We start from the raw sequence: 72,089 nt of genomic DNA, 5'->3' as shown, positions 1-72,089 counted from the left end.
TCCAGCTCTTGGCTCCATCCCTCCCCCTCCTGTCTTCTCCTATCATTTTGGATCTCCCCTCCCCCTCCCACTTTCAAATCTCTTACTAGCTCTTCCTTCAGTTAGTCCTGACGAAGAGTCTCGGCCCGAAACGTCGACTGTACCTCTTCCTAGAGATGCTCCCTGGCCTGCTGCTTCACCAGCAACTTTGACGTGTGTTGCTTGAATTTCCAGCATCTGCAGAATTCTTCGTATTTACCATGTATTTCCTATTTTGATTAGTCCTACCAAAGTGTAGCACCTCACATCTATCAGCATTAAACTCCGTCTGCCATTTTTAACCCACTCTTCTAACTGACCTAAATCTCCCTGCAAGCGTTGAAAACCTATTTCAATATCCGCAACTCCACCTATCTTAGTGTCATCAGTATACTTGCTCATCCAATTTACCACCCCATCATCCAGATCATTAATATATATGACAAATAACATTGGACCCAGAACAGATCCCTGAGGCACACCACTGGTCACCGGCCTACAATCTGACAAACAGTTATCCACCACCACTCTCTGGCGTCTCCCATCCAGCCACACGAAATCCATTTCACTACTTCAATATGAATACCTAACGATTGAACCTTTCTAACCAACATTCCGTGTGGGAACTTGTCAAAGGCCTTTCTGAAGTCCATTTAGACAACATCCACCACTTTACCCTCGTCAACATTCCTAGTAACCTCTTCAAAAAATTCTGTAAGGTTTGTCAAACGTGACCTTCCACCCACAAATCCGTGTTGACTGTTCCTAATCAGATCCTCTCTATCCAGATAATTGTATATACCATCTCTAAGAATACTTTCCATCAATTTACCCACCACTGACGTCAAACTCACAGGCCGATAATCGCTACGTTCACTCTTAGAACCCTTTTTAAACAATGGAACAACATGAGCAATACGCCAATCCTCCGGCACTATCCCCGTTGCTAATGACATTTGAAATATTTTTGTCAGAGCCCCTGCCATTTCCACACTAACTTCCCTAAAGTTCCTAGGGAATATCATATCTTCTTTTAGCTTTTCTAATTTATTTCTTAAGTTTATTTTTAAATTGTTTATATTCCTCGAGCACCTAATTTACTCCATGTTGCCTATATATATTGTAGATGTCTCTCTTTTTGCGAACCCGGTTTCAATATCCCTTGAAAACCATGGCCCTTTCAAACTTTTAACCTTTCCTTTCAACTTAACAGGAGCATAAAGATTCTGCACTCTCAAAATTGCATCTTTAAATGACCTCCATTTCCATATTACATTCTTCCCATAAAACAAATTATCCCTATACACTCCTTCTAAATCTTTTCGTATCTCCTCAAAGTTAGCTTTTCTCCAATCAAAAATCCCAACCCTGGATCCAGACCTATCCTCCTCCATAATTATATTGAAACAAATAGCATTGTGATTACTGGACCCGAAGTGCTCCCCAACGCAAACATCCGTCACCTGACCTATCTCATTCCCTAACAGGAGATCCAAAATTGCCCCTTCTCTCGTTGGTACCTCTATGTATCGCTGCAAAAAACTATCTTGCACACATTTTACAAACTCCAAACCATCCAGCCCTTTTACGGTATGGGCTTCCCAGTCTATATGTGGAATATTAAAATCTCCCACAATCACAACCTTGTGCTTACTATAAATATCTGCTATCTCCATACAAACTTACTCCTCCAATTCTCGCTCCCCATTTGGTGGTCTATAATACACCCCATAAGTGTTACACCACCTTTCCCATTCCTCAATTCCACCCAAATAGCCTCCCTAGGCGAGCCCTCTAATCTATCCTGCCAGAGCTCCGCTGTAGTATTTTCTCTGACAAGCAATGCAACACCTCCCCATCTTGTCCCTCGGATTCTATCACACCTGAAGCAATTAAATCCAGGAATATTTAGTTGCCAATCACACCCCTCCTGTAACCATGTTTCACTAATAGCTACCACATGATACTTCCAGGTATCAATCCACGCTTTAAGCTCGGCCCCCTTTCTTATATTGTTCCTAGCATTAAAATAAATGCATTTAAGAAATTTTCCACGTCATACTCTCTGCTTATCACTAACTGTGCAAACAACTTTACTATTTACTTTTTCTTCCTTCTCCCCTACATCTGTTCGTACACTCTGGTTCCCCTGCCCACTCGTATCTAACTTAAATCCACCGGAGCCACTCTAGCAAACCTACCTGCAAGAATATTTGTCCCCCTCCAGTTCAGATGTAGACCGTCCCGCCAGAACAGGTCCCACCTTCCCTGGAAAACTGCCCAATTATCTGTAAATCTGAAGCCCTCCGTCCTGCACCATGTCTTCAGCCACGTGTTGATCTGTGCTATCTTACTATTTATAAACCCGCCTGCACGTGGCACTGGTGGCAATCCTGAGATTGCTATCCTGGACGTCCTGTTCTTTGACTTGTCACCTAACTCCCTAAATTAACCTTTCAGGACCTCCTCACTCTTTCTACCCACGTCGTTGGTCCCTACATGGACCACGACATCCGGCTGCTCATCCTCCCACTTGAGAATACCGAGAACTCGATCGGAGATATCACGGACCTTGGCACCAGGGAGGCGACAGACCATCCGGGATTCTCGATCTCTTCCACAGAACCTCTTATCTGTCCCGCTAACTATCGAATCCCCTATCACTACTGCTCTCCTCTTTTTCCTCCTTCCCTTCTGAGTTGAGGGTCCCATCTCGGTGCCAGAGACGCGACCACTGCAACTTGTCCCTGGTAGGTCGTCCCCGTCAACAGTCTCCAAAATGATATACTTATTATTGGTGGGAACGGTCACAGGGGTGCTGTACTCATTCTGTCTAATCCCATTCCCTCTCCTGACAGTCACCCAGCTACCTGTCTCCTGACTCTTAGGGGTGACTATCTCCCTGTAGCTCCTCTCTATTTCTGCCTCTGCCTCCGGAATAATCCGAAGTTCATCCAGCTCCAGCTCCAGTTCCCTAACTCGGTTTGTGAGGAGCTGCAGCTGGATGCACCTTTCGTAGGTGCAGCAATCAGGGTCGATTGTGCTCGCCCTGACTTCCCACATCCTGTAAACGGAGCACTCAACTGCCCTAACTGCTGCCTGCATTACCCACTCCTAAGGTAATTACATTTATTAAAGGAACTTACCCGGTCTTACCTCACTTGGAGTGAAGCTCTTCCTCAGTCTCTGCTCGCTGAAGCCTCAGGAACCAAAGCCTACCTACTCTGTCTTTATGGGATGGTGTGGCCCTATTTGTCGGCCCTGCATTTATTTCTGCAGGGCACTGCGAAGGGAATGCCAAGGATACGGGCATTTTTAGGTTCAACTATGAGAAGAGTCGGAATGGAATCTATAGATGACAGAAAGTATTTTGTTAAATTATGCCGGTGTCACACCAGGGAGAAACGTGTTGATGGTTGTGCTCTTGACCCACAGGACAGTGAATGGTAGCCTTAGCAGCCTATTGTATTCCTACAGCTAATTGAACAAAACAGTGTTTCAGTATCTAAATGTCCCTCAGGTGGATTCAACATCGGCTTTGTCCGTCACTTTACCGTTTCAAACTCCACAGCACGAGTAGGAAATGTTATACGTATTCGTTATAAGATATTTTCAGAAGGCCTTTGACAAGGTGCCACACATGAGGCTACTTAACAAGATAAGAGCCCATGGAATTACGGGAAAGTTACATACGTGGATAGAGCGTTGGCAGATTGGCAGGAAACAGAGAGTGGGAATAAAGGGATCCTATTCTGGTTGGCCGATGGTTACCAGTGGTGTTCCACAGGGGTCCGTGTTGGGGCCGCTTCTTTTTACGTTGTACATCAACGATTTGCATTATGGAATAAATGGCTTTGTGGCTAAGTTTGCTGACGATACGAAAATAGGTGGAGGGGCCGATAGTGCTGAGGAAACGGAGAGTCTGTAGAGAGACTTGGATAGATTGGAAGAATGGACAAAGAAGTGGCAAATGAAGTACAATGTTGGAAAGTGTATGGTTATGCACTTTGACAGAAGGAATAAACCGGCAGACTATTATTTAAATGGAGAAAGAATTCAAAGTTCTGAGATGCAATGGGACTTGGGAGTCCTCGTACAGGATACCCTTAAGGTTAACCTCCAGGTTGAGTCAGTAGTGAAGAAGGCGAATGCAATGTTGGCATTCATTTCTAGAAGAATAGAGTACAGGAGCAGGGATGAGATGTTGAGGCTCTATAAGGTGCTGGTGAGACCTCACTTGGAGTACTGTGGGCAGTTTTGGTCTCCTTATTTAAGAATGGATGTGCTGACGTCGGAGAGGGTACAGAGAAGATTCACTAGAATGATTCCGGGAATGAGAGGGTTAACATATGAGAAACGTTTGTCCGCTCTTGGACTGTATTCCTTGGAGTTTAGAAGAATGAGGGGAGACCTCATAGAAACATTTGGAATATTGAAAGGCATGGACAGAGTGGATGTGGCAAAGTTGTTTCCTATGATGGGGGAGTCTAGTACGAAAGGGCATGACTTAAGGATTGAAGGGCGCCCTTTCAGAACAGAAATGCGAAGATTTTTTTTTTTAGCCAGAGGGTGGTGAATCTATGGAATTTATTGCCACGGGCAGCAGTGGAGGCCAAGTCACTGGGTGTATTTAAGGCAGAGATTGATAGGTAACTGAGTAGCCAGGGCATCAAAGGTTATGGTGAGAAGGCAGGGGAGTGGGACTACATGGGAGAATGGATCAGCTCATGATAAAATAGCGGAGCAGACTCAATGGGCCGAATGGCCGACTTCTGCTCCTTTGTCTTATGGTCTTATGGTCTTATGGATATATAAGAGGTACACACTGACATACGTAACTTTAACAGCTTAATACGCAATTTTCCCCTGAATCAATTTCTTTCTGAATTCCAACTTCGAAAATCCTCTGGTGACTGTAATGTCGTTACTGTTACTTATTTGCATTTAAACTGGTGTTGATACAATGCTTTCTATTTTTCTCTGTCTTTGATACAGCAGCCGATAACGTCTGTAATGCTGGGGTCATTGGTTTGGATTTCGCTCTGCATACTTCCCAACATCTGTGTTTGCTACTGACTCGGTAACCGTGCAAACACTGAGGGTTTGCGCCAGAAAAAAAAATAATGTTAATGTATAATCTCCAGAAATAAATCACCGGAGCAGAGTAAGTGAATGATATTAAAGGTGCGCCATCACAGAGAAATAACAAGACAGAGACTCCACTCGCAATGTTGGAGTGGAATCAGCGCTGATGAGGTGGATTCAACAACAGGATTACAGACTACTGTCGCCACCAGTGATGCTCAGATAATGTCCTGTCATTGCCGGAGTAGTTTGACAACATCGTACTTGGTGTTGCAATCCCAGCATCGACCGTCTCTTGAGGCTTTAAGACTGGTGTTGCGTCCAGTTCAATGAAATAAGGCGTGTTATTTCCCCATTGGCAGTAGAGAAATAATTGCTAATTAGCAGTAATTAGCACCAGTCCATGTACGAGTTGTTTTCATCATTTTGTAACCGATTATTTTATAAAAGAATGTCATTCTGTGCTTCAGCTACATTTAGGACAGAAACATTCAGACGCGGTGGACTCTCAACAATGTGTGATCGGTGAAGAGTTTTATCCAGTAGGCGCAAAAGAAATCTGCTATTTAGGCTTTGTCATAACTGTATGAGTATATTTACTGGCTATTTACAACTTTTATGACATTTAGAAATTGGGAACATTCCAAACAGAACTGTAAATACTAACAGTCTGGATTAACAATGCTTGATGAGAGGACTATTTGTTACACAGTGATTATAATTGTCGGTATCCCGGGTAAGTACCTTCCGGTTACTTATGCAGAAGCAGAGACCTCACGCTGCTCTCAGCTACTGCTGATGTGATTTTAATCGGTGTTTACAGGGTCATTAATAATATTTAAAATACTCCTGGACAGTCTGACAAATGTGAAAGCCTTAGAGAGAGGTGATCCAAAAGCGAACAAACGGGACCGGCTCAGATGGCCATGTCGGTCGGCATGGAGATATTGGACCGAAGGGCGCGTTTCTGTGCTCTATCATTCCTGGACTCTACTCATCGCTGCTGCATCTGTGATCGTGAGGAGATAATGCAGCATGTGCTACTTACTGTAAAGCGCTTTATGCTGCGGTCAGGTTTTCAAACAAACCGCATAAACACAGGTGTTCTTTACTTCCGCTGATAATGTCCAGCAAGGATAAACGATGGATGTTATTTCAAGTGAACAAATCATGGCTGTATTTCTATGCAAAATGCGCTTGATTTTCTTTATTCTTATTTCTGTTTTTTTTTTGTTTCACTGTAGTTAACCTTGTTGCAATCATCATTCTCCGCCGAGGAAAATGCGGTCTCTCCAAACGTGTTACGCGCTACCTGGTGGCGATGGCTGCGGCGGATCTAATGGTGGTGATGATCGAAGTCCTGTTCTACCGGATGGGTGAAGCGTACAGACTTTACCGAGTCCTGGACAACGCTCCGTTCTGCCTTGTCCACTACGTCATGTGTCACGTGGCCGTGGATTGCTCCGTCTGGGTCACTGTCGCTTCCACTTTCGATCGCTTTGTGGCCATTTGTTCTGCTAAACTTAAAACAAAATACTGCACCCCCAAAATTGCGGATTTGGTGATTGGCGCAGTATCTATTGGTTTCTGTTTAAAAAAACATCCCATTTTACTTCCTATATATGGAAACAACAGGTTTTTTGAAGGGTAACTGGGTCTGTTTCGGTAGACCCGCACTTCCTCTCACTGAAGGGTTTGAGGGGTTTTATTGGGTGGACCGTCTGTTGAATCCGCTACTTCCTTTCTTCCTCATTTTGACCCTCAATGCTCTGACCGTCAGACAGATACTGGCGGCGAGCAGAGTCCGGCGGCGGCTCAAGGAACGGGGAAATTTCGGGAAACAGCGAGATCCGGAGATGGAGAGTCGGAGACAATCCATCATTCTGCTCTTCAGCCTGTCGGCGAGTTTCCTTCTCTGCTGGGCGACAACCACTCTGGTCTTCATTCTCATGCGATGCCTCTACACGGACCTGGAAATGTCTATTCGGCTTTTTCAGGCACAGTTTTGGGGTTCTGTGATTCAGAATTTCAGCAGCTGCACGAATACATTTATTTACGGAGTGACCGAGACAAAATTCAGAGAGCAGTTGAAAATTGTTCTACTCTACCCTGCTATTTTAGTTTGGAAACATTTTAGAAGTCTGTACCGCTCAGTTGAAAGGGTGAAATAATTTTCCCATTTCAACAAATATAAGTTGAACTTCCGGAAAACATTGCTGTTCCCAGCAGTTCCGCCTTTCCGTCATTTCAGAAAAAAAATACTTTGCAATATAGATTAGATTGCTTAGATATTTCCTTTCTGAAAAATGCGTTTTACCTTGCGCATTATATCGCTGTAATATCCGGTATTGAAAAAAAGAGAGATCTAGTCTGGAAATGTGCATTATCCGAACCTTTGGAGTGACCCAGTCGCGTTTGCCATCTCGACATCCGTTCTCTTTCCATCTTGTTCAGAGTTTTCCCTTTATTCAATGTTCCAGTTTGCCTACTATACCAGCATGTAACCGGGAGATTTATTGCTCTTTTCTCTGTCTAGCTGAACCTTTCCAGTTTCAGCAAACGTCGAAGCGCACAATATAATTGAATCGATTCACTGAACGGCTAATTCTGCTGCTGTAGTCTCATGATCTACTGGAACTTGTTTTGATTCCACCGCACATCACGTCAGTTTCTGAAGTCTTCAAAACCTTTTCTTTGATTTTAAACTGTAAACCTCGGATCAAAAACGTCATTCACCAACCTTTTTTTTTTCTTAACCGAATTTTCCTTGACAAGTTATTTAAATATTTCTGTATGCTCGTGTGCAGCGCGAAATTCACATTGTACAGTATTTCCAAAAGCTCGATGCCTCTCTCTCACTCGATCACAATCACTCTGGTCACTCTCTGTCACGCTGCATGTGTTATCAGGCTATCGTGAAAAGAGCGTGACACGTCTGGAAATCCGGACGTCTGTCCTTGTTCTCGTAAAACATTGACTGCCGTTATATTAAAATAAGCAAGAGCAGAACAAATTGTCTAATAAGTAGTACTACACACGATTTATTATAAATTACCATAATTACACATTGCACATTTAGACGGGAAAAATCGTAAAGATTTTTGCTGCTCTTTATACGAAGTATGTCAGAAACATAGCCAATTCAGTTAATTTTTTTTCGTAAGTCTGTCTGCCCAGTATTATCTGAAAATAAAAGTGACGTGCTGACAGTGAACTGTGCCCACTTAAACGGACAATTTAATGCCATTCCAAATCACTTTACATAAACATCCCATTCAGTAGAGCAACATATTATGATCGAGTCCCAACTTTTAAATTGCCCGTTCGTCTAACACGGAATTTCTGGAAACATTCTGTGCAATCCAGAACTGCCACCTCACTTTAAAAACATTGAACTAGTGACAAGTCGTTTCCATTCACTTGAATACCAAAATGCTCTCGAATTTCCTCAATATGTTGTGTCACTTTGCTTCACTTTGCCCTCTCCAAAAACAAAGTTCCAGGAAGGTTAGATTAGCTGTAATTTCAGTTTAGTTATCGCTATGAGAATATTTATAACTTGACGTGTATCAAAATCCGGAATTCACTTCTAATTTTAGGTGCAAGCAGTGCTTGATTATTGCTTTAAAATTCAGACAGATTAATTTGCGTTCAGTCCGATCTACCTTACTGAAGCCCAGCGACATCTCTCAGACACCGTCTCTTACTTACTCCTCCAACGGGACCCCACCACGAAGCACCAGGCCATTGTCTCCATACCATCACTGACCTTATTAGCTCTGGGGATCAACTGCCACTCTAACACCCTCACAGTTCCGGCCCCCGGTGACTCCCGTTTCTACCTCGTACCCAATAGCCTCAAACATGCCTGTTACAGCTTGTTCCGCCCCACTGAACTCCTATCTGTATAACCTGACTCAGTTTCATCTCCCATGGTTCATTCCCTTCCTATACACATCCATGACAGCTCTCACGTTTGGGATCTTTTCAATGTTTTCAGGTGCATGATCCCTCACCAGGATGTTCCCAAAGCTCCCCCATTTCTATCTGGACACCAAACCCAACGACTTCCATTCCACCATCTCTTTCCTCCGTCTGGCGGAGCGTGTCCTCACTCTCAATAATTTCTCCTTTAGATCCTCCCACTTCCTGAAAACAAAAGGTGTGGCCATGAGCACTCGCATGGGTCCGAGCTATGCCGGCCTTTTCGTCCGCTCCGTGGAGGCGCTGGTCAATAAATTCAAACGGATATACCAAACACCAGAGAGTCTGCAGATGCTGGAAATCCAAAGCAACGCACACAAAATGCCAAAGAAGCTAAGCAGGCCAGGCAGCATCTATGGAAAAGAGTAAACAGTCATTTGTTTCGGGCTGAGACCCTTCATCGGTACAGGAAAGGGTGGGGAGAAGTCAGATTAAAAAGCTGTGGCTGGGTGGGGAATAGTTAAATTGGCAGTTGATAGATGTAACCGGGAGAGAGGGAGGGGTGAAATAAAGAGCTGGAAAGTTGATTGGTGAAAGAAATAAAGGTCTGGAGAAGGAACAATCTGAATCGAGCAGAGAGAGGTCCATGGAAAAAAGGGACGTGGGGTGGGTAGGGGAGAGCACCAGAGGGTGGGGATGATCAGGTAAGAGGAAACGTTATGAAAGGGAAACGTGAATGCGGAATGGTGAAGGGTTTGTGGGGGGGGGGGGGTAGGGGAGAGCACCAGAGGGTGGGGATGATCAGGTTAGAAGAAAAGTTGTGAAACGGAGACATGAATGCGGAATGGTGAAGAGTTTGTCGGGGTGGGGGTGGGCAATGACCAGACGTTAGAGAAATCGATGTTCATGCCATAATATTGCAGGCTACCCTGATGGAATACAAGGTGTCAGTGCTCGAACCTGTGTGTCGCCGCCTTGGCTGTAGAGGAGGCCACGGGACTGGCGTGTCAGAATGGAAATGGGAAGTAGAATTGAAATGAGAGGCCACCGCTTTTCGTGGCAGGTGCTCGACGAGGGGGAGAGGCTTCCGATCTACGTTGGGTCTCATTGATATCTAGGAGCATCGGATACAGTAGATGACCCCAACAGACGCGCAGGTGAAGTTCGACACACCAGGAAGGACTGTTTGGGGCCCTGAGGGAGGAGGTGTAAAGGAAGATGTTGCGCTTGTTCCAGTTGCAATGGTAAGTGCCAGGAGGAAGATCAGTGGGGAGGGACAAGGGGGTCACATAGGGAGTCATCCCTGCAGAAAACAGAAATGGTCGGGAGTTGTATGAGGATAGAAAGATTTGCTCGGTGGCGGGATCCCGTTGGAGGTGGTGGAAGTTAAGTGCAATTATGTGCTGAATGCGGCTTGTGGTGTGGTAAGTGAGGACAAGAGGAACTCTATCCGTGATGGGGCGGTGGGAGAGTGGTGTAAGGGCAGATGCGCGTGAAATGGAAGAGATGTGGGTGAGGCAGCGTTAATGTTGGAGGGGAGGAAGCCCCGATCTTTGAAGAAGGCGGACATCTCAGTTGCTCTGGAATGAAAAGCCTCGTCCTGAGAGCAGATACAGCGGGGACGGAGGAGCTGAAAGAAGGGGTGCCATTATTTACAAATGACAGGGTGGAAAGAGGTACCGTCCGGACTGCTGTGAGTCTGTAGGTTTATTAAGTACACCAGTGTCTCCGGTGACTGTCTCCGGAGATGGAGACAAAGATGGAGAAAGAGAAGAGAGGTGTCGGAAGTGGACAGGGTAATCTTGAGAGCAGGGTGAAAGTAGGAGGCAAAGTTGAATAAATCGACGAGCTCCGCACGAGTGCGGGAAGCAGCAACAATGCAATCGTCGATGTAGCGTTGGGTGATTTGGGGAACGTTGCTGCTGTAGACTTTGAACAAGTCCCGGTGCCTTATCCAAATTGACGCTTTCCAAAAGCTCCAGCACATCCTCTTCCTTAATATCTGCATGTTCAAGCTTTGCAGTCCGCTATAACTTATCCCTACAATCTCCGAGATCCCTTTTCCGTACTGAATACTGAAGCAAAGTATTCATTAAGTATCTCTGCTAGCTCCCCTGGTTTCATACACTCTTTCCCACTGTCACACTTGATAGGTCCTACTCTCTCACTTCTTATCCTCTTGCTCTTCACATACTTCTCGAACACCTTGAAGTTTTCCTAATCCTGTCCGCCAAGGCCTTCTCATGGCCCCTTCTGGCTCTCTTGATTTCATTAATAGAACATATAGAACATAGAATAGTACAACACAGTACAGGCCCTTTAGCCCACAATGTTGTGCCGACCCTCAAGCCCTGCCTCCCATATAAGCCCCCACCTTAGATTCCTCCATATACCTGTCTAGTTGTCTCTTAAATTTCACTAGTGTATCTGCCTCCACCACTGACTCAGGCAGTGCATTCCACGCACCAACCACTCTCTCAGTAAAAAACCTTCCTCGAATATCCCCCTTGAACTTCCCACCCCTTACCTAAAAGCCATGTCCTCTTGTATTGAGCAGTGGTGCCCTGGGGAAGAGGCGCTGGCTATCCACTCTATCTATTCCTCTTATTATCTTGCTCACCTCTATCATGTCTCCTCTCATCCTCCTTCTCTTCAAAGAGTAAAGCCCTAGTTCCCTTCATCTCTGATCATAATGCATACTTTCTAAACCAGGCAGCATCCTGGTAAATCTCCTCTGTACCCTTTCCAATGCTTCCACATCCTTCCTATAGTGAGGCGCCCAGAACTGGACACAGTACTCCAAGTGTGGCCTAACCAGAGTTTTATAGAGCTGCATCATTACATCGCGACTCTTAAACTCTATCCCTCGACTTATGAAAGCTAACACCCCATAAGCTTTCTTAACTACCCTATCCACCTGTGAGGCAACTTTAAAGGATCTGTGGACATGTACCCCGAGACCCCTCTGCTCCTCCACACTACCAAGTATCCTGCCATTTACTTTGTACTCTGCCTTGGAGTTTGTCCTTCCAAAGTGTACCACCTGACACTTCTCCGGGTTGAACTCCATCTGCCACTTCTCAGCCCACTTCTGCATCCTATCAATGTCTCTCTGCAATCTTTGACAATCCTCTACACTATCTACAACACCACCAACCTCTGTGTCGTCTGCAAACTTGCCAACCCATCCTTCTACCCCCACATCCAGGTCGTTAACAAAAATCACGAAAAGTAGAGTTCCCAGAACAGATCCTTGTGGGACACCACTAGTCACAATCCTCCAATCTGAATGTACTCCCTCCACCACCACCCTCTGCCTTCCGCAGGCAAGCCAATTCTGAATCCACCTGGCCAAACTTCCCTGGATCCCATACCTTCTAACTTTCTGAATAAGCCTACCGTGTGGAACCTTGTCAAATGCCTTACTAAAATCCATATAGATCACATCCACTGCACTACCGTCATTATATGCCTGGTCACCTCCTCAAAGAACTCTATCAGGCTTGTTAGAGACGATCTGCCCTTCACAAAGCCATGTTGACTGTGTCTGATCAGACCATGATTCCCTAAATGCCTATAAATCCTCTCCCTAAGAATCTTTTCCAACAGCTTTCGCACCACAGACGTAAGGCTCACTGGTCTATAATTACCCGGACTATCCCAGGGGACATCATTCGCCTCCCTCCAGTCCTCCGGTACCATTCCCGTGGACAACGAGGACATAAAGATCCTAGCCAGAGGCTCAGCAATCTCTTCCCTCGCCTCGTGGAGCAGCTTGGGGAATATTCCGTCAGGCCCCGGGGACTTATCTGTCCTAATGTATTTTAACAACTCCAACACCTCCTCTCCCTTAATATCAACATGCTCCAACACCAACCTCACTCATATTGTCCTCACCATCATCAAGTTCCCTCTCATTGGTGAATACCGAAGAGAAGTATTCATTGAGGACCTCGCTCACTTCCACAGCCTCCAGGCACATCTTCCCACCTTTATCCTAATCGGTCCTACCTTCACTCCTGTCATCCTTTTTTTCTTCACATAATTGAAGAATGCCTTGGGGTTTTCCTTTACCCTACTCGCCAAGGCCTTCTCATGCCCCCTTCTTGCTCTTCTCAGCCCCTACTTAAGCTCCTTTCTTGCTTCCCTATATTCCTCAATAGACCCATCTGATCCTTGCTTCCTAAACCTCATGCCTGCAGCCTTCTTCCTCCTGACTAGATTTTTCACCTCACTTGTCACCCATGGTTCCTTCACCCTACCATTCTTTATCTTCCTCACCCGGACAAATTTATCCCTTACATCCCGCAAGAGATCTCTAAACATCGACCATATGTCCATAGTACATTTCCCTGCAAAAACACCATCCCAATTCACACCCGCAAGTTCTAGCCTTATAGCCTCATAATTTGCCTTTCCCCAATTTAAAAAAAATCCTGTCCTCTTCGATTCTATCCTTTTTCATGATAATTATAAAGGCCAGGGAGCGGTGGTCACTGTCCCCAGATGCTCACACACTGAGAGATCTGTGACCTGACTCGGTTCATTACTTAGTACTAGATCTAGTATGGCATTCACACCGGTCGGCCTGTCCACATACTGTGACAGGAATCCATCCTGGACACACTTAACAAACTCTGCCCCATCTAAACCCTTGGAACTAATCAGGTGCCAATCAATATGAAGGAAGTTAAAGTTACCCATGATAACAACCCTGTTATTTTTGCACCTTTCCAAAATCTGCCTCTCAATCTGCTCCTCTCAATCTCTGCTGCTACCAGGGGCGTGACTGCTCCCTTCCTGTTCCTGACTTCCACCCATACTGACTCAAAAGAAGATCCTGCTACATTACCCACCCTCTCTGTAGCTGTAATAGTATCCCTGACCAGTAATGCCACCCCTCCTCCCCCTTTTCCTCCCTCTCTATCCCTTTTAAAGCACTGAAAGCCAGAAATAATGAGAATCCATTCCTGCCCTGGTGCCAGCCAAGTCTCTGTAATGGCCACTACATCATAATTCCATGTATGTATCCAAGCTCTCAGTTCATCACCTTTGTTCCTGATGCTTCTTGCATTGAGGTACACACATTTCAGCCCTTCTACCTTCCTGTCTTTACACCGTTTATTCTGCTTCTCTTTCCTCAAAGCCTCTCTGTATGTTAGATCTGGCTTAACTCCACGCACTTCTTTCATTGCTCTATCGCTCTGGGTCCCATCCCCCTCGCAAATTAGTTTAAACCCTCCGGAGCATGCCAGCAAACCTATCTGCAATGATACTACTCCCCCTCGATTCAGGTGCAACCCATCCTTGAGCTCCTTCCTGCTAGCCTTATAATCTTCTAGCTCTCTATCATTACCTAACTATTTGAACCTTTCGTAAGCTCTTCTTTTCTTCTTGACTGGGATTTACAACAACCTTTGTACACTTCTTCGGCTTCTCTGCTCCAGGACGACAAATAACAGTTTTTCCAGTCTAACTTGGGTCTGACGTTCCTTCCCGGTGGAAATATTCCCAGGAATATTCTCGGACACATGACGGAGACGTCCGCATACATCTTAAATTGACGGGACCAGAATTGGGAGCAATACAGTGCAGAATGAAAGAGAAAAAATACAGAGGAAAATTTCATCAACGGATCGTTCTCCATTCGGAAATCTGATTGCGGATGGGAAGAAGCTGCTCCTGAAACTTTGAGTGTATTGCGTCGGCCCCTGTACCCGCTAGACGAGGGAGGGGGTGGGTGGGGGTGTGAACTCTTTCCTGACGGATACGGCTTTTTCAGGCATCGTCTTTTGAAGGTGTCTTGCGGGTTTGGGAGTCTGGTGTCTATGATGCAGCCTTCCGAGTCCACGTCTTTCAGCAGACTATTCTCATCCTGTGCAGTGGCCCCTCCATAGCGGACGCTGGTGCTTTCAGTTAGAATGCTCCCCACGGTATATCTGTCGAAATGTGCAATTCCCCTCAAACTCTAAATGAACTTAGGCCGCAGTCGTGCTCTGTTTGAGATTGCATCAATATATCTGGGCCCGGAATAGATCCTCAAAGAGGTTAAGACCAATGAAATTGAAGCTGCTCACTCTTTCCACTTCCGGTTCGTTAACGAGAGGACTGTTGGATGGTCGCTCCACCTCCCCTTCCTGAGCACAGAGGCTGAGGGGAGGCCCTGGCAGAAGGTGATAGAAGTTATCAGAGGCCTAGAAGGTGAATTGTTGTGGCCAAAATAGAAATATCAAGTGCGTGATGGTCTGTATTTATCGCGAGAGGACAGTGGCTTCGGCTTCGAGGAGATGCGCGGGACACGTTTGTTTGTTTGTTTGTTTTTTGCACAGATAATGGTGTGTATCTGGATAGTCTGTCAAGTGCCTTGTTTATTATTTATTATAGTGCCTGCACTGTTTTCTGCACTTTATGCAGTCCTGGATAGGTCTGTAGTCTAGTGTAGTTTTTGTGTTTTTTTCATATGTAGTTCAGTGTCGTTTTTGTATTGTTTCATGTCGCACCATGGTCCTGGAAAACGTTGTCTCATTTTTACTATGTTCTGTACCAGCAGTTATGGTTGAAATGACAATAAAAAGTGACTTGACTTGAAGTGTGGCAGTGGGTAATACATTGTTGTTTACGATGTTGGCTTCGCACATGAGCATGCAGTGAATGAATGGAGATGGATCACGTACAATCAACAGAGTTTAGTCTCATTAGATATCTTGTTGAGCGCAGAAGGAATGAGTCAAAGGGCTTGTTCCTGTACTCCACTATTCTCACGATCCCAACATGTCCAGGGATTATATTCACATTGTAATATGAGTCCACTCATCATCTTCTGTCCATTCACCCCCATTGATCTCGTTCTTCTGCACTGATGGGTGTAATATAGGACTCATATGGAGTCCCATACAGGAGTAACACTTCCGCACACCCTGTCCCTGACGAGGGGAACACTCCCAGCTGTGCAGTGACGTGATCAGTGACGTCACACTCTCAGGATTCTTCGGTCAGGCGCGTGCTGCAGTGTGTAGCTCTGGATGATCCCAAATGTGAAACTTGAGCTTCCCTCGCATTCCCGCTCACAAACTCTTTCTGCGCTGCACAGGAGAAGGCTGTCACAATTTTATCAATGAAAAATGCATGGCATATTGCAGAGCAGTCCCAAGCTGTCATAAGAAAATCGAAATGAATATTATATTATTTATGAGTGGGAAATAACTTCAGTAATTCATGGTCCGGTGCACATTGAGGAATACGTGACAGAATCAGCAAAGAGTGCAGAATACACGGTGAAGGGCGCAATTCAGAACTGTTGAGCGAAATGCCGCTCGAACATGAAACTCGCTGCCTCTGTGCGCTTCATTTTGATAAATTTATCAATTTAGTTGTCCTCTTATTTAATTAAATTAACTAACATATTTATTTTCCTTATTTTCATTCAACATTTCAGAGATTGTTTTGCCAAAGCATAGAAATTTAAGGATCAGGTGCTGTTCGATTGGCTCTATTTGTTTTAGCAACGAATCTCATGCAGAATGATGACGGGCCGAACGGCCTGTTTGGCATATGACTCTATTACACAGGATGGACTGCTCCATACAACCGTCATCATTCATCGGTGCACTGTCTCTCTCACAATTTTAACATAAACCAACTGCAGGAGACTCTTGTTCTAAAAATAGCTCAGGGAATACAGAATCTATTTTAGGAGTTTTTACTGAATTTGAGGAACAGCGAGAAAGAAGGAGGAAAATAGACCCGCTCACACTGAATCAGAGGATCAAGGGTACAGGACCGAGACGACACACGTAATGCTCGAGCAGAGACTGACAGATACAGAATGAACCCCAAAATCTCACAGTGTAACAGAGACTGACAGATACAGACAGAAACCCACACTCTCACACTGTAGCAGAGACTGACATATAGAGAATGAAATACCTGCTCTCAGAGTGAACCAGAGAGTGACACATACAGAAGCCCACACTCTCAATCTGAACCAGGGACTGATGTCTACAATATGAGCCCGGCACTCTCACATTGCCCCAGAGACAGGTGGCTACAAACGGAACCGTCCTTCAACATTTTACCGGCGACAATCTATAGAAATTTAAGCCAGCAGTCTCATATTATCCGACTGAATGTCTCCCGTTGGTTGATTGTCTCTACACTGCTGTCGTTCTCTCTCACTAGTTTTTCATTTCATGTGAAATGCACATAAACTCTCTCTTCATTCTCAACTTGAAGCCTGCTGCGTAATAAATACTTTGCTCTCCTGCAGACTGAGCAATTACACTATATTCTCCCAACTCACGATTCATTTTCTTCCTCTAGTTTCTGCAACATGGTACTGCGGCTGTTTAAATATCTCTTCTGCTTCTTCTGTCACTTTATCGATGGTCCGATCAGTCGTAAAATACCCTGTTTAACGGGTTCAGTGAGGGGAGAGGAAGGAACGGTCAGGGAAATAATTTAAGGCATGCATTGGTATTTATTTGCCTGTGTGTGTGTGTGTGTGTGTGTGTGTGTGTGTGTGTGTGTGTTTGTGTGTGTGTGTGAGAGAGAGAGAGAGAGAGAGAGAGAGAGACTGTGTGTGTGCACTCCATTTGTGGCGTCGTACCTCATTTACACTTGGGACAACCGTGAACACGAATTGTCAATGTGAAAGAACCCAGCTGACTGTGCCCATGACAGTTAAATACCAATTTCAAGAGAAATTCTATTTAGCAAAAAGTATTTCCAATCAGCAAGTTCACCTGCTTTCTTGTTGTGAAGAAAACTGTCCTCTCTATTGAAAATAGTATTTACTATGTACAGCCTGCTGTGAACTCACTGCTAAACATTATGTAATTAATAAGTTGTGAATTGAATTGTTTTATCAAGAAAATAACAAGAATATTAACGGAATACTCAGTCTACTTGTATTTAGGCCACAAAGTGCATTTTTATTGACAAGTACTTTATCTGGAGAAGGCTGGAGAATGAGGTTGAGTAGGAAATGGATCAACCATGATGAAATGCGCAATGGGCTGAAAGGCCTAATTCTCCTATGTCTTTAAAGTAGAAATATTCAAACGTTAATGCATGATGTTTGATATTTAAAGCATCATTTGTCTGGCAGAATACTATTTTAACAGTGGAGTTAATGTGATCTCAGACTCGTTTGTGACTACTAGGTGAATGCGCCACTTATTGAAGCTAAATTCCACAGTTTAGCAATCTGTCTCAAATGTTTGGGAATGGCCTTTTGTTCTCATTTAGAGACAAATGTTGTCCATTATTGGCGACCATTTGATGTAAGGCTGTTTCGTCTAAGAGTAAGTTAGAGCTGGTTAGGTCTTAATTCTTTGGAGCGTAGAAGGTTGAGGGGGGACTTGATAGAGGTGCTTAAAATTATGAGTGGTATAGATAGAGTTGACGTGGATAGGCTTTTTCCATTGAGAGTGGGGGAGATTCAAACAAGAGGACATGAGTTGAGAGTTAAAGGGCAAAAATTTAGGGGTAACACGAGGGGAAACTTCTTTACTCAGAGACTGGTAGCTGTGTGGAACGAGCTTCCAGCAGAAGTGGTTGAGGCAGGTTCAATGTTGTCGTTTACATTTAAATTGGATTGATATATGGACGGGAAAGGAATGGAGGGTTATGGGCTGAGTGCAGGTCGCCGGTACTGGGTGAGAGTAAGAATTCGGCACGGACTAGAAGGGCCGAGATGGCCTGTTTGCGTGCTGTAATTGCTATATGGTTATACGGTGTGTGTGTGTGTGTGTGTGTGTGTGTGTGTGTGTCAGCTGCCTTTGGGAGACTTCCGCGTAGAGTCTTTCAGAACAGGAGCCTTCGTCCCTCCGCAAAGGTCGCCGTATACCAAGCGGTCTGTGTCACCATCCTCCTTTATAGCTGTGAAGCTTGGGTAACCTACAGCCGTTACATCAAGTCCTTGGAGCGCTTCCACATCAGCTGTCTCCAGCACATTCTGGGGATTACCTGGCGTGTGCGGGTGCCTCACACTGAAATACTTGTAAAGACCAACCGCAGGAGTATCGAGGCCCTGATCACCCAGCGTCAGCTGCAGTGGCTGGGGTACGTGATAAGGATGCCCCCATGCCGGCTACCCCGCAGAGTGTTATACGGCCAGCTACATCATGTCGACCCTCAGCTGGAGGGCCGAAGAAGCACTATAAGGATCAGATGAAGAATGCTTTAAGGAAGTGCAAGATCAGACCCGAGGACCTGGAGGATGTTGCTGCTGACCGTAACACGTGGCGACAGCTGTTATGGGACGGGGTACGTATTCTGGAGATGGAAAGAACAACCAGAAGACAGCAGAAGAGAGCCGGGAGAAATGCAGCCATGGTTGCCACAACTACCACATATACATGTCCCATCTGCAATAGAGCTTGTGGGTCCAGGATAGGACTGTATAGTCATCAAAGATCTCACCGTTAATGGAGTGAACGTCGTCATCGGATTTCGATAGACAACAGAAGAAGAAGTATATGTGTCTGTGTGTCTCTGTGATTATAATGGTTTCAATATGACCTTAGTTGATCATGTGACCTCACTTGGCGGTTCTGCATTTATATCTACAAGGGCACCTCGTAGGGAATGTCACGGACTCGGGTATTGTTATGTTAAAGAAGCAGATGAAGACCTCTGTGTACCGAGTGGAATCTATACTTGGCAGAAGATATTCTGTTAAATCATGCCGGTATTTACACCAGAGACAAACGTGTTGCTAGTTGCTCTCGTGACCCACAGGGCACTGAATGGTCTTATCAGCCCATTATATTCCCGCGGCTAATTGAACGCCACAGTATTTCAGCATCCAACTGTTCCGCTGGTAGATTCAACAGAGAAGACGGTTTAAGAGATGGGGGCCGGGGGGGAGGGACCATGGACAGCTCTGAACTTGAAAATGTCGGAAATAAACATAATCATGGAAAAGCTGATTAAAATGACGTAAACATCGTTGTCCTCCAGGTCTGATGGTGTCTGTGTCTGTGTACACAGCGGGTATGCTTCATATCTGATGTCACATAGTGGGACAGGATGGGGTGGGTTTGGTGCCTGAGCGGCCAAACTGGAGCTGCTGAGTGAAAATAAAATGAAAGTCTGCAGGAGGAGACTGGGAGGGGTTTTCATGTGTCCCCGGATCCAGAGCACACTGAGGGGAAACCGGATCTATTTGTTGATGGAACAACAGGCGTGACGGTGAGAAGTGCAAAAAATGCTGTTAACATCGATTCCGGAATACTTGTGGAAAGAGAAACATAGTGAAAGTTTCAGGTGGGAAGATGGGAACAGTCGTGATCGCTGCCAATACAACTGTGGGATTTTGTAAATAGAGAAATAGAGATCCTCATTGCTCACTGATTGGTCTCATTGCACATTCTGGTCGAATTACACAGGGGGATCTGAATATGGTAATGCCAATGATATTGACGTGTTCCTGTTACATCGCCACAGAATTTACACCTGAGACACTGCAGGTGATGTAAAGAGGTGGGACCTTGTCACTGGAGATTGATCCCCTGTATAAATCAGAGCCTGTTGCAGTACGTCAGCCCAGAGTGTCTTGCCGATCTGTGAAATTCAGAGCAACAGCGTTCACTGCCTCACTCAAATGGGATATCCAGTAATCTTACGAATAGAAGACATTTACTACCCAGTTATTTCAGCCGTTGGAATTCCCGGTAAGTCGCTGTCACACCTGCAAACGGCAAGAACTGAGAGTTAATTCCGATGTTCCGAAGTGTTTCTCTCGCTACTTGTTTCCACAGACACCTGTCCAGTCCCCGCATTTCAGTCATGGGCGGAAGGCGCTGACAATATTAATCCCATTGTTTTCGGAGCAGGGAGCGCTGCACACTGAAATCCTCTCCGCTGCCCCGATGTCATGGAATAATTGTGAATAGAAATGTCCGCACAGGAGGACACCGGGTACACGCTATCTGTGGGAACGAGCCGTCCTTCTGCACTTCTGTCCAAAGGAATTGCCTGTTAATTGCGTGACTGGGTGACGGAACAACGCTAATGGCTCATTTATTTTAGAAATGTGAATGAGGGAGTTGCATACGTCAGTTTTATTTCATGCCTGTACTACTCAGGCACAGTGATACTGGTATTTAAAGTCCATCCCTCACTGTCGCCGATGAAGCAATTAAGCAGCTCTATTCTCGTCGTTTTGGAAATTCACCCAGAATAAACATTTTATAAAACTCGCGGCGAGTTCTCCGACGCGCCGGTAATGCAGACTGCCAGCTGCTTCATATTCTGGGTCCGGTTTCCATCCTCTGAGGCAGAAAAAAAAACAAAAGATCTAATCTGATTCTATCACACTGCTGCTCTATTTCCGTGACTAGTCAACAATATCTCTGATTCCTTCCTTCTGTCTTACAGTGAACGTAGTGGCGATTGTCATCCTGTCCCGAGGAAAGTGCGGTCTCTCCAAATGTATCACTCGCTACCTGCTGGGAATGGCAGCGGCCGATCTCCTGGTCGTTATCTCTGACCCTCTGCTGAAATGGACTGTTTACATATACTTTACGCATTCTATCCTCAATAGGACTCCCGTTTGCAGGGTCGTTTATTGTCTGCTTTTAGCAAGCACCGGGGTCTCTGTCTGGCTGACAGTCGCGTTCACCTTTGACAGATTTGTGGCCATTTGTTGTGAAAAGCTGAAAACAAAATATTGCACCGAAGGAACGGCGGCTGTGGTTATCGGGACAGTGAGTGTGCTGGGCTGTTTAGAAAGTATCCCTTTCTACTTTACATTTGAGCCTTCGTTGATAATTAATGGAGTTTCCTATGGCTGTTTCACCAAAGCGAGCTTCTATACGTCCCCCTCGTGGACCACACTTCAGATTATTCATCGCATTTTCATGCCTTGTCTGCCGTTTATTCTGATTTTACTGTTCAATGCTCTGACAGTTAGACGGATTGTTTCCGCCAGTAAAGTCCGGAGGGGGCTCCGGGGCCGCAGCAACGGAAAGAAAGACAAGGACCCGGAGATGGAGAACCGCAGGAAATCGGTCGTTTTACTATTCAGTATAACCAGTAGTTTTGTATTCCTATGGTTAACGCGGCTGGTATTTGATATCTACCGACGGATTACAAACATTACCGTTTATTCGGACATTGATCCGATTTACATCGCAGACTCCGCGGCGACGATGCTGCAGATCCTCAGCTCCTGCAGCAACACGTGTATTTACGCCGTGACTCAGAGCAAGTTCAGAGAGGAGCTGAAGAACGCGGTGAAATACCCGCGGAAACTGTTACCCAAATGCGTTAAATCATAGAGCAACCAGCTGGTTTCTGCAATGGAATTAAATCAATCGTCATGTTTCCTCTATAAGCAATCCGCTTGCCGATAGGCAGAACCACGGCTAACAACTGAGCGATCTGAAATACGCGTGCATTTAGTGGTGATATATTTCACTCGCTGTCTATACTGTAGAAATGACATTTGCCCCTCATCACATTCATGTCAAATATGTGAGGATCATCTCAGCTGTAATTGACCCCGATGGACGCTCTGTAGAACTCGGAAACTGTCCGGGACGGTCCAGTCAAGTCCCTCCCGTTTTATTTTCATTCTCTCCGTTATTCTCATTCTTCGTTCAGGTGATGGTCACAGCGTTTTGCTCCGGGATTGTCCAGTCAAGATGGATCTGGTCTTTTCTCTCCATCCTCTCCGCTGTTTCTGATTCTCTCTGTTAGTGATGCTCCCAGTATTTTATTCACAATCTCTCTCAGGATGCACGTGATCCCCCATAAACACCCCCGCTTAGTTCTTCTCCCACACCGATACATTACACCAGTTTAGATTGGTGAGTTTCACCATGAGGGAGACATGTTCCGACTGCAACATAGCGGCTCAAATGTGTTTTTGTTTTCTTTTTTTTTAACTTCTGTCTCCATCTGCCGACTGCTCCCTCTTTGTCCGCGCATAACTCCGTCTGCATCTCTGTTCCCATCCCAAGGACGCGTGAGAGTCTGTTTCCTTCCCTCTCCCTCTGTGCTATGCTTCTCTGTGCTATGCTTCTCCCTGTCTGATGCTCTACTGAACAAAGTAATCCGCATTGCAGTAGGTGGGAACATATATCTACACTGATAATAAATGCACGCAAAACTTCAGAGAACTTCCAAAGCCACGGGAAAATTTCCCTTGATATCTCTCTCTCTCTCTCTCTCTCTCTCTCTCTGCCTCTCTCTCTCCCCCTCTCTCTCTCGCTCTCTCTCTGAACTAACTCAGTTCTATCTGAAAGTATAATCGATTTTTGGTGAAAAAGAATGATACTGGAAATCCGAATTCAAACATAAATTACTGGAGACGCTCAGCTTGTAAGATACGGTGGGTTAAAATATTCATTAATATTTCAGTCATCTATGCTTACCGTTCATCACAAGGGTAAATAAAAAGGTCAGATACCTCGTGTCTGAGGATTAGAACAGTTACCTTTTACATTGATTATCTGATGCGGCAAGCCAAAAATAGAAATGCCGCAGAATTACTTTACAAGATGCTGTACCGCTTCCTGACGGAACGCTACTCCCTCTGTTGCATTTCCAGTTCCGTCTCGCTGATGTCTGTCCTGCAACCGATTAGCTGTGATTATTCTCGCTCGAGGTTTGACGGAAGTTGACACGACGGGTAACTTTTCGAGCGCAGAATAGATTTACGCACCATGGGCCAGTTATTAGTAACGCAACAATTTCTAATTAATAATATTTGCAATGATACGGAAGTATTAAATCCCATCTCCGACCACCACGTGAACACAATAACAGTCTCAATTCCAAGAGCCTTAGAAACATGCAGACGGAGTAAACCTACACCACAAACGTGTACTTACTTTAGACGTTTCCTCCGATTACCCATAGCCCGTTAGTTTTCCAAGCTCCATGTGCCCATACAGGAGTCTCTTAAAAGGCTCTGTCGTATCTGACTCCACCACCGTCGCGGGCAGCCCATTCCACGCACTCACCACTCACGATGTAACAAACTTACCGCTGATATCTCCTCTGCGCCTACTTCCAAGCACCGTAAAACTGTGCCCCCGCGAGTTATCTATTTCAGCCCTGGGACAAACCCTCTGACTATCCACACGATCAATGTGCCTCACATCTTATACACCTCCATAAGGTCACCAATCAACTTCAGTCGCTCCATGGAGAAAAGGCCAAATTTACTCGACCTATTCTTATATGGCATTTTCCCCAATCGAGGCAACATCCCTGCAAATCTCCTCTACACCTTTGTTTAATAGTTTCCATATCCTTCCTGTAGTGTGATAACCAGAACTGCGCACAGTATTCCAGGTGGAGTCTGAACAAGGTCCTATATAGCTGTAACATTACTTCTCGGATCCTAAACTCAGTCCCACAGTTGATGAAGGGCAATGCACTGTATGCCTTCTTGACCACACTGCCAACCTGCGCAGCAGCTTTGAGTGGCGTATGAACTCGGACCTCAAGATCCCTTTGATCAGGTAATGGCATGATGGCCTTCATAACAAGGGAAATTGAGTATAGGAGCAAAGAGGTACTTCTGCAGCTATACAGGGCTCTGGTGAGACCACACCTAGGGTATCGTGTTCAGTTTTGGTCTCCAAATTTGAGGAAGGGCATTCTTGCTATTGAAGGAGTGCAGCGTAGGTTCACAAGGTTAATTCCCGGGATGGCGGGACTGTCATATGTCGAAAGATTGGAGCGACTGGGCTTGTATACTCTGGAATTTAGAAGGCTGAGGGGGATATTATTGAAACATATAAGATTATTAAGGGATTGGACACGCTGGAGGCAGGAAGCATGCCTGATGGGTGAGTCCAGAACCAGAGGCCACAGTTTAAGAATAAGGGGTAGGCCATTTAGCACGGAGTTGAGGAAAGACTTTTTTACACAGAGAGTAGTGGATATATGGAATGCGCTACCCCAGAAGGCTGTGGAGACCAAGTTTCTGGATATTTCCAAGAAAGAGATGGATAGAGCTCTTAAAGATAGCGGAATCAAAGGGTTATGGGATAAGACAGGATCTGGATACTGATAGTGGATGATCAGCCATGATCACAGTGAATGGCAGTGTTGGCTCGAAGGGCCGAATAGCCGACTCCAGCACCTATTGTCTATTGTTTATTGTCTATTGATCCTCCACACTGCCAAACATTCATTCCAGTTTTGGCTCATTGAAACCCAATCAGATTGAGTGGCTTACTGACTACAGCATAACTACCTGGTAAGATTAAATGACTAGTCCATCGCATTCCACAGATGGTAATAACCTGAGGTTGACTGTGTTGTCTGTATGCAGCTCATGTCCTTCTTTCGTTAATTGCCGTCTGTCTCATCACAAACAAGAGAAAATGTGCAGAGCTGGAAATCAGAGTAATACATAAAAAATCGTGGAAGAGCTCAGCAGGTCAGGTCCTAGACACCTTCATCAGTAAGATTTAGCAGGCATACACTCATCCACACAGGTTTTAATGAAATCCTTGCTCTTCATTTACAATTAATTGGAAAAGAGCTGGATAGTCAGATATGCCCAAAGCAGGGAGGGTTGACAAAGCGGTGTTAAGAGCTTGAAAGGCTGTGTTCATTTCCTGAGTCCACTGTATTTCGGCAGACATGTTCGGTAATGAGGCTCGTCGAAGAGGAGACTCCATCATTCGATCTTCAGGAATACAATGTCTACAGTAATTGGCCATTCCCAAAACAGGAAGCATTTCACTTCGGGTGCAGGGAGGCGGTGCATTAATAAAAGCGGCAATTCGTTCTTTGGTAAGTTGCTCTGTTCCTTGAGAAAGCGTGTGTCCGAAATATTGTAGAGTGGGCTGACAAAGCTGCAATCTATTGAGGGATACTTTGTGTCCTTTTTCAGCCAGGTTTGTCAATAAAGCAACAATATCTTTTTCACAATTAACGGGGACGGGGGAGAGAATAAGCAGATAATCGGCACTTTGTAAAATTCTACTTTGCCCTGGCAACCGGAGGGTGTTTAAATCTCCTGTGACCGCTGCGGCATAAACCCAGGGGCTGTCAGTTTACCCATGATGCAACCTGGTCCCAGATCACTGTCCAGCACTGTAAGTGAAAGCAAACAAATGCTGACTATCCTTATGTAAAGGGATGGAGAAAAAGGCAGAACAGGGTCTATAACAGAAAAAAAAACATGCAGATGCGGCAGGAATATGGAGATGACGTTAGTATTGGCTACGGTGGGAGGAAGAGGTATACAACTTTCTTGTTAATAGCCCTTAGTTCTTGTACAAATCGTCACTCATTATCACGACCTGCTTTCGGAACTGGTAAACTAGGAGAATTACAGGGACTACAGGTTGGTACCAGACCTTCCTGATTCAATGACAGACTTGGTAACTTCTCCTGCCGCCGGTGACAAATTATATTGCCGTACAGAGGATCGTATAGCACTGGTCTTCGTGAGGCGGGGCGGAATATACGAGTTCCACATGATCTTTGTTTATCGCCCACAGGGAGGGAGGTATCTTCAATAACAACAATTGTGCAATATGCTCAGGCAAAGCAGGACGCACTGACAGGTCAAACTTAGTTTTATCGATGTAAGGGGCAAATGTTATTCAACCAGCCTGAGCGGAATGAAGTTGCCGAGTAGCATTAGTATTAGGCAGAGTTATACACTGCGTGAGTTTAACTCCTGTAAAGTCTGAAGCACGGGTCCAAGTAGTTCAGGATTTGCGGGGAGTTTGATGGCTCCAGTGATATGAGAGGTTAGGTTTGGCAATTTAAATCGCTCATTCTGTTCTTCACTCAAAAACACTTCTGCCACTATGCCCTCTGGACGATAATAGATGTGTCCGGTGAAAGAAAGAGTCCCTGCTCTTTTAAGCACGGAAAGAACCTTTTGGTGATTGCTCGGCTGAGATGTTTCAGTGTATCGGGCGGAACAATAGGAATGTATCAGAGGCCGGCATGTCAGAATAAGCGGTCTTTGATAATAGAACATAGAACATAAAATAGTACAGCATAGTACAGGCCCTTCGGCCCACAATATTGTGCTGACCCTCAAACCCTGCCTCCCATATAAGCCCCCACCTTAAATTCCTCCATATACCTGTCTAGTAGTCTCTTAAACTTCACTACTGTATCTGCCTCCACTACTGACTCAGGCAGTGCATTCCATGCACCAACCACTCTCTGAGTAAAAAACATTCCTCTAATATCCCCCTTGAACTTCCCACCCCTTACCTTAAAGCCATGTCCTCTTGTATTGAGCAGTGGTGCCCTGGGGAAGAGGCGCTGGCTATCCACTCTATCTATTCCTATTATTATCTTGTATACCTCTATCATGTCTCCTCTCATCCTCCTTCTCTCCAAAGAGTAAAGCCCTAGCTCCCTTAATCTCTGATAAATGTCGTTATGCAGTTTCCGTTTGTACTGCTAGCGCAGAGTGGTTCTGCAAGTCTGTACCAGCAGATGATTCCCATGTGTCAAGGAAACGGGATATAAAGTTTCATTTTCTCCTGTTTTCTGTGTGCACATAGTAACCTCTCCAAAATCACCATGCTAACGGGATGCCCCACATTGGCAGCCTTACATTCTCCCCTTTAACCACTTTCTATTGGTAACGTTGTCTCTGTCATTATCATTTCTCCACTGGGGAATCCAAAATCGCCTTCTACTGCGGGTCAAGTGGGCTCTTTTTTGCGGGGTGGGGTTCAGAGGTTGATTTCTTAGCTTCCTCCAGCACTTATTCAAGTCAACTTAATTTTGTCGTCATTTAACTGCACACTTGCACACCGACAAACGAGACAACGTTTCTCCGACCCAGCACACACAACGCACAACTACTTACATCCTCCGATAAACCACGCTCAAATAAACAAAGTAAATTGCATAAATCAAAACAAGTATTTATATCACCACAATCCCAAGTATGTTGCTTAAAATACGTATTTAATTTGCTTTAAATCAAAAGAGCCACCGTTCTTGTGTCTAACCACAAAAGTCACTAGTAAAATAATCTCATGTCTACTATCTCCACTTTCCAACCAGACCAGATTTGTGGGCATTTGCTTCCAGGATCTAAACGCTTAGTATTGAACTGGGAGGACGACGGCTGTGGTTCTGATCTTTGTGGCTTCACTGAGTCGTTTAAAGAACATTTTCTGGTTCTTCATGGTCCAAGATATATATTCTTCTTCTAACATAGGGTGGCCTTGCCTGCGGAGTTGGCAATTTCAGGTGTCACTGTACTGGATGTCCTTCGTTCAGTCTTTTCAACTATTATCCCATTCGTTGTTATTACCCTGCTCAATCCTTTCACCATCACCATCACTATTACCCCATTCGTTGTTATTACCCTGCTCGGTCCTTTCACCATCACCATCAGTATTACCCCATTCGTTGTTATTACCTGCTCAGTCCTTTCACCATCACCATCACTATTGTCCCATTCGTTGTTATTACCCTGCTCAGTCCTTTCACCATCACCATCAGTATTACACCATTCGTTGTTATTACCTGCTCAGTCCTTTCACCATCACCATCACTATTATCCCATTCGTTGTTATTACCCTGCTCAGTCCTTTCACCATCACCATCACTATTACCCCATTCGTTGTTATTACCCTGCTCGGTCCTTTCACCATCACCATCGTTCTACTGGCCAGTAGAGTCCACCGCTGACTCCAGGGTCCCAGCAATGGTCAGAGTTCCAGAGACCCGGAGGTGCGGAGTAGCAGGAAGTCCCTCGTTTTACTACTGATCGTCTCGGGAAATTTCACCCTGTATGGGCATTGTATCGGTGATGGCTATCGGGAACAGGATGACTGATGCAGTGGGCGTCCCACATTGTTTGAAGATACCTTCATTTTTCAATGAACTGTGCTCCATGCTGCAACATCTGTGCTCTTTACCTCGTCTGTCAGACTAAGCTCAGGGAGCAGATGAAGGAGGTGTTGAACTCTCCTCCGGCACTCATTGTGAAAAGGATTCGACACTGATGGTCTATGTGACCAGTGTCCTTCTCTATTGCTTTCCAGAAGAAGGTCGGAATGTTGTCCAATGATTATCCGTGTTGCTCCAAATTCTCCCTGGATGGATGGACACAACTCTCTAGTTTCAACACGTCATGTCCCTCACTCCTCCCTGAGGATCCCGACCAACCTCCTCTATTGTCATCTGCAACTTTGTTCATTTCGTGAATGAGGCTGAAACACTCGGTAGCCTCTCGAATGCATCGCACACAGTACACTAGAACCACATACATTCTGCGGCATAACCCCCAAATTATAACACTGGAAACGTACGAAGATAAACAAAATAAGTATGGAACACATTGCAATATTGCTGTTAAAACACATTGAACGTTCTGGTGTTATAAACACCACGACCTAATAAACTTCCTCATAACATACAGCTCGTTAATGGGATAGTCACAAATCGGAGCCATAAAGCTGAAAGATAAATTCAACACTGTAGACCTACAAATCTACTAATGAATCATTAGACCAATGACCATCTCAAAATCACATCGTGAGAGCAATGACAGCTTGACGTTTATGAGAGTAACGAGTTCCAGGTGTTTGTAGCTGTAAGGATGGAAAGCTCCTGGCCTTTAAATCGCTTTATCTGAGTACAGGTTTTCGGAGTCATTGATAACCGGGACATTACGGACCACCCGGTTTTTAATTCAACGTCATTATTGAAACGCAGTGAGGCATCAATGGCTCAAAAACATTGTAATAACACGTTTGACTCGCACCCTCCGTCACGATGCCTCACAGCAAAAATACTAAAAGCGACACAAACAAACTGCGAGAGGACTCCGCAGGTCAAGCAGCATCTATGGGAATGGATAAACAGCCGAAGTGTGGGGCCGAAACCCTTCTTCAGGACCGGAAACGAAGTGGCGAGACGCCAGAATGAAAAGGTAACGGAGGAGGGGAAGGATAGCTGGACGGTGATAGGTCAAGCCTGGTGGCCGGGAAAACTAAAGCGATGGAGAGGAAGGAATCTGATTGGACGGGAGAATGGTCCACAGGAGAAAGGGAAGCTGGGGAGGACTGACAAGGAGGTGATAGGCAGGTGAGAAGAGGTAAAAGGCCAGATTGGCGAATAGGACAAAAGGGGAAGGGTAATCATTCTTTCCACCGGAAGGAGAATCGATATTCATGCCATCAGGTTGGGGGCTGCCCAGACAACATACAGGATGTTGCTCCTCCATCCTGAGGATGGTCTCATCGTGGAACGAGAGGAAGCTGAGGATCGACATGTCAGAACAGGAACAGAAATCGGAATTTAAATGCTTGGCCTGCGGGAAGATCTTTTTTCGGCGGTTGGAGCTGAGCGGCTCGACGAAGTGGTCCTCCGATTAACGATGGGTCTTGCCAATGTAGAGAAGACTGCTTCGGGAACATTGCACACGCCGACTACCCCAGTGGATTCGTTGGCAAATTGTTGTCTCATCTGGAAGGGCTGTTTGGGGACAAAGACTGGTGGTGATGTGGGAGTTGGGTAGACAGGTGTAGCGCTGTGGCCGCTTGCAGGGGTAAGCGCCGGCAGGGAGGTGAATGGTGAGGGTCGGAAACAAAACGGAATAACGAAGGAAGCCGTCCCTGTGGAAAGCGGAGCGTGGTTGGGGGACGGGGGCGGTGATGGAGAGGTAACGATAAGTTTGTCTGGAGATGGTGGAAATCGGAAGTTATGAATTTTAGGGTTGTAACGCCGTGGAGCGGTAGGTAATAGCAAGAGGAACTCCATCGCCGTTAAACTGGCGGGAGACTTGGTGAGTGTGGACGGGCCGACCCCACTTTTACAGCGATGCCACCAACAAAGATATCAGTACCTCCCATCCCCATCTCTCCGCTTTCCGCAGGGATCGCTCCCTCCATGAACCCCTGTCTCCTTCGCCCTCCGCACCGATCTCCCTCACGGCGCTTATACCTGCAGGCACCCAAAGCGCCACAACGGCACATTCATCTCCTCCCTCACCATTAGTCCGGGACCCAAACAGTTCTTCCAAGTAAGGCAACACCTCCCCTGCGAATCTGCTGAGGTCGTCTGTTGTGTCTGGGGCTTCTGGCGCGGCCTTCGCAACGTTGCTGAGACCTGTGATAAACTGGGTCTCATTTCGTTCAGCTCCATCGCTCCATCCATGAAAAGCAGAGCTTCCCAGCGTTCAAACATTTTAATTCTCATTCCCATTCCTATTCCGATATTTTCGGCTCATGGTTTCCTCTTGTGCCACAGTGTGGCTGCCCTCAAGACGGAGGAGCGACAATTTATTTTCCGTCTAGGTAGCCAACTTGGTGGCATGAACGTCGAGAAAAAAAAAGATTCCCCTCTCTGCGCTCTTCTTCTATTCACCACCCCGGGTTCATGACTATTCTCACCCGCCTATCATCTCACACGGCGTCCCAAAATGCTTCCGGTTTCCTGTACTCCACTGTCCTCTCTTATCAGATTCCTTCACCGCCAGACTTTCGCCTTTCACCTGGCTTCATCCACCACTTTCCTCTGCTCCCGCCATTTTATTCTGGCGACTTCCCCTGACTCTCTATAAGTGGCTACACTGCGCTGTAATCGTCTGGGATTAGTGGTATTCCGCAGGGATCTCTACTGGGGTCTCTACAGTTTATCTTATATATAAATGACGTGGTGAAAATGCACATGGTTGCATCAATATTGGTGGAGAGTACAGCACCGACGACTGGCACAGAATACAGTGGGATATTCTGTCAGTCATTTGCAGATGTGGGCAGAGAAATGTCAGATGGATCTTAACCTTGCCAAATGTGAGGTGTTGTAACTTGGTGGGTCAAATGTAGAGAGGCAGTACACTGTTAAATGCAAAACCCTGAACAGTGTTAATGAGCATAAAGATCTTGGAGTCAAAGTTCATAGCTCCCTAAAAGTGGCTCTGCAGGATTATCGGGGGGTTCAGACGGCAAATGGAATGTCTGCCCTTATTAGTTGAAGCATCGAATCCAAAAGTCAGGAGGTTATGTTGGACTTTATAAAACACTAGTAAGGCCGCATCTGGAGAATTGTATACAGCTCTGTTAACCAAATTATACATGGACGTTAAGGATTTGGAGAGGGTGCAGAAGAGGATCACTAGGACATCGTCCGGATTAGAGGGCACGTGATATAGTGAGTGATTGGCCAAACTTGTTATTTACTTGGGAGCGGCGGAGGCACAGGGTAGATCTGATAGAGGTTTATAGGATTATGAGAGGCACAGATAGATTGGTCACAGAGTACTGTACCTCTTTCCCAGAATTGAAATGCAGTATCTAATACCAGAAGCCCTGCATTTACTGTGAGGGGGGATCAGCTCAAAGTAGATATGCAAGGCAAGTTCTTTCACGCAGTGTGTTGGGTGGCTGGAATGCGTTTCTGCGGTGGTCGTAGAGACAGATACATCAGAGGCTTTTAAGAAACACCTGGATAGACACATGAATGTGAAGAGACTGGAAGGATATGGGCATTATGTAGGTACAAGGGATCAGTTTAGTAACCATTTGGTTACTAATTTATGTGGTTCAGCACATTTTGGGCCGAAGAGTCTGTTCCTCTGCTGCACTATACTATGTTCTATGTCTATGCTCTATAACATTGTTAAGTCTACAATGTATCAATCTGATTTTCAATTTAGTGTGTTGTTTTACCACACGAGCTCCAAAACTTCTTTCATAATTTTGTCCAACTTTGCCAACACATTCCTCATTTCCACTAAGGATTCCCACATCACTCCCGGGGACTGGGAGCCTTTCCCCATCACCAGGCTGAGCAAGACCAGGGAATACTCTGTCAGGGTTCCCTTCTTTGTGAGTTCTGTGATTTCCTGTAAACAATGAACTCGTTGAGTGACAGACTGGAGAAGACAATATCTGCTCAGTGATGGGACGTCCCAGTGACTTTGAGCACAGAACAGTCACTGGGCAGCCACTTCACCCATTCTGTAAATTTCTGTGCTCAGTCATTAGCAGAAAAGCACTGACTGTGGAATTACAAATCAGAATATTATGAATTAATTATTAATATTATAAATTTGTCAGTTCTGCTAAACAAATGGCAGTTGATGAAGCTCCTGTGTCTTCTTCCATTAATGTTGCTTCCTTACGCCAAAACTAACCCTCTCACTGTGTCAGAATCAGTGATTAAATCCAGCCCCAAACACTGTGCTTTCATCCCTGCACATTGTAAGTTGAACCATCTCACTGAGGGTCTGATGGAGACACAACCTCTGCCCTCTGCACATGTGATCACATCTCCCCTGCTTCTGACATTTCAAATACCCTCCGAATGGTTTTCTGATTCAGTCTGAAGGTTATGGTACATTCAGCTCGTCGTCAGACCTGACAAACCATGTCTTCCCACAGCTGGTTCCACCTGTTGGTGTGTCCTCTTTCCTCCACCTCCAGAGAAGCTGCATCTCCACACAAACCCTTCACTTGCAAAGATTGCTTATACTCCTGACACAGGAAACCACTTCGCTGTCACTTTCCCGATACCTTGACTGAGTTGCTGATCTCCGGGTATCCTCCCGGCTCGCTCTCCTCCTCAACAAGCCTCTTTCCTTAGTCACCATCTGTGAGATCATAACAGACCAACCAAACGATCCATTAGAGAGTCCCTGTGCACTCCACTGCTGACCAGTAAGAACTCTGTCTCGTCAGCCCCTTCTTTGTCAACTCTGGATATGCCACCAGATCCGGATCCACTGTCAGGACATTTATATCTCACAGGAAGCTGTACAAACCCGTGTCCTTCTCTGATGCAGAGGTCACCGACACCCAACTCCACTTCCCAATCTGCACCTACAGCCCATGACGGTGACAGATATCCCAGACTCTGGGGCTTTCTAAGAAACACAGTGTTAACAGCAAAATTACACAATAATTAATATCAGGAGAGAATTGTTGCTTCCTGAAAGGACACGCGAGCTGTCTGATCCAATGGACTAGATCCTCCCTTGTTTACCTCGTGTCCTGTGCCCATCCTCCCCGGGTGAGGGAATGTCCAGTCATCCCACTTTCTCCCAACAACATCCCCCTACGCCATCACATCTTTCACCCCACACCGACACGTCCACCTATGACCTCTCCCCGCACGCACAGAGAGAGTCCCTTCATCCCAAACCCCATCCCAGCTTTGGGAACCACATCTTACCGATCCCACAGATCACGCACGGGAGCAAAGCTAAAACCGGGACTGCGGGACCGGAGAGCCCAGAGACTCCAACCATCCGGCAGTGCGCGGTCCCGGCCCTTTCCCACTGCAACCGGTTCCTGATTTACAGAAACCTGGGATCAAACCCTTCCTCACAGCCGCCCGAACAGGAGAACCAGCAGCAAATCCGGGATCGGCACTTCGCCAGCGGTGGCCGAAGGTCCCCGCAGCTCCTCTGCACGTCTCCGGAGGTTACTACAGCGCCACTTGTGGCTGGAGGCAGACAAAACGGGGGGTTCAGCTGTCGATCCTTTCACTGGGAGACGCCCGATATCCACATCAACTCTATCCCGCCGACTCTGGGCGAACTTTGATGACCAACAAACATAATTCCTCTCAGCGATCAGCTTTCTGAATGATTCACTGTCTTTCAGAGGAAGGGGGTATCTATGGTCTTCATTGTCAGCGTGTTTAGTTTCCCAGCGGACAAAGACTGCAGGGACGAGAGGTCTTCATTTGACGGATACGAAGTGTATCTAACCCGAGGACATTTCTGGTTTACGTTAGTGAAACAGTTGGTTATCAAACTACGAGAGGTTCCCATTGGTGCAAACCGATGTCACTCACTGATTAGGCCCAATAGTGGAATCAGATCAGCCGAGAGGGAGTTACCCCCGCTGATCCGCCTCTAGTCCCGCCTCGAACTCGCAGTCAAAGCGGAACAAACCTTAAAGTAAATGTCCTGTTTTTTTTAATGTATATCCAGTTCTCTCCGAGGGAAGTTGGGGGCGTTTGTGGATCATCTTCTGCGGCCGGAGTCTGATGTATCGCTGAGACGTAGGAGTAGACAGACAATATATTTTTTCCCAGGTTTGAAATGCCTTATACAAGAGACCATGCATTTGAGGTGAGAAAGGGTAAGTTTTAAAGCGATGTGAGGGGCAAGCTTTTCCACGTAGAGAATGGTGGATAGCTGGAATGTGCTGACTGGGTGATGGCAGATGCAGATACATTAGTGGCCTTTAAGAGCATTTATATAGGCAGATTGATGTGAAGAAAACAAAAGAATATAGACAGTGTGTAGGCAAAAAAATAGTTTAGTTGGATGTTTGATGAGTAACTTTTTTGATAGCAATGCACACAGCGTGTTGGAGAAACTCAGCAGGTCAGGCGGCATCCCTGGGAAAGAGTCAACCGTTGACGTTTCAGGCCAAGGTCATTCTTCAGGACTGCAATGGAAGGAGAGAAGTCAGAATAAAAAGGTGGGGGAGTGGAGGAAGTAGTACAAGGTCACAAGCGATTGGTGAAGCAAAGATCTGGAAAGTTGATTGGCGAAAGAGACAAAGGGCTGGGGAAGGGGGAACCTGATATGAGACTGTAGAAACCATGGATAAAAACGAAAGGGGGGGGGGATCACCAGAGGGAGGTTATGGGCAGGTAAGCAGATAATGGGGAATGGTGAGGGAGGGGGGGGTGGGAAATTAGCGGAAATTCGAGAAATCGATGTTCATGCCGACAGCTTGAAGGCTGCCCAAACGGAATATAAGGTGTTGTACCTCCAACCTGAGTCTGCCGTTATTGCGGTAATAGAGAAGCCCGTGGACTGACATGTCGGAATGGGAATGAGAAGTGAAATTAAAACAGGGAGATCCTTTTTTTTTTCTGGCGAAGCGGTCTCTAGTCTACGTCGGGTTTCACTTATATACAGGAGGCCACGGCGGGAAAACCGGATGCAGTAGATGACCCCAACAGGAGAAATACCGATTTCTCCTTCCGGTGATCAAAATTTTCACCTTCCCCCTTTCCCACACTTTGACCTTTTACTTCTTCTCACCTCTTATTACTTCCCTATGGGCCCCTCCTCCGTCACTTTCTCCTCTTGCCCATTCTCCTCTCCTGTCAGTCTCTTTCATCCACAGCACTTTCCCACCCACCTGGCTTCCCTTATCCCCTTCCGAAGGCCTCCTTTCGTTCCCACTACCTTTTAATTGAGGCATCTCCCCTCTTCAGTCTCAGTCCTGAAGAAGGGGCTCGGTCCGAAATGTCGACTGTTTACTCTCTTCCGCAGACGCTCCCTGACCTGCCAAGTTCTTCAAGAATTTTGAAAGTTTTCATTTCATAGAGGAGTAACACAGAGGTTGGAGAGTATTTGTTATAGAGAGTGCAATGAAGAATCACCAGACTGATCCCTGGAGTGGTCTGGTCATCATGTGAAGAAAGATCAAATGTGATAACCCTTTCATTTAGAGAATCGAGGACGAAGAAGTGAACACATTGAAATGCACAACATCATTACCGGTTGAACCAATGAAAAAGGGGGTGGATTGTCCGGGACTGACATGAGGGGAAACATCTCCACTCCGAGAGTGGTGAATGTCTGTAAATCCCCACCACAGAAGGCCGGTGAAGACTCATGACCGTCCTCACGTAAAGCAGAGGTCGGCAGATGTGTGGGGACCGAAGGGATCGAGGAAATGAGGATCGGGCAGAAACATGTGGCTGAGATGGGAGCGCAGTCACCATCTTGTTGATCGCTCGATGGGCTGAATGGCCACCTTCTGCTGTTTCTTACTTGGTGAAGGTACACTTTCACTGTCCAGTGAAGCCTGGGGAATGCGAATAGAAGTTAATGTTTCTAAACATAGAACTGATTTGAATAGAACGTGCACATTTCCGGTCTCGGTGTGAACTGTATGGCGGACTGGTATGGGGACCGAACCCGTAAATCAGTGCCCTAAGGGAGGAGAAAGGGGGAAGATGTGGAGGAATGATTAAAAATTTATCTGGTGTCAATATGAATTAATGTGGAAATGCGGCAGGTGGGTCGTGCAGCGTGTGAGGGGTGAAGAGCAGAGTCACCGGTTTCGGAGGGAACTGTCAGCCGGTCATGTGATCCCGCTCCTCATTCCCATTTTATTGCAGATCTGCAGCACCTGTGAGTTTGTTTCCCGTGGTTATGCAGTTTAATCTTTCTTCCGTTCAGACAAGGCAATGAGATCCAGATCTGTCACGCCCTCTCGCTGTGGGTGGGCATTATTTTTCTTGACTCATTTCACTGCTACAAGCTGCGGTGTTTTCCAATGTACGACAGTATTTATGGGATAATTAAGCCTTTTCCATTGATCTGTGTGTCTCAAAAATGTGTACACTTTTCAAAGCTACAAACAAAGTTGTCTAATATTTCCACAAAATTAAAATGGGGAATCGGTTTACTGTTATTTTTTTTAAAAAATTTGAACAGCTCTATGCTGTATGCTATATTATCTATGATTTCCTTTCTAACCTCTTTGCTCTGCCTCCAAAACCCCCACTCCGGCTCTGAAAACGCAGATCTCAAATTGCGCATGCTCAGTCTCGGAAAGTGGGTGGTTTTCTTTCCGTTCTCTATTGAAGCGAATCGTCGCGGGGAGACGAGAGTAGGATTGCTGTCTGCGAGGATAGCACGTCAAGTTCGCATCGGTGAGTATTTGAGTCCTTTTCGAGAGGGCATGTTTGCAGATGGGCAGTGAATCCCGTTAACTCACCCGAACTGGGGATCGGTCTGGGTTGCTGGAGAGAGCCTGCCGGGGTCAATCCGGGTTGTGGGGCCTTCACACGGAACCGCCTGAGATGAGCCGCCGCTCAGCCCCTGTTGCTTTAGTCCGAAGAAAAGGTAAGGTGATGAAGCCGGGACTGCGCTCATCCGTTGAGTTGTACCTGGGAAAAATTACCTCCTTCACCCCGCGCGGTCTCGGATCCAAACTTCGCCGGGTTCAGTGTCTGAGGTCAATAACTGTTTTAGATAATTCAGGGCACGGGAAGCGGCCATTCGGCCTGTTGTGTTCTTGCAGCCGGAGGTTAAACGGGGTAATCACATTTGCGGGACACTGCTCCGTGTGTATGAGTAGTCTTATCTTTCGTCAGTCCAGACAAGGCAGTGAGATCCAGATTTGTGACGTTCCCTCTTTTTGTGTCGGCATTTTTTTCCTTGACTCCATTCCACTGTTACGACCCGCCGAAGCGCAGCGAATGTTTCCGGGTATATAACCCTATTAATGCGAGAATTAAGCCTTTTCCATTTGTCTGTTCCTCAAAAGTTTGCACACTTCGGTGAAATCGCCCTCCCGAAGTTCCAGAGCTGAAGCTCAGTCTGTCTAATATTTCCACATAATTAAAATGGGGAATAGTTTATTATTGTCGTACAGTGAAAATCTTGTCTTGCGTTATACCATCCACACAGATCAATACGTTACGCAGTATATTAGGTAAAACATTAACAGAGAGTAACAAAGGATTATGATTACAGAGAAAGTGCACTGCAGGTAGACATATGATGCAAAGTCACATCGCGTGACATTGTGAGGCCAGGAGTCCATCTTATTATGCTGGGGAGCATTCAGTTTGCTTATTACAATAGAATGGAAGCCGCCTTGAGCTTGGTGGTATGTTTTCTGTTTTTTTTTTAATCTTCGCTCCGATGGGTGGTTGAGAATTGAGAATGTCTAGGGTCCTGGGAATCTTCGATTTTGTTTCCTGATTCACTGAGGCAGCGGGGAGCATATAAAGAGTCAATGGAAGGGAGGCTTGTTTCTGTGACGTGCTCAGCTGTGTCCACAGTTCTCTGCTCTTTCCTGCAGTCAAACGGAGAGCAGTAGCCGTAGGAAGTTGTGAAGTATCCGGATGGGATGCTTTCTGTGGTGCGTTCAGGGGCAAAGGGTATATGCGAAAGTTCTTATTGTTTGTTATAGCTTTGACATTTTATAGGATTATATATATATATCGTAGTATGTACTATTAATTCAGTATCTGTGTATTGCTGGAGGACCATCAGTGATTGTCCTTGATCCCTTCTCCCACCTGGTTCCATCTGCTCATTCTGTGCCATCCTGTTCAACCTCCTTCCAACCTGTATCTCACCACGTCACTGATATATATGTCAACCGTCTTTCTTCTAACCATTGTCTCATTCTGAAGTACTGTACTGCACTTTTACCTCACTGAGTTTTCCAAGAACTGTATTTTTGTTCGGTTAATTGATGTTTAATTTAACACAGCACGAGGCAAGGTAAACGGAGCCATTAAGCCATTAAAGTTTAGTTTCACCATTACAAAATGGCTGCAGTGCTAATTGTTGTCACAATGAAACTTAGAGCACATTATATGCGTTTGTTATTTCCTTTCTCGATTATTTTCGGCGAGCCACTTCCTCCGTTTCCAGGGTAACAGCCCTCCGGAGCTGCAAGAGTTGTTGCACATTTCTATCACTCTGTATTCGCCGCTTCTTACCGCAGCGACAGTGACCACAGGAGCAACTGCAACAGAATGATGGTGGGAGGAAAGGATAGAAACCATAGAAACCATAGAACCATAGAAACTGCAGCACAGAAACAGGCCTTTTGGCCCTTCATGGCTGTGCCGAACCACTTTCTGCCTAGTCCCACTGACCTGCACACGGACCATATCACTCCATACACCTCCCATCCATGTAGCTGTCCAATTTATCCTTAAATGTTAAAAAAAGAACCCGCATTTACCACCTCGTCTGGCAGCTCATTCCATACTCCCACCACTCTCTGTGTGAAGAAGCCCCCCCAATGCTCCCTTTCAACTTCCCCCCCCCCCACCCTTAACCAATGTCCTCTTTTTTTTCTCTCCTCGCCTCAGTGGAAAAAGCCTGCTTGCATTCACTCTATCTATACCCATCATAATTTTATATACCTCTATCAAATCTCCCCTCATTCTTCTACCTCCAGGGAATAAAGTTCTAACCTATTCAACCTTTCTCTGTAACTGAGTTTCTCAAGTCCTGGTAACATCCTTGTAAACCTTCTCTGCACTGGTTCAATCTTATTTCTATCCTTCCTGTAATTTGGTGACCAAAACTGAACACAATACTCCAGATCCGGCCTCACCAATGCCTTATACAACCTCATCATAACATTCCAGCTCTTATACTCAGTACTTTGATTCATGAAGGCCAATGTACCAAAAGCTGTCTTTACGACCCTATCTACATGTAACCCCACCTTTAGGGAATTTTGTATCTGTATTCCCAGATCCCTCTGTTCTACAGCACTCTTCAGTGCCTTACTATTTACCCTGTATGTTCTACCTTGGTTTGTTCTTCCAAAGTGCAATACCTCACACTTTCCTGTATTAAACTCCATCTACCATTTCCCAGCCCATTTTTCCAGCTGGTCCAAGTCCCTCTGCAGGCTCTGAAAGCATTCCTTACTGTCTACTACACCTCCAATCTTTGTATCATCAGCAAATTTGCTGATCCAATTTACCACATTATCATCCAGATCATTGATATAGATGACAAATAACAATGGACCCAGCACTGATCCCTGTGGCACACCACTAGTCACAGGCCTCCACTCTGAGAAGCAATTCTCTACTAGCACTCTTTGGCTTCTTCCATTGAGCCAATGTCTAATCCAATTTACCTCCTCTCCATGCACACGTAGCAACTGAATTTGCCTAACTAACCTCCCATGCGGGACCTTGTCAAAGGCCTTACTGAAGTCCATGTAGACAACGTCCACTGCCTTCCCTTCATCCACTTTCCTGGTAACCTCCTCGAAAAACAATAGATTGGTCAAACATGACCTACCACGCACAAAGCCATGCTGACCTTCCCTAATAAGCCCCTGTCTATCCAAATGCTTGTAGATTCTGTCTCTTAGTACTCCCTCCAATAACTTACCCACTACCGACGTCAAATTTACCGGCCTATAATTTCCCGGATTACGTTTCAATCCTTTTTTAAAAACGAAACAACATGAGCCACGCTCCAATCCTCCGGTACCTCACCCATAGACACCGACATTTTAAATATTTCTGCCAGGGCCCCGCAATTCAACACTAGTCTCCTTCAAGTTCCAAGGGAACACCCTGTCAGGTCCTGGGGATTTATCCACTTTAGTTTTCCTCAAGATAGCAAGGACCTCCTCCTTTTCAATCTGTACAGTTTCCATGATCCCACTACTTGTTTCCCTTAATTCCATGGACTTCATGCTAGTTTCCTTAGTAAATTCAGACGCAAAAAAAAAAAAAAAAGAAAAACATTTAAGACCTCCCCCATTTCTTTTGGTTCCGCACATAGCCGACAACGCTGATCTTCAAGACGACCAATTTTATCCCTTACAATCCTCTTACTCATAATATACCTGTAAAAACTCTTTGGATTATCCTTCACTTTGACTGCCAAGGCAAACTCATTTCTTCTTTTAGCCCTCCTGATTTCCTTCTTAAGTATTTTCTTGCACTTTTTATACTCCTCAAGCACCTTATTTACTCCCTGTTTCCTGTACATGTCATACAACTCTCTTTTCTTCTTTATCAGAGTTGCAATATCCCTTGAGAACCAAGGTTCCTTATTCCTATTCACTTTGCCTTTAATCCTGACAGGAACATACAAACTCTGCGCTCTCAAAATTTCTCCTTTGAAGGCTTCCCACCTACCGATCACACCCTTCCCAGAGAACAACCTGTCCCAATCCACGCTTTCTAGATCGTTTCTCATTTCTTCATATTGGCCTTCTTCCAGTTCAGAACCTCAACCTTAGGACCAGATCTATCCTTTTCCATGATCAAGTTGAAACTAACGGTGTTATGATCACTGGAACCAAAGTGATACCCTACACACACTTCCGTCACTTGTCCTAACTCGTTTCCTAACAGGAGATCCAATATTGCATCCCCTCTAGTTGGTCCCTCCTGTGCAATGAACAGGATTTGATAAGTGATCTTGATGTGCAATGTACAGGATTTGATAACTGATCGTGAAGTAAACGAGCAATTAGGAGGTCGTGACCATAATATGATACGTTTTTATCTGCAAGTTGAGAGGGATAAGGGCAGATCAGAAGTGTCAGTATTGCAGTTGAATAAAGGAGACTATGGAACCATTAGGGAGGAGCTGGCCAAAGTTGACTGGTCGGATATCCTAGCAGAAAAGACAGTGGAACAGCGATGGCAGGTATTCTTGGGAATAATGCACAAGGTGAAAAATCAGTTCATCCCCCGGAGAAGGAAGGATTCAAAGGGGGGGAAAGTGGCCACAGTGGTTGACAAAGGAAGTCAGAGAGAGCATAGCATTAAAAGAGAAGTATAACAGAGCTAAGGTGAGTGGGAAGACGGATGATTGGGAAGTTTTTAAGGAGCAACAGAACTTAACTAAAAAGGCAATGGGGGAGAAAAAATGAGGTATGAACGCAAGCTAGCTAGGAATATGAAGGAGGATAGCAATTTTTTTTTAGGTATGTGAAGAGAAGGAAGATAGTTGAGAACAATGTTGGGTCGTTGAAAAATGAATTGGGAGAAATTGTTACGGGAAACAGAGAAATGGCAGACAAATTTAATAAGTACTTTGGATCTGTCTTCACTGGGGAGGACACAAGCAATCTTCCAAATGTATGGATGTGCCAAGGACATAGGGTAACAGAGGAACTGAAACAGGTTGACATTAGGAAGGAAACGGTGATGAGTAGACTGATGGGACTGAAGGCTAACAAATCCCCAGGTCCAGATGGTTTGCATCCTAGGGTACTAAAGGAGGTGGCTCTGGAAATTGCGGATGCATTGGTGATCATTTTCCAATGTTCCTTAGATTCAGGATCAGTTCCTGAGGATTGGCGACTGGCTAATGTTATCCCACTTTTTAAGAAAAGAGGGAGGAAGAAAGCAGAGAACTATCGCCCTGTTAGCCTAACTTCAGTAGTGGGGAAGATGATAGAGTCCATTATTAAAGAGGAAATAGCGGGTCCATTATTAAAGATGAAATAGCGGCATATCTTGATAGCAGTGATAGGATTGGGCCAAGCCAGCATGGATTTACCAAGGGCAAATCATGCTTGACTAATCTATTGGAGTTTTTCGAGGATGTAACCAGGAAGATAGATGCGGGAGATTCAGTGGATGTGGTGTACCTTGACTTTCAGAAGGCATTCAATAAGGTACCACCTAGGAGATTGGTGAGTAAAATCAGAGCTCATGGCATTGGGGGGAGGATATTGACATGGATAGAAAACTGGTTGGCAGATAGAAAGCAAAGGGTAGCAGTGAATGGGTGTTTCTCGGAATGGCAGGTGGTGACTAGTGGGGTGCCACAGGGCTCGGTATTGGGACCACAGCTGTTTACAATTTACGTCAATGACTTAGAGGAAAGTATTGTGAATAACAGCAGCAAGTTTGCTGATGATACTAAGCTGGGTGGCAGTGTGACATGTGATGAGGATGTTAGGAGAATTCAAGGTGACTTGGATAAGCTGGATGAGTGGGCAGAAACTTGGCAGATGGCGCTTAATGTGAATAAGTGTGAGGTTATTCACTTTGGGAGCAAGAACAGGAAGGCAGATTATTATCTGAATGGTGTGGAGTTAGGTAAGGGTGAAATACAAAGAGATCTAGGAGTACTTGTTCATCAGTCTCTGAAGGTGAATGAGCAAGTGCAGCAGGCAGTGAAGAAGGCTAATGGAATTCTGGCCTTTATTAGAAAGGGAATTGAGTACAAGAGCATGGAAATCCTTCTGCATTTGTACAGGACCCTCGTGAGACCACACCTGGAATATTGTGTGCAGTTTTGGTCTCCAGGGTTAAGGAAGGACATCCTGGCTGTGGAGGAGGTGCAGCGTAGGTTCACCAGGTTAATTCCTGGGATGTCCGGACTGTCTTACGCAGAGAAGTTAGAGAAACTGGGCTTGTACACGCTGGAATTAAAGAGATTGAGGGGGGATCTGATTGAGACATAAGATTATTAAGGGATTGGACAAGATAGAGGCAGGAAATATGTTCCAGATGCTGGGAGAGTCCAGTACCAAGGGCGTGGTTTAAGAATAAGGGGTAGGTCATTTAGGACAGAGTTGAGGAGGAACAACTTCTCCCAGAGAGTTGTGGAGGTGTGGAACACACTGCCTCAGAAGGCAGTGGAGGCCAATTCTCTGGATGCTTTCTAGAAGGAGCTAGATAGGTATCTTATGGATAGGGGAATCAAGAGTTATGGGGACAAGGCAGGAACCGGGTATTGATAGTAGATGATCAGCCATGATCTCAGAATGGCGGTGCAGGCTCAAAGGGCCGAATGGTCTACTTCTGCACCTATTGTCTATTGTTTCACACTCTTTGTGATGATTGGTGAAAGTTCCACCGGGTGGTAGTCGTTTCATTCTGAAAGTGTAGAGTTATTTGGTACAGGGATGATGCCGGCTCATTTGAAGACTGGATTAGTGAAGTGCTGACGATGGTCGTGAAGTTATCAGTGAGATGGTGTGCACACTGCCGGAGTATTTCTCCTGGGGTGTTTTCTGGCCCGGCAGCATCACAGGGGTTGAATCTCTGAAGAATCCTTTCATCTGCTGTTGTTCTAAAGTGCAGTTATTCTCCTCGGAAATGGAGCTTTCGTGACTTGCTCAAGTTGCGTGCCCCGAAGCATCGTTTAGAGCGTCAGGGAGGGGAACGTCACTGATACAGTCAAAGCTAAGCAATGCCCTTGATGCCCAGCCAAATATGCCAAAGGTTGTTCCCCAGGGTTGAGAAGTCCAAAGCCAAAGAGCACAGATACAAAGAAGCGGAGATCAGAGACACCAGAGAGGCAATCTCAATACACAGAGCGAGTGAGTATCTGGAATGAGCTGCTCAGTGTTTGCATCGTTGGTTCTCTACCTCTGGTTCAATATTCTCACCGTGTTTGGACAATTCCCACTCACTTTCATCTCTCTGTGACAACTGGAAATGAAAAAAACACTCAAGTCGTTAGTAACCTGAAATCAATTCAGAAATTGTTTGAAGCCATTCCGACACAGGGTGTTGGAGCTGAAACATTAACTTTGTTTCTCTCCACAGATATTCTTTATCTGTTGAGTGTTTCTTGTATTTGCAGTTTTGTTTTTAGAACAGTTCGTTGGAATGATTTAAGTCTCCTGGGAAGTGGACTTGTGTAGGACGCACAATGTAATTCATTCTCTTACAGCAGAGAAACAGAGCTTTCAGCCCATCTGTTCTGTGCCATTCTCTGCCCAGCCCCATCCACGTGCACCCAGACCATAGCCCTCAATACCTTCCTCATCCATGTACACGTACAAAATTCTCTTAAATGCTGCAATTGAACCTGCATCCGCATTCGTGTCACCCTCTGAGTGAAGTAGTTTCTCCTCAGATTCCCCTTAAATATTTCACTTTTTGCCCTGAACCCATGATCTCATCCAATCTGAGTGGCAAAGGCCTACATTCATTCGCCCTATTTATACCATCACAGCTTGGTATACCACTAGCAGGGGTATCACTTGTATACCACTAGCAGGCGTTCGCAGTCTGGGATCCATGGATCCCACGGTTAATGGTAGGGGTCTATGGCATAAAAAAAGTTCGGGAACCTCTGCTAGCTTCTCTCCTCAATCTTCTGTGCTTCACGGAATCAATTTCTAACTTGTTTAATCTACCCTTGTAACTCAGCTCCTTAAATGCCAGCAACATCCGTGTCTGCCAGGGCTCCTGTAGTCTCTACACTAGCCTCCCAAGAGCTATTTGTTATAAACTGGTCCATCTCTGACACGTCCGTGTCCTTTCCTGATCTCTCTCTGTCTCCATCTCGAGAGACAGGCTGTCAACCGACTTCATTTATAAACCTACTGATTCCTATGATAATCTCGACCATACCTCTTCCCAACCTATCAATCGTAAAATGCTCTTTCCTTCTCTCAGTTTCTTTGCTTCCACTGCATCAGTTCCCAGGATGTGGCTGTCCTCCCTCCGCTGTTCCCAGAATGTGGCTGTCCTCCCTCCGCTGTTCCCAGAATGTGGCTGTCCTCCCTCCGCTGTTCCCAGAATGTGGCTGTCCTCCCTCCGCTGTTCCCAGAATGTGGCTGTCCTCCCTCCGCTGTTCCCAGAATGTGGCTTTCCTCCCTCCGCTGTTCCCAGGATGTGGCTGTCCTCCCTCCGCTGTTCCCAGAATGTGGCTGTCCTCCCTCCGCTGTTCCCAGAATGTGGCTGTCCTCCCTCCGCTGTTCCCAGGATGTGGCTGTCCTCCCTCCGCTGTTCCCAGAATGTGGCTGTCCCCCCTCCACCGTTGATGCTGTCCTCACTCACATTTACCATCCGTCCGTGCTCACCCCATCTTGCTACCACCGTAATAGTGATAGAGTTCTTCTTGTCCTTACCTACCACCCCTTCAGTCTCTGCAACTTCCACCATCTCCAAAGAGATTTTAAAACTAAACATATCTTTGCCTTCCTCTCTCCCACCCCGCCCTCTTCTTTCAACAGGGATCACTCTCTCCGCAATTCCCTTCTTCATTCATCCTTCCTCACTAAACTCCCTTCAGCCACTTATTCCTGAAAGCGACCTATGTGCGACAGCTACCCATATACCTCCTTCCTCACCTCCGTTCAAAGCCCAAAACAGTCCTTCCAGGAACACTTCACCCGCGAATCTGCTGGGGTTATCTATTGTGTCCCGTGCTCCCGATGCGGCCTCATTTACATTGGTGAGACCCACCATAAATAGGGTGTCCGTTTTGTTGAGCATCTCTGTATCATCTGCCACAAGGACGACTTCGCAGTAGCCAAACATTTTAATTCTGATTCCCATTCCGATGTCTCGATCGATGGCTTCCTCTTGTGCCAAGATGAGACCGCCCTCAGGGTGGAGGAGCAACAACTTGTATTCCATCTGGGTTCCCTCCAACCTGATTGTATGAATATTGAATTATCCTTCCAGTAAACAAATTCCCCCCACGCACTTCTCTATTCCCCACTCTGAACTTTCATTTCTGCTCACCAGCCTATTACTTCCCCTGGGTCCCCTCTTTCCCTTTCTCCTATTGATAACACTCCGATTCTTTCTTCTCCAGCCCTTGACCTGCCCATCACTTGAATTCACCTATCACCTTCCAGCTGGCCTCTTTCTCCTCCCCGACCTTTTTATTCAGATATCTTCCCCCTCCCTCCTCAGTAATGAAGAAGTCTCTTTGCACAAAATGTCGACTGTTTTCTCTTTTCCATAGATACTGCCGGATGTGCTGACTTCCTCCAGCATTTTGTGTGTGTTGCTTTGGATTTCCTGCATCTGCAGGCTTTTTCGTGTTTACGTATGGTAATTACCATGACGATAATTTGTGCTTTGTTGAGATTATATCGGGAATCTGGAGTAAAATCCTGCAGCCCCTACTAACACAGGTTACACAGATCAAAGAACAAACTGCCGGAGGAACTCCGTGGGTCGGGCAGCATCTGTGGAGGGAAATCAACCGTCAACATTTCGGGCCGAGACCCTCCCTCTGGAATGAGAGTGGACGGGAAATAGTCGAAGAAAAGAGGTGAGGGGTGAGGCTGGGGAAAGAGATGGGGAGTGAGAGGTGGATTCAGGTGATGAGGAAGGTGGAAAGTTGGAAATAGTGACAGTGGTGGGACGTGAGTGGTGGGGACAACATGGGGCTGTAGAAGGTGGAAATTAATTCCATAGATGATGAACAAAGAGGTTAGAGAGTATTTGTTACAGAGATTCACCAGACTGATTCCTGGAGGAGATGAAGATCAGTGATAGTCTTCAAATAAAACAGAAATCGGCAGATGTGAGGTGAACGAAGGGATCGAGGAAATAAGGATCAGCCAGGAACATGTGTCTGAAATGTGAGAGCAGCTGTCATATTCATGGTTGAGGGGCTGAATGGCCGCCACCTGTTGTTTCTCACTTGGTGTTTCAGTGTTGCTGTCCAGTGAGCCCGGAGGAATGAAAATAGAAATCAGTGTTTATAAACACAGAGGTGATTTGAATAAAAACTGCGCATTTCCAGTTTTGGTCTAAGTTGCGTGTCGGACCGGGATGGGAATTGAACAGATAGCTCTGAGGCCGGGGGATGGGGGACGGGGGTGGAGCAATGGGGCCGGGGAAGATACACAGGGAATATTAAAAATGTAGCTGGTGTAAAATTGAAACAATTGAAAAATGCGGAATGTGGGTCGGGCAGCATGTGGGGGCGAGGAACAGAGTCACCGGTTCAGGTGGTAGACCCTCCACACGTCACGTGATCCACTTTCTCGATTTTATTTCAACGCAGATCTGCAACATCAGCGTTTTTTTTACGAGGCCCCGCCCACGGTCTGATGACGCGGCCATTACTTCGCAAATACTCACAGTCCACGGATGGGCTGTAGTTTTCTTTCCGTTCTGTCTTGAAGTGGATCGTCAGCGGGGAGCCGGGGGACGGATCACTTGTCTGCGGGGCAAATGAATCGTTACCATCGGTGAGTACTAAGGCCCGTTCCGAGTGGGGGGGGGGGGGGATCGAGACCGACAATTTCCCGTAGGTGAGAACTAAGACTGATCCCGAGGGGCGTGGCCTGATGTTGGGCAGTGAGTCCCGTTAAATTCACCGAAATAGCGGCCTCGCCCCGCTTCCTGGACACAACCTACCGGGGTTGCTTCGGGTTGTGAGACCTTCACAACGAACCGCCCGAGATGAGCCGCCGCTCAATACCTACTGCTCTGGTTCCAGGAGGGGATGAGGTGGTGATGCCGGGACTGATCCCATCCGTTGAGTTGCACCTGGGGAACCTGCTTCCCACCACCTCATTGATGTATATCACCCATCTTGTTCAACCTCTGTCCAGTCTGTATCTCACCACCTCAATGATATATATCAACCATCTTGTTCAACCTCTGTCCAGTCTGTATCCCACCACCTCAATGATATATATCAACCATCTTGTTCAACCTCTGTCCAGTCTGTATCTCACCACCTCAATGATATATATCAACCATCTCGTTCAATCTCTGTCCAGCCTGTATCTCACCACCTCAATGATATATATCAACCATCTTGTTCAACCTCTGTCCAGTCTGTATCCCACCACCTCAATGATATATATCAACCATCTTGTTCAATCTCTGTCCAGTCTGTATCCCACCACATCAATGATATATATCAACATCTTTCTTATAACCTTTGCCATCATTGTGAAATGTTGTTTCTCACCTTTTACATCATTGCGTTTTCCAGGAATAGTTTTGTTTTTCGTTAGCTAGAACTACGAGAGCTTTCACTGAATACAGTGCGAGGCAGGGTAAAATCAGCCATTGCAGTTTTAGTTTCACCGTTACAAAATAGCTGCTTTGTATCTTTGCCATAATTAAACATGTAGAATATGATTAACTAGTTATTTCCTTTTTCGGTTAATTTCGGTGAGCCCCTTCCTCCATTTCCATAGTAACAGCCAGTCAGAGCTGCAGCAAGTGTTGCAAGAAGAATTGCACATTTTTTCGCCCTTTGGTCACCGGCTCTCAGCGTGGAGACAGTGGCCTCAGGAGCAAATGCAACCGAATAATAGTGCGAGGAAAGGATGCTGTGAGCATTGACTGTACGGAATGTATTACACCAGGGTCAGAATGAACTGAGAACTAACCAATTAGAGGGGTGGGGTGGCATTTACACAAATCTGTTGAACAGTTTGAGGTGCCCCATCATTTTGCAATCAGTTAATATTTGTGCAATAAAATAGAGGGAAAAAACTACTGTTACAGGAAATTTAAAGCATGAATAAGAAAATACTGGAAGCGCTCAGCAAATCGGCAGCATCTTGAGCAGCCCCAGCTCTGACATGGGGTCTTCCACCATTTCTCCCTTCACAGATATGTCCTGATGTACTGAATTCCCAGCATTTTCTGTTGTATAATTTTACATTGTAAACAGTTTGTTCCTGTTACACTGTGGGAAACATAGCAGCCAACTGTGCTGGGCAAGATCCCACAGATCAATGGCATAGTGATCAAATGTGCTCAGTTTAGCTGTTGGAGTCAAGCTGAAGTGTATCCGCATCCTCTCACAATCTACAGACCGGTGAACCAGCCTGAGCCCCGGCCCCGGCAGAGGGTCATTAGGTTCCAGTTCCATCTCAGTTTGTGAATCGGAAATGGCAGGAACTCCACAATCCACGGCAAATACCTCCCAGGGGAGTCTGTGTCCGGGTTATCATATTGTGATGGAGTCTCTGAGAATATGGAACTGTCAGAATACGGGCTACAGTCCAGACTGGTAATCCTACAAACAGCAAAGAGTCCCAGGGGAGTCTGTGTGTGGGTTATTATACTAGGAAGGAGTCTGTAAGAACATGGAACTGGCGGTATACGGGCTTCAGTCCAGGTTGGTAATTCTACAGCTGGGATCGGAATTTCCTCACTCTGCAGTTAGGCTGCAGTCGGGGCGTCTGGTTGTGGGGAAAACACTGCCTGCACCACTCAGTGGGATGTCATGTCTGTCAAGTATTTTGAAGATTTTTGAAGAGAACTATGGGGATGGATGAAGTTGAGCAGGGATGTTGCCCACATGGACTTTGGTAAAGCCTCTAACCAGATCCTGCATGCCAGCTGATCTGAAGGGTTCGGTCACGTGGGATTCAAGAGGCTCTTTCTGCCTACATATGTCGGATAGAGAGGCAGCGAAATTGCTTCCGGCGTACTGAAGCTGAGTTTTGGGAGGCCGATATGGGAGTGGCTGAGGCCCTGGATACATTAGTGCTGATTTGTCTGGACCCCGATGAGAAGGGCGGCGTTTCCACTTTTGTGGGAACAAACACTCCTGTTGTGAGGAGGCTCATGGGAGCCTGCAGGGAGAAAGCTGGAGAGAGCTTCCTGAGGGCATTGTCCGTTCACCCGGTGTTTCGAGCGAGCCGCTTTTGAGGAAGTGCGTGGCTGCATTGGGCCGGATCACGAGTTCAGACAAGGGACTGTATGGTTTACCTAGACCAAGACAATCATCCGGGAAAGAAGCAAGAGTCATGTAAAACCCCAAATTTCCCGGCATGCCTGAGGGCGAGGCCCTCTTGGTGGATGCTCCGGAAGAGTACGAAGACGAGCTGGGCGTGCTTGCTGGGGTACTGGTGAGGCCCGGACTGCAGAAGCCCTGGGTTGTACAGGCGAACCCGATGGCCGTGATCGTCAGGGACACTACGAAGAGGGAGGTCACCTTCAAGCGGGGGATGCGCCTGTCGAATCTTTTCCCCGGTGACGGTAATGCCTCGTATCCCTGTGAGACAAACCGGGGAGAAACTGTTGGCAAAGGGGGGAAAGCTGACCGCTGAGTCACTCAACTTCGGGAACTCGCCGGTGCCGCCGGGCTGGAAAAGGAGGCTGGTAGAGAAGATGGTGAAGCTGGGAGGTGTCTTTTCCACTGACGAGTTTGATGTGGGTTGTTCCAAGTGCACTCGTTATACTATCCGGGTGACCGACCTCACCCCTTTCAGAGAACAGCCGCGGAGACTGGCCCCTGCAGACGTGGAAGACGTGCGGCAGCATTTCTGTAAGCTGAAGGAAGCTGGGATCATCACTGAGACCAGAATCCCCTATGCGTCTCCAATCCTACTGGCCCGAAACACGATAGGGAAGGTACACATGTGTGTGGACTATAGGACTCTGAACAGGCATATTATCCCAGACCAGTATACGGTCCCAAGGATCGAAGACGCGCTGGTCTGTCTGAGTGGTGCGAAGTGATTCAGTGTGCTGGACATGGGGAATGACTATTACCAGATCCCTGTCAGTGAGGCCGACAATGAGAGTATGGCATTTATATGTCACCTGGGAATTTTCCACTTCGAAACGATGCCCCAGGGCATATCGGAGGCACCTGCAAAATTCCAGCGTGTCAAGGAGAAAACAGTGGGGGCTATGAGCGCATGCAGGGCTGGACAGGGACGGAGAGTGGGAGAGCTTTACTGTCCCGCGGGTGAAAGTCATGTGTCAGTTTGCCATCACGGTGAAGACAGACGGGAAGCAGGGGCAGGATCGAATGATAGATCAACTGGGGGATCCGATGACGCCGTTCCAGAAGTTTGCTGTAACCTGACAGCTCTGAAGACAAACCAGTTGCCGGAATTGAGTTCTGGCGAAGTGGCAGCTGCTCGGCGAGATGACCCGGACATCGGTACTATTTGGTCAGCAGCCAAAAAGGGAGACATGGCTCAGGCGGAGAAGAGGAAACACGCTATCTTGCCTCCATTACTGAGAGAATGGCCCAGGTTGGAGTTGAGGAACCAGATCCTATACCGGGTCACGTCGCCTCCGGACAGACCTCGCCGTTCCGTGCTGGTTCTCCCAGAGAAATAATGGGAATTGCGTTGAAGTCACTTCATGATGATTCTGAACATTTCGGGGTTGAAAAGACCTATAGATTGTTCCACAGGCCTACTGGCCCTAATTGAATCCGGAGGTCGAAGAAAACTGCAAGTCGTGCACTCGATGCACACGGAGGAAGACACCGCCTACGCGGGAATCTCCCTTGTCCCATTTGCAGAGCGCGGGACTCCTTGACCTGGTGTGTATCGACTTCGTGTCAGTACAACCCGATGCCAGCAGCACGGCGAATGTCTTAGTCATCACGGATCACTACACCAAATATGCGCAGGCTGTCCCGACTAATGATCAGAGGGCGACAACGGAGGCAAAGGTGTTTTGGAAGACGTGTTTAATTTATTATGGCCTCTCCAGGCGAACATATTGTGATCACAGACGGGACTTCGAGAGCAAACACATACATGAGTTACTGGGCATGCTTGGAGTCGAGAAGTCGGGGATTACTCACAATCATCCGCTGGTCGATCCCCAGCCCTAGAGATTCAATCAGACCCTGATAGACATGCTCAGGACTTTGGAGATCAGCAAGGCCAGCAGATGGAGTCAAATTTTTGGACTTCTGGCCAACTGTTACAACCGTACATGAAATGAAGCTACCGGGTACTCGCCATATTAGCTGATGTTCCGGCGCAAGGCGAGGTTGCCCGTCGGCCTTTTTTTCTGGGACCGACGAGGGCGACTTACCACCGAAGACTTATCTGAAGTATGTGTCTGATATGAGTAGAGAGTTGAAAAAAGCGTATGAATTAGCTGGGGCCGCGGCAGCCAGGCAGAATCAAGGAATTAAGAGGAGGTATGATCAAAAGGTGAGGTTCTCCCATCTCCTGCCGGAAGAGCGAGTCCTCATAATGAATTTGGGGCTACCTGGGAAGCATAAGTTGGCTGATCGCTGGGCGGCTACGCCCTATGTGGTGGAGAGTCAAGTGCCAAACGTGCCAGTTTTCCAAGTGAAACCAGAGGATGGGAATGGGCCTGTCAAGATTCTCCATCAGAACCACCTTCTGCCTTTGGGACAAGAGGTGCAGGTTGACTCAGAGCCCGACCTGCAGCCTACACCACTAAGTAAACTCTGAGGAAACGCTGCGCAACTGCAGGACGAACAGCAGGCGAGATTAGACCGGCCCCCGCCACTGAGTGGGATACTGATTCGGTGACTTTAGAAATCGTGGACGCACTGGTAATTATTTTCCAATGTTCGATAGATTCAGGATCAGTTCCTCTGGATTGGCGGGTGGCTAATGTTGTCCCACTTTTCAAGAAAGCAGGGAGAGGGAAAACAGGGAAATATAGACCGATTAGCCTGACGTCAGTGGTGGGAAAGATGCTGGAGTCCATTATAAAAGATGAAATTATGACACATTTGGGCAGCAGTAACAGGATCGGTCCGAGTCGGTATGGATTTACGAAGGGTAAATCCTGCTTGACTAACCTTCTGAGATTTTCTCAGGATGTAACTAGGAAAATGGACAAGGGAGAGCCAGTGGATGCAGTATATCTGGACTTTCAGAAACCCTTTGACAAAGTCCCACATTGGAGATTAGTGGGCAGAATTAGGGCACATGGTATTGGACGCAGACTACTGCGATGGATTGAAAATTGGCTGGCTGACAGGAAACAAAGAGTAGCGATTAACGGGTCCCTTTTGGAATGGCAGGTGGTGACCAGTGGGGTACCGCAGGGTTCAATCCTGGGACCACAGCTGTTTACAATATACATTAATGATTTAGATGAAGGGATTAAAAGTAACATTAGCAAATTTTCAGATGACACAAAGCTGGGTGGCAGTGTGAAATGTGAGGAGGATGTTATGAGAATGCAGGGTGAATTGGACAGGCTGAGTGAGTGGGTGGATGCATGGCAGATGCAGTTTAATGTGGATAAATGTGAGGTTGTCCACTTTGGTGCTAAGAACAGGAAGGCAGATCATTATCTAAATGGTGTCAAGTTAGGAAAAGGAGAAGTACAAGGAGATCTAGGTATTCTTGTACATCTGTCACTGAAAGCAAGCATGCAGGTACATCAGGCAGTGAAGAAAGCTAATAGCATGCTGACCTTCATAACAAGGGGAATTGAGAATAGGAGCAAAGAGGTCCTTCTGCAGCTCTACAGGGCCCTGGTGAGACCACACCTGGAGAATTGTGTGCAGTTTTGGTCTCCAAATTTGAGGAAGGACATTCTTGCTATTGAGGGAGTGCAGCGGAGGTTCACGAGGTTAATTCCCGGGACGGTGGGACTGTCATATGTTGAAAGATTGGAGCGACTGAGCTTGTATACACTGGAATTTAGAAGGAAGGGGCGGGGGGGTGGTGGTTCTGATTGAAACATATAACATTATTAAGGGATGGGACACGCTGGAGGCAGGAAGCATTGTAAGGGATAAAATTGGTCCTCTTGAAGATCAGAGTGGACGGCTATGTGCGGAACCAAAGGAAATGGGGGAGATGTTAAATAGTTTTTCTTTGCATCTGTATTTACTAAGGAAACTGGCATGAAGTCTATGGAATTGAGGGAAACAAGTAGTGAGATCGTGGAAACTGTACAGATTGAAAAGGAGGAGGTGCTTGCTGTCTTGAGGAAAATTAAAGTGGTTAAATCCCCGGGACCTGACAGAGTGTTCCCTCAGACCTTGAAGGAGACTAGTGTTGAAATTGCAGGGGCCCTGGCAGAAATATTTAAAATGTCGCTGTCTACGGGTGAAGTGCCGGAGGATTGGAGAGTGGCTCATGTTGTTCCGTTGTTTAAAAAAGGATCGAAAAGTAATCCGGGAAATTATAGGCCGGTGAGTTTAACGTCGGTAGTAGGTAAGTTATTGGAGGGAGTACTAAGAGACAGAATCTACAAGCATTTGTGTAGACAGGGACTTATTAAGGAGAGTCAACATGGCTTTGTGCGTGGTAGGGCATGTTTGACCAATCTATTGGAGTTTTTCGAGGAGGTTATCAGGAAAGTTGATGAAGGGAAGGCAGTGGATATTGTCTACAAGGACTTCAGTAATGCCTTTGACAAGGTCCCTCATGGGAGGTTAGTTAGGAAAATTCAGTCGCTAGGTATACATGGAGAGGTGGTAAATTGGATTAGACATTGGCTCAATGGAAGAAGCCAAAGAGTGGTGGTAGAGAATTGCTTCTCTGAGTGGAGGCCTGTGACTAGTGGTGTGCCACAGGGATCAGTGCTGGGTCCATTGTTATTTGTCATCTATATCAATGATCTGGATGATAATGTGGTAAATTGGATCAGCAAATTTGCTGATGATACAACGATTGGAGGTGTAGTAGACAGTGAGGATGGTTTTCAGCACCTGCAGAGGGACTTGGATCAGCTGGAAAAATGGGCTGAAAAATGGCAGATGGAGTTTAATATAGACAAGTGTGAGGTATTGCACGTTGGAAGGACAAACCAAGGTAGAACATACAGGGTTAATGGTAAGGCACTGAGGAGTACAGTAGAACAGAGGGATCTGGGAATACAGATACAAAATTCCCTAAAAGTGGCGTCACAACTAGATAGGGTCGTAAAGAGAGCTTTTGGTACATTGGCCTTTATTAATCAAAGTATTGAGTATAAGAGCTGGAATGTTATGATGAGGCTGTATAAGGCATTGGTGAGGCTGAATCTGGAGTATTGTGTTCAGTTTTGGTCACCAAATTACAGGAAGGATATAAATAAGGTTGAAAGAGTGCAGAGAAGGTTTACAAGGATATTGCCAGGACTTGGGAAACTCAGTTACAGAGAAAGGTTGAATAGGTTAGGACTTTATTCCCTGGAGCATAGAAGAATGAGAGGTGATTTGATAGAGGTATATAAAATTATGATGGGTATAGATACAGTGAATGTAAGCAGGCTTTTTCCACTGAGGCAAGGGGAGAAAAAAACCAGAGGACATGGGTTAAGGGTGAGGGGTGATAGTTTAAAGGGAACATTGGGGGGGGGCTTTTTCACACAGAGAGTGTTGGGAGTATGGATTGAGCTGCCAGATGAGGTGGTAAATGCGGGTTCTTTTTTTAACATTTAAGAATAAATTGGACAGATACATGGATGGGAGGTGTATGGAGGGATATGGTCCGTGTGTAGGTCATTGGAACTAGGCAGAAAATGGTTCGGCACAGCCAAGAAGGGCCAAAAGGCCTGTTTCTGTGCTGTAGTTTCTATGGTTTCTATGATGGGTGAGTCCAGAACTAGAGGCCACAGTTTAAGAATAAGGGGTAGGCTATTTAGAACGGAGTTGAGGGAAAACTTTTTCACCCAGGGAGTGGTGGATAGGTGGTATGCTCTGCCCCAGAAGGCAGTGAAAGCCAGGTCTGGTTTATGCTGCTTTTTGCTAACTGCCCTATGATTGAGGAAGAGATTTCCAACCCTTCTCAAGCTGAGTCACGTGAAATCGGTGGACAGGCAGGCTTCTATCTGTAGAAAGCCCAGGTTGCAGCGGGACCCTGCAAAGGATGAAGCGAGCCTCAGCCAAGGGTCCCAGTTGAAGGTGGGCACGAGTGATAGGCAGGGGGAGGCCTCGCCAGGTAGACCAAAAGTATCACCAGTAGTGTCGGAACATGAAGAGGTAGATGAGGGGGAACGGTGATTTCACAGAATCAGGAGACCACAGGATAGGCTGCCCTACGTAGTGCCGGGGTAACAGAGTGTGACCCCTACCGCTTTGGGGAGATGTGCCACTGCCTTTTACACCTGGATTGGACTTTGTGTTTTGCAGGAAGGGCTGGCCAATTATGTCAAAGTCATGAGGGCATGAATAAATGTGGTAGGGGTAGAGTGTAACGCCGTGAGAAATGTTTTACTGATAATGCAATGGCTTCTTTGTAGCTGCAGTGATTGGATTATGGCTAGAGATAACGGAGACTTTGCAATATGCCCTGTCGAACGAGAGGAGTGGTTTTCTTTCTTGTGGGCCGAAAGCGAGAGGTTCGCGGGCCTTCGCTCGGCAGAAGATGAAGAGAGAAGTTACCAGAACGTAGAGATAGTAGACGTCATGACGCAGTGGACATGGAATGGGGCCGGGAGGGGCGGGGGCAGGACGGGAAACAATGGAGAACTAAAGGACGGGGAAACCGTGAGCTCCGACGTAAGCTAAATCGTTTAACTGCATATGGTGCACTGTCTGTTATTTTGTGGTACTGGTTTGTAACATCCACACAAACGAGATTTCACAAGTTTGGCGCGGCCGGAGACTGTCTTCCCATAGGCTAAGGCCACCGGCCACAACCTGAGGGTTACAACTGTAACAAGCGACAAGCAGCTCATGGTCTGAGATTGTCGTAGGACAGAGGGACCGAGGAGTATAAGCGCACAGTTCGCTCAATGTGGCGACACGGGGTGGTGAAGAGGTGTTTACCACGGCATCCTTCAACAGTCGATGTACTGAGTGCAGGAGTTGTGACATTATTTTATTTTTTTAAATGAGAATTTTAAAAATAATGGCCGCACTGTCCATAAAATCACCCGATTTAATCTTAGTCTTATCATAGGACAATTTACAATGACCAATTAACCTGCCCACGGGTACGTCTTAAGACTGTCGTCGGGGGGTGGGGGGGGGGGAGGGGGCGGCAACCGGATCAACTGGAGGAACCCCTGCGATCACGGTGAGAACCTGCAAACTCTTACAGGCAGCGGCAGGAATTGCAACTGGGTCGTTTGAACTGTAAAGAGCTGTTTTAACCATTATGTATGAGTCGTTGGTGAGACTGTGTTTGTAGGGGTGAAGGGGAATGAGAGGGTGGATGAGTTGGCAAAGAGGGCGTTAAAGAAAGAAAATGTGGAAATGCACATTAGTATCAGTAAAGCAGAGGTTAAGTGTGTAATCTGGGAAAAAGTCAACCGAATGTGGCAAGAAAGATGGGACTGGAAGGGGAAAGGGAGGCATTTATATCAAATACAAAAGAGTGTTTCAGTTACTAGTATAGGTAGTGGAAACAGAAGAGAGCAAACTGTGGACTAGGTTAAGGCTGGGACATTGTGCATTAAACAAAACATTGAAAATGATAGGGAAACACCAGACAGGATTGTGTGAGGAATGTCAGGAAGAGGAGTCAGTAGAACATGTAGTTTTGTGTTGCAGGAAGTATGGGATACAGAGAGAGATTATGAGAAATAAATTAAGGGAGTTGGGGATGCAGGAATTCACATTAAAAGGGTTGCTGGGCATGGGTGAGAGAGCACAAGTCCGGGTATTTTTAGCGTTTTTAAGGGGTACAGGGGTTTTATATAGAATATGACGAATAAACAGGAATAGGATACTAGGATGGTCAAAGATGGGAGGGTGAAGTGTCGGTTTGTGTGTGTGTGTGTGTGTGAGATTGGGTGAAGGGATTTAGAATGTATGTCTAGTGCACATTCTGGAGTAGTGGGCGGCGGTAATGCACCATTAAGCTGGATGCCAACCGCTGTAAAACAAGATACAGAGAAAGAGAGACTGTGTTTGTAGTACAAAGTATAGTTCTAGACGCTATATGTTTGAAAACCTTTGGGTAAAGTGGAAATAGTGCAGAGAAGATTTGCGAGTGTGTTATCAGGGCCAGAAGGCCCATTTTTTGGGGAGAGGATGGCGACTCTATGTCTTTACTCCCTGGAATGTAGGAGACTGAGCAGCAACCTGACAGAAGTGTTTTAAATCTGAAGGGCAGAGTAACTGACCCACTCTGTTTTATTTGTGTAATACAGGTTATCGCCAGCAGGTGGTGCTTTCTTCCACTCGGACGGCGCACAAGAAGACGCCAACCAACCAACGTCAGTCGGAGTCAGAATGGACACAGGTATGCTCACTGGGCTCTTTCTCATTAAAACTCTGTCCTTATGGTACACGTGTAGTCAAATCATCAGTAGTTAAGAGGAATAAACTTGGGCGATAAAGGGCCAGAGAGAAAGTACCATAAGCCAGGGTCATTGTTCCTACTGGTAAAGCATCCTTCAGCACTGGAACAATTCACCAGGTCCAGCGCAGGGACCTAACAACGGGAATGGTCGAATCACTCCCCTCACCGTGCAAATTTTCACCTGAGTGAAAGGGGAAGGAGCTCCTGAATATGGTGGGTGTGGGTGACACTCAGACAGGAATACATCGCCGGGCAATGTAACCGTCCAGGGAACAGACAGAATTTCTGTCAGTATTTGTTACATCCTGATGTGGGAAATGCCTTCAACAGACAGTGAGAGAAACAGATGTTGTTTTCTCTTTTGGAAGGGCAGGAGTGAATTCTGCCCGGATTTTCGGGTTGTTGCACAAAGGAGGTGAGGGGAGTTTCCCGGTGTCCGTTTCTGTGGTCGAGTTAAGGAACGTTATATTGTGGGAGAATGTGCTGGGTGCGGGAGACAGTGAACAAGAAAAAAATTAAACAGGGATTCTGGTGGTGCGGTGTGGTCCACTGAAGCAATGAAATATCCTTGGCGAATAGGATTAAAGTAAAACAAAATGATAAGTAGAGAGGGCACCGCACAGAATGCTGGAGGAACTCAGCAGGTCAGGCAGCATCTATAGAGAGAAATTAACTATTGACGTTTCGGCTTGAGGAATCTTAATCAGAGAATTTGTAAATTGATTTCAAAATTGTATTGGGCACATACAATGGAGTCAGGATTGGAGGAGCGTTGTTCTGGCTGAAGGTCTGTGACCAGTAGTATCCACAAGGATCATTCTTTCGCCATGAGTCGTGTGTGATGTAAATAAATTAATAATAAACTATGTATTACTCAAAATGATATCTTTGTAAAACCACATAAGTGGACTGATTCGTTGACTTGCAGAGTTGGCGGAGTTGAGTAAATTTGGGACTGTTGTCAAAGTGTTCAGCATCCAATCAGAAATATGAACAGAGAGTCGCCAAGAACAGTTAATTCAGGCAAATGTGAGAAGTTGCACTTTGGGAGGCCAACTTTGCGAGCGATGTGCGCAGTGAATGCTGGGACCGGTAATATGATTGATGTACGACGGGTCTTGTGATGGATGTGCATAGCTCCGTGAAAGTGGCAACACAACTGGTAACGTGATAACGACGAGTTGAGGTATTTGTTAAAGTTGGGATGTAACTGGATGAACGTTGGTTAAGAGACTATTTCAATATTGTGCAGAAATCTGGTAAGCACATCACGAGAATGATGTGGAGGGTCTGGAGAGTGTGCAGACGAGTTTCACCACAAATACCAGAGGGAATAGACTTAAGATTAGAGGGGAAAGTTTAAATGGGATTTAGGATGCATGTTATCCGCAGAGAGTGATCAGTGCCTGGAATGTGCAGCCTGGGGGTGGGAGGAGGGGGACTGAAAACGGATACCCAGCAGCATCTGAGAGGTGTTTGAACTCATGAGTAGGCCGGGAACGGAGGGATATTGACACGTTCCTGAAGATGGGATTGGTTTAAATTGGCATCGTGGCCGCCTTCGCATGAGACATCTACTATTTTATGTTCCATGACTGACTACAGATCTGAACTCCGCAATCTCCGCCTTCCTGTCAAATTGTGAGGATCACCAACTCTACCAGTTGACGAGATTCTACATGAAGCGACTGGAGCAGGCGATTGAGGAGGATGTGGAGGGAGTCGGCTCCACGTTAATGGGCGAGGATCACTTCACCAGGCGAGAGTATCAAGTAAGTGGAAGGAACATAGACTGAGTATAGATTCTACTGAATCTGTCACAGACAGACAGCACCGGTGTAACGGCACCTCTGGGCTATGAAAATCCTGCAATGCTTGTGGTCAACATCAAGGAAAGAGTTTTCATCTCTGGAAACCCTATTCACCAATGCAAGCCTCTCGTCAGTTTTCTGAACACATTCATTTTTTGGACAGGTTAGGATACAGACAATGATTGACAGGTGTCTTTAATAATATGACAATTGACGGACATTGAAAGTGGACAGAGAACCACTTTACACCACTCCGTCTGACATCACATTATGCTCCCAATGTTCGACCTTAATGGCCATTCACCAATCTGTGTTCTTCTGATGACCCACGAGTTTCCCACAAATCAAATATATAATGACTCTCGTCGACCTTCAACCCCATTTTCAATTGACCAGGTAACACTGACTATCATCTCTCATTTGAACTGCTGATCCTTTTTTGATCAATATCCCAACATGCCTCATGGTTCTGTTACCTTTTGTTAATTGTGACTCTTCCAATTTGAGTTTGAAATTATAGACAAGAGACAATAGACAATAGACAATAGGTGCAGGAGTAGGCCACTCGGCCCTTCGAGCCAGCACCACCATTCACTGTGATCATGGCTGATCATCCATAATCAGTATCCAGGTCCTGCCTTATCTCCATAATCTTTGATTTCGCTATCTATTACCACAGCATATACTGTTAACACTGGGATGTGCAACATCACTATCACTGAAAATATTCCAAGCATCTACCGCTCACACAGAATTACAAAGAAACAGCTTTCCAATGCTCCTTGTGCTACTGGAATGCATTCACCTATTGCCACCCAGACTGAATTTTAGTGAAGAGCCACACACCACACTGAACACTGCATTCCACGTGAGGCAGCTGACAATTTCAGTCCAAACTTCTTACTCAACATTACCACCAGTTGGCTTTGGTTTGTCACACGTGCGCACTAGTCGTGAATTTGCTGTCTGCTCCTCACTGCCAATTCCCAGCTGTAGGCTGACACTGGACCCCTCATGGAGCCTGGCAGTGAAGTGTGAACCTGCTGCGGTTCACCGGCAATTACCCCAGGGGAAATCAACGGTGATCCTGTCACAGTTTGACCTAGCCATAGTCATCAAACTCTACAGTATAGCAACAGGCTCTTCCGCTCATCTGGACCACACCGACCTATTATCTGTTTAGTCCCATTGATCTGAACCCGGACTGGAGACATCCATAACTCCCCCATTGGTGAATTTACCCAAATTGATCGTAAATGTTCAAATTGAATGTACATCGACTAATTCCGATGGCAGCACGTTCCACGTTCTCAGCGGCGTCCGAGTGAACAAGTTCCCCCTCATATTGCCTTTCACCTGTCATCGTTACCCCATGTCTAATTCCAGTCCCACCCAACCTCAGTAGTAAATGCCTTTCAGCACTTACTCTCTCTATACCTTTTATAAACTTGTACACCTCCATCACATCTCTCCTGGTCCTCCTACACTCTGTGGAATAACCTCCTACCGTATTCACACTTTCCCTATATCTCAGGACCTCAAGTTCTGGCAACAATCTGCATTTTTTTTTCTGCACTAGTTCAATCTTATTAATATCCTTCCGAGAAGTAGGTATACAAATTAGCCTCTGATACATCAATTTAGACATATATCCCAGCTTCTGTATTCAATATTTTGATTTATGAAAGCCCATGTCCTAAAAGCTTTACAACGCCATCTAACTTCGACAACACTTCCAAGAAATTTTGGATCTGAATTCCCTGATACCTTAGTTTTACCTCAATGCTCAATGTCTTAGTGTTATCGTGGTTTGTCCTCAAAAAGTGCAACACCTCACATGTGTCTTTAAATTCTACCTCCCAATCTCCATTCCACCTTTTTCTAGCTGTCCCATGTCCCGCTGCAAGCTCCGATAACCTTCCTCGCTGTCACTACCTTGGTGTCATCCACAGATCTGCTGACCCACTTTACCACATTATCATCCAGAGCGTTGATGTATATGACAGACAGCATGAGACCAAGTACAGATCGCTGCCGCACACCCCTAGTCATAGACCTCTAGTCAGAGAAGCAAACCTCTACTGCCACTCTTAGCACTACCACTCAATGCCTTAGTGCTGTCGTGTCTTCATTACCTTGGTGTCTACCTTGGTATCGTCTCCAGATCTGCTGACCCAGTTTACCACATTATCATCCAGGGCGTTGGTAGACAACACCAGACCGAGCACAGATACCTGAAGCACACCACTAGTCATTGACTTCAAGTCTGAGAAGCAAACCTCTACTACCTCCCTTAGCTTCTCTCACGAATCCAATATCTAAACTAACTTACTACCATGTCATGAATGTCAAGCGACTTAATCTTACTGACCAGGCTCCGATGAGGGATCGAGTCAGAGGCCTTGCTGAAGTCCATGCAGACAACATCTACTTCCTTGTTTTCATTACTTGCTTGGGAACTTGTTGAGAAAATATAAGATTGGTTAGGTAGGATCTACCAGGCAGAAATCAGTGTTCACTATACCTGATCAATCCTCGTCCATCCAAGTACTCATATTCAGTCCATTAGAATACCTACCAATAACTTTACCACCACTGGTGTTAGGCTCATCAACCTGTAATTCCCTAACTTTTTCTTACCTCCTTTTCAAACAGCAGAACAACATTATCTACCCTCCAATACTTCCGCATCTAACATTTTAAATATCGTCACTGGTGCACCTGCAATCTCTGCACTCGCCTCAGACAAGGTGGGAAGGAAAACCCTGGGGATTTACCCCCCCCCCCATCTGCCTCAAGACAGCAACACCCCCTCCTCTGTATAGAGTCCATGATCTCACCGCTGTTTGGCTCACTGTAAAGACTCTGTATGTCTCCGGTGTAAATATAAATGTAAAAAATGCATTTAAAATCCCCCCCCGCCACCTTTTCAGCATCACGCGTAAATGCCATTCTGAACTTCAATTTTGTCCGTTGCTATACTTTTGTTCCGAAAATAATCGATGAAGAGTTTGAAGTTCTCTTTTTCCTTGTCTGCTAGAGCATTTGTATTTCTCTTGAATTTCTTGTAGTCATCAAGCACCTCATTTGATCTTCGAGCCTGTACTTGAGATGCACTCAGGGCCTCAATGTCTCTCAATACCCAAGCTTCCCTAAACATGTTACCCGTACCTTTTATTGTCTCAGGAACATTCAAACTCTGTATCTATGGTCATTTATGCATTGGAACTCTGTACTCTGAAAATTTCAGTTATGGAGGCCTCACACTCACCAAGCACATCTGTACCAGAAAACAACCTGTCCCAATCCAGTTTCGTCAGATCCCTGCTGATACCATTCTAATTGACCTTTCTACAATTTAGAATCTTAACCCGAGGACCAGACCTATCCTTTTCCATAATGATCTTTAAACTAATGGCATGATGATCACCAGATCCAAAGTGTTCCCCTGCACCTGTGCTGTTCCCTAACAGGATTCTTGTATGTACTGTCTACAGTTGTGATCTCAATATATTGATTCTGGAAACTTCCTTGAACCAATTTGACCTACAATATCCCATCCAGCCCTTTAAAATATGGGTTTCCCAGTCACTAAATGGAAAGTTAAAATTATCTACCATCAGAACCTCGTGTTTCTTGTTTCTGTGATCTCTCTACATATTTGATCCTCTGAATCCCATTGACTATTGGGTGCTCTATAATATAATCCCACTAACGTGGTCATCCCTTTCTTATTCCGTAGTTTCACCCATGTAGTCTCATTGCACCAGCTATCCAGATTGTCCTGTCTGAGCAATGCAGTGACGTCTTCTCTGAATAGTTATTCCACCCCTCCATCTGTAATCCCTCCCGCTCTATCGAATCGTGTCGAACGCAACGGAACCCTGGAATGCTGAGCGGCCAATCCTGCGCCAGCTCCAACCCAATCATATTAATGGTGACAATGCTGAGATTCAATGTGCTGGTCAATGCTCTAAACTCATCTGCCTTTCCTACAGTACTCCTTGCATTGAAATAATACACAACTCGGAACATTAGTTTCACCATGTTCATCCTTTAGATTCCTGACTTTTTATGTTGGCTTAACAACGTCTTTCCCACACAACCTCTCCATTATCCACTCTGGTTCTTCATCCCCCTGCAACTCAAGTTTAACACCTCCACCTTCCCATGCAGCGCTAACAACCCATCCTGCAAGAGTATCAGTCCCCCTCCAGCTCGGGTGCAAAATGATCACCCCCGTCCAGGTCCAATCTTACTTGGAAGAGAGCCCAATCATTCAAACATCTCAAACCCTCGGTCATGCACCATTTCATCAGCCACACGTAAACTGTATGATCGCCCTATTTCAGGCCTGGCTAGCACGTGGTACGGGTAGTACCCTTGAGAACACAACACTGGAGGACCTGCCTTTTAGCTTAGCTTCGAACTCCATGAACTCACTTTGCATGACCTCATCACACTTCTTACTCTTGTCATTGGTACCGACGTGGACCACGACTTCTGACTGCTCACCCTGCCCTTAACAAAGTTTTAGACTGGATGGGAGATATCCCTGACCTTGGAAACACATGATCCAGAAATCTTGTTCTCATCAACAGGATCTCCAGTGTGTTCTACTAGCCATTGAATGCCCCTGTTAGTTCAGTTCACTCTTCTCACCCCTTCTGAGTCACAAAGCCAAATTCAGTGCCAGAAGTATAATCGCCATGACTTTCCTCTGCTAGGTCATACCCCGAAACAGAAAGCCGTGTACCGGTTACAGAGCAGTTTCCTACAGTGGCTGCCTGTCTCCTTTCCCCCTCCTGACAGTCACCCAGTTACCTCTGTCCTGCCCCTTGGGTATAGCTCCCTCCCCGTATAACTTGTCAGTCAACCTCTCAGCCTCTTGAATGATCCTGGGTTCCTCCAGCTGCAGCTCCAATTCCTGAGCACAGTGTGTAAGAAGCTGCAGCTGGATGAAATTCCTGAAGGTGCAGTTGTCAGGGACACTAGAGGTCTCCCTGTCTTGCTGCACCCTGTAGGAAGAGCATCCCATTACCCTGCCTGGCATTCTGTGAAAAATACAGGTAAAATATTACCCCAAATCTACCAACAGCCTCCGCCTCTCCTCTCTGAACTCTCTCTGGCACAAAGCCTCAAGACCCTGCTCTATCTCTGGCTCACTCACAGTATGTCTGCTCCAATTAATCCTTGCCAAGTGGATAATTGCCCCACAAACTGTGGCATTCAGGAGGTCTTGACTGCCCCTGCTCGCTTCTTTAAAAATCTACCTGAAGTCTCCTCACTGAACCCTCTCTGACACGAAGACTCAACTCCCCACTCTATCTCTGGCTCACTCACACTATGTCTGCTCCGCTCAAACCTTGCTAGTCTGATAATTACCCCTCAATCTGTGGCGTGCAGGAAGTCTCGACTGACCCCGCTCGTTTCTTTTAAAACTTTCCCCCGCTATGAACACTTCAATGTCTCTTAGTGATCTGTGTCGAGCAGATCTGTACCCATCCCTCCGCTCCTCAATATATTCCCCATTGTTCATTACAGAGCGTGACTGAGCTGGCGGAGAAGGGAAACCGAGCGGGTGCTTCCAAACTCCTCCTGGATCTGGTAATGGAGAAGGGCTCCGGGGCCCGAAGGGTGATGTGGGAATCCTTTGTGAAACAACATCACCATTTACCGAAGCTGAGCAGAATACTGAATGAAATACGGGAACGTGGTACGGTGAACAATACACTGTGTGTTACAGATGTAAATGCTGATGAATTTACAGTATTACACAGACCAGACTTCATGCAGGTTAATCTGTTTGAACAGGTGACGGCCAGTTCGCCTACATGGACACTGTGTGTGCTTTTTCTGAAACGCCTACTGACCTGGAAGGTAAGCGATGAAGCGGAAAACTCAAAGTCTTGATTTCACTCTGAGTGTCTGAATACCTGTCTTCAGAGGCCTGTTTAGAGACGATCAGAAATGGGGAGACAGGTGTTTGTTGCTGCGGCTGGAGCACAGGAAAGCATTTGCATTCGTCACAACACCTGACACCTTCCAAGTCTCGGACTGTGCACCCAGAAACCTGTATGAGTTTCATAAACAAACAATCCAGTCGGTCAGAGAGGAATCCTCAGCGTTCCTCTTACTCTAGCGCCAAATATCCGGAGATTTGACCAAACTGAAGCCAAACTGTTCCAATTGGAACATCCAACTTCAGCAAGGAAAATCTCAGACCTCCGCTCCAAAGTAGAGATGAGATTTGTTGTTATTCCTCCACAAGACCACAAGACATGGGAGCAGCATTCGGCCATTCAGCCCATCAGTCTGCTCCGCCATTCCACCATGGCTGATCCCAAATCCCACTGAACTCCATACAACTGCCTTCTCACCATATCTTTTGAAGCATTGACCGATCAAGAAACGATCAACCTCGTCTTAACTGTACCCACGGTCTGTGCCAGAGCATTCAATGGATTTGGTACTTCCTGGCTAAAAAATAAAGAATCCTCCTGACATGTTCTAAAGGATGACCCATTAACTTTCGGGTTGTGCCCTGTAGTTCTGGATACCCCCAACATAGGAAATATCCTCTCCATTTCCATTCTATCTGGTCCTTTCAAGGAGATCCTCCCCCCCCCCCCACCCCCAGCATTCTTCTAAAGTCCAGTGAGTACAGGCCCAAAGTTTCGAAAATGCTCCTCGGATGTTCACCCTTCATTCCCGAAATCATCCTCGTGTATCTGCTCTGGTCTCTCTCCAATGACAACACATCTTTTCTGAGATATAGGGCCATAAACTCCAAGTGAGACCTGACTGCAGTCTTATAAATGCTCAGCATTGTCTCCTTGCTTGTAGATTCGATTCCCCTTGAAATAAATGCCAACATTGCATTTGCTTTCCTTACCACAGATTCGACCTGTAAATTAACAGTTCGGGGACTCCCAAGTCCCTCTGTACCTCTGATGTTTGACCCCTCTTTCCATTTTGGATTATGGTCTGCACTATTGTTCCTTTTACCAATATACATTATCATACATTTCTCAAAACTATATTCCATCTGCCACCTTTTATTTTGCCCACTCTTCCAATTTGTCTAGGTCCTGCTGCAATCACATTGCTTTCTCAGCACTACTCACCCCTCCACCTACCTTTTTGAAACCCAGAAACTTTGCCACAATGCAATCAATTACATTATCTAAATCCCCGGCAAACAATGTGAAAAGTAGCAGTCCCAATACTGATCCCTGAGGAAAACCACCAGTCACCGGCAGCCAAACAGAAAAAGACCCTTTTATTTTCACTCGCTGCCTGCTGCCTGTCAGCCATTCCGCTACACATGCCAATATCATTCCTGCAACACCGTAAGATTTTACCTTGTTCAGCAGTCTCATATGTGACAACTTATCAAATGTCTTCTGAAAATCTAAGTAAATGGCATCCACTGACTCTCCTTTGTCCAGCCTGCTTGTTTTCTCCTCGATTTGTTAGGTATGACTGTCCTTCACAGAAACCACGCTGACTTTGACTTATTTTGTCATTAGCCTCCAAGTACCTCGAACCCTCAACCTTAATAATCGACACCAACACTTTCCTAACCACTGAAGTTTGGCTAACTGGCCTATAATTTCCCTTCTTTGTCCTTCCTTCTTAAAGAGTGGAGTGACATTTGCAATCCTTCACTCATCTGGGACAATGCCAGTATCAAGTGATTGTTGAAAGATAATGACCGATGCATACGTTATCTCTCCAGCAGCCTCTCTTTGGACTTGGGACATAGTCCATCTGGATCAGGTAACTTACTCACCTTAAGACTTCTCAGTATGCCGAGCACTTTTTCTTTTGTAATAGCAATGGCACTCACTCCTACTGCCCGCATTCACGGACAACAGCTCTCTGCGCGGTGAAGACATATGCAAAGTATGCATTGTTCATCTGTACACTTTCCCACACCTCACTATCCAAGAGTTTGTAGCTGCAGTCGCACAATTCCTGAATCCACATCCCGGGGATATCCTGAAATTCCTCACTGAATCCCATAACATGACAGATGGTCAATTTCATGTATTTCTTCATTTTGTGGCTGGTCTCTCCTCCCCAATGACAGCTCAGGGCCGAGAGGAGTTTCTGGGTCCATTTCCTCATGAAACAACCTGCCAGGTGATTGACTGGGTGAAGGAGGAAGTTAAACGTCAGAGTGGAAACACATGGAATGAAGCTGGTAAAAGGAGCCTCCTGAACAGATTACGCTACCTGTTTGAGTCTCAAAATCGTGAGGTCGCACTGGGATCTGTGAAAAAACTTTCATTCAGTGGAATGACACTGACCCCGTTTGACTGCGCGGTCCTGGATCATGTCATTGGACTCTGTGATACAATAAAATACCTCAACCTGGAGGGCTGCCACATTCGGTGTGAAGGAATCCAGCGGCTGGGACCCGGGCTGCACAAGTGCCAGGAGTTGAGGTAACTTGATTTATCTCTCACTCTGAACTGTGAAACTGTCCAGGTGTGTTGTTTCAATGTAAAGGGATTTGGGTAAAACTGTGATAAATACGATTGTGAAGAATTGTGACAAATGCCATCACCCTTCGTCCTGTGGGATCTCTGTTCCCCATCCCCGTTCCTCCTTCATCCCTGCCCCTCCCGACCCTCTCACATCAGGAACACGTTTCTAGCCATCGGGGAATGGGACAGAATATGTGGAGTTTACAGGGTCACACCGACAGACTAAATTACTGACATTTGGTGAATACCCTGGAGCTGGGCAGTGAGGGACATTGACAGTGATGGGAACTCCGATCAGTGATTTACCGAAGGGTTTAATGTTTCCTGAAATATTCGAGTGAGAGAAATTCCCTCAGACCCACAGTTTGAATCACTTTGTTGATCAACTTGTTTGTTTGTGTTCAGACTTGGGAGGAATAAACTGGGAGATTCAGGAGTGAAACTGGTGTCTGCGGCTCTGAGGAACCCGGAGTGTAAAATACAGAAACTGGGGTAAGTACCAGACTGTGGGAGATTGTGTTTACAGTCACTGGGTGTCTGACACTGAACATTAATGTGATCAGTAATTGTGTTACTGATAAACACTGGGGATTTGTACCGTCTCCAGTCTCTCTGTGTCCTTCACCCTCACTCTCTCTCATCTCCAGGCTGTGTGAGGTCGGTCTCACAGATTCTGGTGCCGAGGATCTCGTCTCCGCTCTCAGTACAAACCGATCACTGACGGAGCTGAACCTGGGTTACAACTCGCTGACAGACCAATCTGTCCCCGCTCTCCGCCTCCTCATACTGACCCTCCCGAGTCTGGAGCAGATCCGGTGAGTGTTTGTGTTAATGTTCAATGTGATAAAATATCAGCGGATCCGCGGATTTTCTGGTGATATTTGTCTGTGAGTGTTGTCCCCTGTTACTGACACTGTTGTGTGATCTGTTTATTTCATCTTTATTCTCCCATCTGTTTCAGGCTGGGGAACAATCGGTTCAGTGGGACCGGGGAGAAGGAACTGAGATCTCTGCAGGAACCCAGACCCGGACTGACCGTGTCCGTGTGAACATCTGAATGTGTGAACATCCCCGCCCGCGGGATGCCGACAGTTTAGCCGATTCCCCGCCCTCCCCTTTAACTCCCGCCCCCCACCTTCCCCTTACCTTTAATGGCCACGCGCCAGGTTTAATTCCCAACCGTTTTTAACGGAACTAGCTTTAGGCTCGCGCTGTGCGACGCTCTCTGGTCTCCCGTGGTGACGTATTTCCGCCTCCTGTCCAGCGGCGCTGCTTCTGCCGGATGTGCGGGTTCGGGACCCCGGGGAATGACACAGACGGGAAGAGCCCGGGGGCCGGGGCTCAGTCTGGGACACCGGTGTCCCGGGGTGGGATTATCCCGGGAGTACGTAATGCTGGCTGGCCTGCTGCGTTCACGGGCAACTTTTACGTTTCATGCCGGGGAATTACACAGACAGGAAGGGCCCGATGATGGCGGGTTTTTTCTGAGACACCGGCGTGGATAACTTCACTCACATCATCTCTGAACTGATTCCACAACCTACGGACTCACTTTCAAATAATTTACAACTCGTGTCAGTATTATTTAATATTTTATTTGCACAAATTTCCCTTCCTTTGCACGTTGCTTGTTGGTTAGTCTTTGTTTTTGTATAGTTTTTCATAAATTCTGCTATATTGATTTATTGTCCTGTAAATGACTACAATAAAATGAATCTCGGGGTAGTATATGGTGACAAATAAGAACTTTGATAATAAACAACACGCATCAAAGTTGCTGGTGAACGCAGCAGGCCAGGCAGCATCTCTAGGAAGAGGTACAGTCGAGACCCTTCGTCAGGACTAACTGAGGGAAGAGTGAGTAAGAGATTTGAAAGTTGGAGGGGGAGGGGGAGATCCAAAATGATAGGAGAAGACAGGAGGGGGAGGGATGGAGCCAAGAGCTGGACAGGTGATTGGCAAAGGGACATGAGAGGATCATGGGACAGGAGGTCCAGGGAGAAGGAAAAGGGTGAGGAGGGGGAACCCAGAGGATGGGCAAGGGGACAAAAAAGGGAAATGATAAATAAAGTCCCATCACACACTCCCGGGGTCAAACACAGCATGAAACTCCCTCTATACCATCCCATCACACACTCCCGGGGTCAAACACAGAGTGAATCTCCCACCACACCGTCCCATCACACACTCCCGGGGTCAGACACAGAGTGAATCTCCCACCACACCGTCCCATCACACACTCCCGGGGTCAGACACAGAGTGAATCTCCCACCACACCATCCCATCACACACTCCCGGGGTCAAACACAGAGTGAATCTCCCACCACACCGTCCCATCACACACTCTCGAGGTCAGACACAGAGTGAATCTCCCACCACACCGTCCCATCACACACTCCCGGGGTCAGACACAGCGTGAATCTCCCACCACACCGTCCCATCACACACTCCCGGGGTCAGACACAGCGTGAATCTCCCACCACACCGTCCCATCACACACTCCCGGGGTCAGACACAGCGTGAAGCTCCCTCCACACCGTCCCATCACACACTCCCGGGGTCAGACACAGCGTGAATCTCCCACCACACCATCCCATCACACACTCCCGGGGTCAGACACAGCGTGAAGCTCCCTCCACGCCGTTCCATCACACAATCCCAGTGACTCCCTTGTCCATTCGTCCCCCCCACAT

At 46.3% G+C, this 72,089-nt stretch overlaps 1 protein-coding gene across 6 annotated transcripts; it reads left to right on the top strand.

Annotated features, from left to right (window-relative positions):
• Positions 1 to 37,526: 37,526 nt before the first annotated feature.
• On the top strand, positions 37,527 to 71,231 carry LOC140208498 (uncharacterized). Of its 6 annotated transcripts, none has more exons than XM_072277198.1 (11): positions 37,527 to 37,623; positions 47,319 to 47,458; positions 48,200 to 48,386; positions 58,939 to 59,030; positions 60,696 to 60,862; positions 66,446 to 66,617; positions 66,716 to 66,781; positions 68,997 to 69,354; positions 69,802 to 69,888; positions 70,044 to 70,211; positions 70,358 to 71,231. In XM_072277198.1, exons 3-11 carry the CDS (start codon positions 48,370 to 48,372, stop codon positions 70,443 to 70,445), a joined length of 1,215 nt encoding a protein of 404 aa, XP_072133299.1. In that variant the 5' UTR covers positions 37,527 to 37,623; positions 47,319 to 47,458; positions 48,200 to 48,369; the 3' UTR covers positions 70,446 to 71,231. The 6 variants fall into 6 exon arrangements, with proteins under 6 accessions (XP_072133299.1, XP_072133303.1, XP_072133298.1 ...); XM_072277197.1 differs by having other exon boundaries at positions 37,535 to 37,623; positions 47,147 to 47,458; XM_072277200.1 differs by having other exon boundaries at positions 37,539 to 37,623; positions 47,304 to 47,458.
• Positions 71,232 to 72,089: the final 858 nt, after the last annotated feature.

The sequence above is a fragment of the Mobula birostris genome, chromosome 13 (genome assembly GCF_030028105.1).
Source record: "Mobula birostris isolate sMobBir1 chromosome 13, sMobBir1.hap1, whole genome shotgun sequence".
In the NCBI taxonomy this organism is placed as follows: domain Eukaryota; kingdom Metazoa; phylum Chordata; class Chondrichthyes; order Myliobatiformes; family Myliobatidae; genus Mobula; species Mobula birostris.
The sequence above is the reverse complement of the archived record's forward strand: the minus strand, read 5'-3'. Positions and strand labels throughout refer to the sequence as shown.

Coding starts and splice junctions, on each gene's coding strand:
- LOC140208498 (XM_072277198.1), top strand. Junction 69,355..69,801: donor CACAAGTGCCAGGAGTTGAG/GTAACTTGATTT, acceptor GTTTGTGTTCAG/ACTTGGGAGGAATAAACTGG. Junction 70,212..70,357: donor CCGAGTCTGGAGCAGATCCG/GTGAGTGTTTGT, acceptor CATCTGTTTCAG/GCTGGGGAACAATCGGTTCA.